The 72,089-nt window shown below is 39.5% G+C and overlaps 1 protein-coding gene across 1 annotated transcript; it reads left to right on the forward strand.

Moving 5' to 3' along the window:
* Nucleotides 1–23,289: 23,289 nt before the first annotated feature.
* On the forward strand, nt 23,290–23,835 carry LOC132628518 (uncharacterized). The gene has a single exon (XM_060344299.1). The coding sequence runs from the start codon at nt 23,290–23,292 to the stop codon at nt 23,833–23,835; it is 546 nt and encodes a 181-aa protein (XP_060200282.1).
* Nucleotides 23,836–72,089: the final 48,254 nt, after the last annotated feature.

Consider the following 72,089-nt stretch of genomic DNA (forward strand, 5'->3'; position numbering starts at 1 on the left):
GTTTTCTATTATCTAACATTTTGGCGAAAATTCGACAGCAATTCCCCTTATAGGTTCACCTATCCAAATTTCCAATTGTGCTCCTGTAGACACAGAAATACCAACAACAATATATGGCCACACTTATACTTTCAATTCCTTCAATTCAATAAAAACGACAATATGGTTGTGTCAACACAATTTCAACTTTAACTTTCCAATCTTTTCGCCATATAGTTCGGGACAACAACAACTATAATTCTACTTAAAACTAACTATCATGCTTGATCAAAAACAGCTCCTACTCACGGCCCAAAACAGCAACATAACATTACCATTTACAATTTCTTGTGATCAACACATATCTATCAAGTTTACAAGAACCAAAACAACTTGCAATTGTCCAACTCCAACCAAAATAACAACACACGTTTAGCACATTGTTTTGATAATCGTAAGAAACTATATTAACAACATACTAATTTCTACAAACAGCCCATAATGACTTCACTCCAATTTTTAACCATCAATATCCTCATTCTTATTTTAGAACCCATGACAATAACAATCAACATTCAAAATAAATTAATCCATTCTTCTTTACTAAAACAGTCCACGGTTTGGACTGTTTTCCTATTTCAACATGTATCACTTCTTTTACACCTCAAACTCGCATATTCATTATGCACACAATGCACCACAACGTCCCTAACATTAACAACAACTAAGGCATCAATAAATCAGTCCACTAATTTTCCTAAATCGGCTCCTACACGGCTTCAATACCAAACGTACAAAATTCCAAAATTTTCATTCCTTTCAAACACACTACAACATTCAAACCATCCTTAATACATGTACAAGAAATTCAAACATTACTTCACATAAGCCCTTCACACGGCTAACTTTAAATTTCAACAACAACATTCAATACCAACATGCACCATTTTATACATATTCACAATGCATCCAACTCATTCTAAATGTAAAAGAAATAACCAATTCTTACCTTGAATACTTGGCTCCAATTTGTGTCTTAAATTCTTATACTTATTCTTGCTTCTCCACCTCCTTCTCCTTGTCCTCTCCTTAGAATTTTATTAAACCACAAAACTGAAATTTTTTTGTTTCCTCCAATCTGGCCGTGACCCCCTTCTCTTCAACTCTTTTTTTTTTTTTGGTTTATTTAGTTTTTGAAATGTTGGATATGATGACTATGAGTCATGTTGTCAATATAATATATGCATTGTTTAGGCCCTACACGTGCCCTTCTAAGGTGGCATGCATTTGATGCCTTCACTTTTGTTTTTCTGAAACTTGCTTTGCAAAGTGTGAGATGAAATGTTCATCCACTTTTCATTTAACTATACATATATTGTTCCCAATTTCCCTACACGTGCTTTTCCCCATGTTGACCCACTAACTTAGCTTTATTTCATTATTATATTTATTTATCATAATTTTTATTTTTTTTAAAGAATGATCGGGTGGGGCCCACCAAACCTAATTAATTTTTAATTAATCACTAAATATTGTCTAATAATCTAATCACAATTAATTAATTCCTACTCTCCAATAATAATATTTTTACACTAAATACAATTTATAAACAATTTATGTTCTAATTGAAAATTAAAATTTCTATTTCGTATCCAGGAAAGGTTCCGTCTTTATCTCACGTCGATTCTTTTGCGAATAGCTCGACGTATGAAAATACGGGGTCTTGAGTCTTCTCCTGACTTGGTCACAGGTATATTATCGGTGTTCTCTCATGATGTATATGGTTTGATTGATCTGGGCTCCACATTGTCATATGTTACTCCATATATTGCGGGTCAATTTATAGTCGAGCCGGATTCGATCAAACCTTTTTAGGTGTCTACACCCGTGGGTGAATCGGTAATAGCTAGCCGAGTATATAGAGATTGTGTAGTTGTGATATGTGACCGCCGCACTATAGTCGACTTGCATGAATTAAAGATGGTAGATTTTGATGTTATTATGGGCATGGATTAGTTGGCTTCTTGTTATGCCAATATTGATTGTAGAATGAAAATGTTTCGTTTCCAATTTCCGGGAGAACCAGTCTTAGAATGGAAAGGAAATACGGCGTCACCAAAAGGTAGATTTATTTCCTATCTAAAGGCGAGGAAGATGATCACGAAAAGTTGTATTTATCACCTAGTGCGAGTTCAAGATATAGAATCTGAGTCGTCGACTCTTTAGTCAGTTCCCGTAGTGAATGAATTTCCGGATGTGTTCCCGGAAGGGCTCCCAGGCCTTCCTCCCGAGCGGGAGATTGATTTTGCTATTGATGTGTTGCCAGACACTAAGCCCATATCTATTCCTCCTTATATAATGGCCCCCGCAGAACTGAAAGAATTAAAAGAGAAATTGAAAGACTTGCTCGAGAAAGGCTTTATTAGGCCTAGTTCATCTCCGTGGGGATCACCCGTATTGTTTGTCCGAAAGAAAGATGACTCCTTGAGAATGTTCATTGATTATAGGCAATTGAATAAGGTGATGATTAAGAATAGATATCCTCTCCCGAGGGCTGATGATTTATTTGATCAATTGCAAGGTGCCAAATGGTTTTTAAAGATCGATTTGAGGTCTGGGTATCACCAAGTGAGAGTTAGGGAGAAAGACATCCCTAAGACAGCCTTCAGAACAAGATATGGTCATTTTGAATTCCGGGTAATGTCATTTGGGCTAACTAATGCACCGGCGGTATTTATGGATTTGATGAATAATGTGTTCAGGCCCTTCCTGGATTTATTTGTGATCGTATTTATCGACGATATCTTGGTGTATTCCAGATCCGAGGTCGAACATGCGGATCATTTGCGTACTGTCCTTGGAGTTCTTCGAGCTCGAGAATTGTTTGCAAAATTCTCTAAATGTGAGTTTTGGTTGAACTCAGTGGCATTTCTGGGGCATGTTGTTGCAGCCGATGGTATTCGAGTGGATAGCCAAAAGATTGAGGTCGTGAAGACTTGGCCAAGGCCCACAACGCCTACGGAGATTCGCAGCTTTCTGGGCTTACCAGGTTACTACAGGAGGTTTGTTGAAGGCTTTTCTTCTATTTCTGCACCGCTCACAAAGTTGACCCAGAAATCGGCAAAGTTTCAATGGACGGATGCTTGTGAACGTAGTTTCCAAGAGTTAAAGGGTAGGTTGACCTCTGCCCCAGTTTTGACACTTCAGGTGTTGAGCTAGGCTGTGTATTGATGCAATATGGTAAGGTGATTGCATATGCTTTAAGGCAACTGCGGAATCATGAGCAGAATTATCTACCCATGATCTAGAATTGGCCGCGGTGGTTCATGCACTAAAGATATGGAGACATTATTTATATGGTGTCCACGTGGATATTTACACAGATCATAAGAGCCTTCAGTATATCTTTAAGCAGAAAGAGTTGAATCTGCCGCAACGACGATGGCTAGAATTGCTAGAAGACTATGATGTTGATATCCTGTAATACCCCGGAAAGGCAAATGTTGTGGCTGATGCTCTTAGCCGTAGATCGATGGGAAGTCTATGTGATGTACGAGCAGAGAAGAGGGAAATGGCCCGTGAGCTCCAACAGTTAGCTAGTCTAAGAGTCCGAGTGGTGGACTCAGGTAGCAGCGGAGCTACTATTCGGAATTCTGCAGTCTCGTCACTAGTGGCAGAGGTGAAAGAGCGGAAATATGAGGATCCCATGCTAATGCAGTACAAAGATACACTCCCTCAAAAAGAGGAGTCATCATTTGTTATTAAAGGAGATGGAGTTCTCCGATGCCGAGGCAGATTATGTGTTCCCGATGTGGCAGATTTACGGCACCAGATATTGAGAGAAGCTGATTGTTCCCGTTACTCCGTTCACCCGGGAGCGACGAAGATGTATCATGATCTTAAGTCTATATATTGGTGGAATGGGATGAAGAAAGATATAGCGGAATTTGTAGCTCAATGTCCCAATTGTCAACAAGTGAAAATTGAGCACCAAAAGCCGGGTGGATTGTTGCAAGCAATAGAAATCCCAACGTGGAAGTGGGAAGTGATTAATATGGACTTTATTTCAGGGTTACCCCATTCTCTACGTAAATATGATTCTATATCGGTGATCGTGGATAGGCTCACAAAGTCAGCTCATTTCTTACCGGTCAGGACGACCTATGTGGCAGAAGATTATGCAAAGCTTTATCTTAAAGAGATAGTGAGACTTCATGGTGTTCCAGTATCTATTATCTCCGATAGAGGGACTCAGTTTACAGCAAAATTTTGGGAGTCTTTCCAAGAGGGTTTAGGGACCCGAGTTAGCCTTAGCACGACATTTCATCCACAAACCGATGGACAAGCTGAACACACTATTCAGACTCTTGAAGATATGTTACGAGCATGTATGATAGACTTTGGAGGAAATTGGGATGATCATTTTCCACTCATTGAGTTTGCTTACAATAATAGTTATCATTCCAGCATTCAAATGGCACCGTATGAGGCTTTATATGGGCGGAAGTGTAGATCCCCAATTGGGTGGTTCGAAATAGGAGAAGCTCAGTTGATAGGGCCAGACTTGGTTCAGCAAGCCATAGAGAAATTCAAGCTCATACAAGATCGGTTATTAGCATCTTCAAGTCGTCAGAAGTCCTATGCGGATAATCGTCGAAGAGATTTAGAGTTCCAAGTGAAAGATTGGGTATTCTTGAAAGTGTCACCGATGAAAGGTGTAATGAGATTTGGCAAAAAGGGGAAGCTTAGTCCCCGGTACATTAGGCCATATGAGATTGTGCGCAAAATAGGTGAAGTGGCCTATGAGTTAGACCTACCTCCGGAATTGGAGTCAGTTCATCCAGTTTTCCACGTCTCGATGCTTCAGAAATGTATTGGAGATCCTACGAGGATCGTCCCAGTAAATGATGTGCAAGTGACAAAAAAATTGACTTATGAAGAAGTACCCATTGCCATATTAGATAGGCAAGTACGGAGGCTTAGAAACGAAGAAGTGGCCTCAGTCAAGGTTCTATGGAGAAGCAGTAAACGAGAAGAAATGACATGGGAAGCAGAAGAGAGTATGCGATCCAGATACCCGCATTTATTTCAGCCCTTGGAAGAAGTCCAAGATAAGACATCGAGATCATAAGGTATGCATGTTTTCCTTTTATGCTTTTGGTGTCGTGTGTGGCCAAATTCTTATGCTATTATGTTGTGGCCCTGTGAGGCATCGATATTATAGGTTGTTGTGATAGTATGGTAGTGCCATGTTATAGGGGAAACTCTGGCGAAATTTTTATAGAATCCCCAAAGACTTTAATATTCGAGGACGAATGTTCTTAAGGGGGGAAGAATGTTACACCTCGGAAAATCTTCCGTTGGTACGCAAGTGAATGAACTAATGATGAGTATGAGTGTATAATGTTCCATGAGTAAGAAATGACGTTTGATGACCTTAGGTGAGATTTCAAAGGCATCCGACATAAGACGAGAAAGTTGGCTAAGATAAGGCAAGGTGTGAGATGAACAATGTATGTACATGGACGTGGATGATTAGAATGAAAAGTCGAGAAATGTGAAAAGTTGCAGGTTTGCAATCTGGACAGTAGTCGTAAAGTGAAATACGGACCGTAAAATGGTATACGGTCCGTAAACTGGCATGTCGTATTTTGGCATTCAAAACTTCAACTTTCTGCCATTTGATCAAATGGTTAAATACGACCTGGAATACGAACCGTAAAGTGATTTACGGCCCGTAAACCATGGTCGTAAATCACCATGTTACAGCCTGAGTTTCTGATTCTGTTAAGGTTAAATACGACCACGAAGGACGGTCCGTAAACTGGAATACGGACCGTAAACCATGTTTACGACCACTGTGCACTTCAACTCAGATTTTCAAGTCATTAAATAAGGGGACCAAGGCTTATTTCATTTCACTTCTACATCACACCCCTTCTCTCTAAAACATCTCTCTATATTTATTTCACAAGAGTTCAAAGATATTTGGTGATCAACAACATAAAACAAGTGAATCAAGAGTAAGAAAACCATCAAAGATCATCCAAGGTCAAGAAATCAAATGGAGGAAAACTAGGATTTTTTCTCAAGTGGAGTATTATCAACTAAGTCTTGCTCCTACAACATCTAAGGTAAGATTCATGATATTTATATGTTGTTTAAGGTATTTGGGAAGTTAAAATACTCGGATTGTAGAAGAGTATAGCAAAATGGGTCATGAAGGATGAATAGTGACGTTTTGAGAAATAGTTTGAATTGAATCATGATTGTTGTTGTGTTGTGGTATGAACGTGTTATAGATGACGTTAAGATCATGAGATAGACATTGTATGCGAATGGACGAAATTATGTGTTATGGTCTTGAAAGTGGGAAATTGGAAGTGAATTGAGAATATGGGTAATGTAGGCAATTAAAGGCTATTGTTATGATATAGTGAATGTATTGTTGACGTTTGGTAGTTGAAATACGATATGGAGGAATGTCATATAAGTAAAAAGAATGCTGTCCGATTTTCTCTAGCTTTAGCCATGTGTGCTAATTATCGATTCTAATGATAGTATGACCTTAATGAAGGTAGAAACGCTAGCATCGGAGGAGTACGTGCAAGTGTAGAATAGTTCAACGAAAAGGTATGTAAGGAAAACCCTTCTTTCATAAGGCATGATTCTTTGGCCAAATTTCTAAATCCTCTATGCGAGTATGTTGTCTTCAAATGATTGATCTTCCGGGCTTGTAAGCTCACGATCCCTGATACGTATTACGATTGTACTACGCTCCTCATATGACGAGTAAGCCTATAACATAGACGTAACGATAATGATGATGATAGTAATGATGATGATAAAAATGGTGATGAGAGTAAAATGATGCTAGAGATGCTTATGAGCTATTATATGTATGTGTGCCTATGAAGGGCTATAATGAAACCTCGAGCTTATAATGCCGGGTAGAATATATGTATATGATTATGTAACGCACGCGCATGTCTGCAGATGGTACGGATAACCCTGATGCCTTGGTAGGGCCAGGTAGATATAACCTTGAGCCTTGGTTGGCCAAGTAGTATGAAACACCGAACCTTCATGGTCGGGCACGCTATGTATATATATATATGTGTGTGTGTATATGCTATGTATATGACATCATTAAGAGTATGAATATGTTATGTATATGAGATGTAAATGATTATGAGGGTAATTAAGTATGGATACGGATGTATGTATGTGGATACGCAATAGAAACGGAATATCCCTATGGAAAGCGAGTAAGTACCATGATGATGATATTATTATCTCCCCTCCTATGCTACTTCATATGTTGTCTATTATGCTTCTATATTGATGTTGATCATGCTTTACATACTCAGTACATTCTTCGTACTGACGTCCTTTTGTTTGTGGACGCTGCGTCATGCCCGCAGGTGCACAGGGAGACAGACTTGATCCGTAGCTGCTTTTCTCAGAGATTACATAGCAGAGCTCCATTTCCTTCTGAGCCATAGCTTTTGGGTACTTATTCTTTTGTGTATATAATTATGGGCATAGCGAGGTCCTGTCCTGCTCATGTGTTATGTCATACTCTCCTTAGAGGCTCGTAGTCGCGTGTATGTGGTTAGATTTGTCTGGCCTTGTCGGCCTTTGTTTTGTATATCATTTTGTCGGCCTCGTCGGCCCATGTACATTGGTGTGGCATAGATGCCTATGATGATATAAAGATGTTGTTGTCCAAATGGGACTAGTTTGATGGATGAAAAGAAATGTATGTTTAATTGTATGGCTCACCTAGATGCAAGCATAAGTGTAAGCTAAGGGGGTACCCGGGTAGACTAGCACCGGGTGCTCGTCGCGGCCCCCTAGTCGGGTCGTGACAAGTTGGGGCTGAGGCTCCCTCATGATCCTCAGAAATAGGCACCGAATGGGAGGATTGAGATTGAGCCATATTCTGGGACTCACTTTCCTCTACAACCATTGGCGGTGCTCTTTCAGCCCGCTTTTCTGCCACTGTCTTGCCCTTTTGGGCTGCCGTAGCCTTTTTCTTCCCAGGCATCTCTAAAATACACAATACACAGTTAAGGAAAAGAGAAATCCTTATATTATGGCTCTATCGCATGATCTTATGAAGAAAGAAGGTCATTCATTTCTAAAATGCCCGCAACCTCTTATTTATAAGTGTGGCGCGCAATACACCCATAACCAAGACTCTATTGGACACGGCTCGTAGACACATCCTAAGACAGAACTGCTCTGATACCACTTTTGTCACGACCCAACCGAAGAGCCATGATGGGTACCCGGTACTAACCCACCCGGGCACCTATTGTCATACATTCACATTTACATCTAGGTGAGCCACATAGCTGATCATACTTTCTAGCCATCATTCATACTAATTTCATTGGGCAGCAATACATTTATATCACCATCAACAACTATGCCCATATAAATGTACATAAGCCGACGAGGCTATCAAAATGATATACAAAATATAAGCCGGCAAGGCTAACAACATCTAATCATATACACATGTCTACGAGCCTCTTAGAAGAGTATGTCATATCATATAGGCGGGACAGGACCCCGCCATGCCCATAAGTATATACACAAAAGAATAGATACCAAAAGCTGTAACTCCGAATGAAATGGAGCTCCTCTACGTAGTCACTGAGAAATAAAGCTATGGATCAAGCCTGTCTCCCTGGCCACCTGCGGGCATGACGCAGCATCCACAACCAAAAGGACGTCAGTACGAATAATGTACTGAGTATGTAAAGCATAATCAACATCATTATAGAAGCATAAGAGTCAACATAAGAAATAACATAAGATGGGAGGTAGTAGAACCATCATCATAAACACTTACTTGTTTTTCATAGGGACCTTTCATTTCTAATTCGTGTTTGTGTACATACATCCATATCCGTATATGTATTCATATCCGTATTTATTTACATTTTCATATCCACATTCATATTCATAATCGTAATTATACTTGTATTCATAGCATACCTGACCATGAGGGATCGGTGTTTCACATACTCGGCCATGGCAAGGCTCGGTGATTATACATACCTGGCCCTACCAAGGCTCAAGGTTATCCGTACCCAACTGCAGTGGTGTGCGCGCAATACATATTATACCCGGCCATATAAGCTCGGTTTTACATAATAGTCATACATAGACACATATACGTAAGATCTCATAAGCATCTTTGACATCATTACTATCGTCGTTTTATTACATCTATCCTTAGAGGATCACCCATCGTATAAGGAATTTAGTAGAATCATAAACATAACGAGAATCATGAGCTTTGATACCTTTAAAGATTGGATCATTTGGAGGTCATCATAGGCTCATGAAAGAATAGATATATGGCCAAGGAACCATGCCTTATTGAAAGAAGGGTTAGCCTTACATACCTTTTCGTTCAACTATTCTATCGTTTGAACATTCTCCTTCAATGCTCACGTTTCTACCTTCATTAGAGTTTATACTAACATTAGAAAATCGATAGCTTAGCATACTTGACTAAAGCTAGAGAAAATTGGGCAGCATCTCCTTTATTTATACAACTTCCCCCATATCATATATCAACTCCCAAACATCTATAATAACATTAACAACATCATAACAGTAGTCTTCATTCACCTACATTATCCATATTTCTCAATCCACTTCAAATCATCCATAATCATAGTCATGACACACTATTACATTCACTCATATACAATGTCTATCCCATATTTTTAACACCATTTATAACATAATCATAATCACAACATATCAAGAATCATGACTCAATCCAAGCTACTACTCAAAAATATCACTATTCTCACATTCATGACCCATTTTCTATCTCCTTCTACAATCCAAGTCTTTCAACCTCTCAATACCTTAAACAACATGGAAAGACCATAAAACTTACCTTAGATGGTGTAGGAATGGACTTTGGGTGGAAACACTTCACTTGAGCAAAACCCTAGTTCCACTTCCACTTGGATTTCTTGTCTTGGATGAACTTTAATGAGTTTCTTACATTTGATTCTCTTGGTTTGATGAAGTTGATCATTAATATCTCTTGAATTCTTGTGGGAGAGGTGTGGAGAAATGTTCTAGAGAGTTCTAGAGAGAAGGGGAGTGAAGATGAAATGAAATGAAATGAACTTGGTCCCCTTATTAATAATTCACAATCTGTCCCGTTTTGATTTCACGGACCAACATACGGTCCGTATAAATTGTACTGATCGTATGTTTGGCCGTACTTTTGGTCCAGTGAAGGCTGCCAATCTGGGCTGAATATACGGCCTAACATACAGCCAGTATATTTTATACGACCAGTATGTTGGGCCATATAATGTCCAGCTTTTCCGAACCCGTTCTCGTCAACTAGTTTGATCTCCAATCCTCATGGAACCTTCTTAACACTTGTTTAACACCTCATTTACAATCTAAGGGACGTTATAACTCTTCTCCAAGACATCATTAAGTCATCATTAATTCGGTACTCATAATTCTCTTCCGATACGTAACGTATACCTTGCCTTTCTTGGCAACTTTCTTCTCTTACCTCAAATGTCTTTGCAATCTCAATTAGGGTCATCAAATGCTATTTCTTATTGAAACATCGCATACTTCGTGCCCTCCGTTAGTCTATTCACTGTGCATCAACGGAGAATTTTCTGAGGTGTAACATGTACGACCAGATAAGATACTGGGGTTTGATTCTCATTACTTCCGCATTTTCTTTAAATTATTATCGTGAGACTTGCGTTATTCTATCTTCTTCCACTTTATTTATGTTTTATGATTATTGGGATAAGGGTTCGCCTACCGAGGTGGGAAAGGTAGGTGCTCGCACAAATTAGTGAAAATAGGTCGTGACAATATCAATCCAAATGAAAATAAAAACATATAATGTGTAGGCAAATGGAATACAATGCAATGATACACACATGCTCCGGGGGGACGATGTCCACCTCTCGACAGTCATGAACCATGGGGGACTGCTAAGTCCATATACCGTCATTCCGTATCACACAGCTTAGAATGACTCCTCCATCCAATATCATTGTTAACCACTCCATATCACACAACATAGAAATGGCTACTCATATAGTAATGTCACATGAATCATACTTACCTCCATCTTTACCATCTTCCAATATCAAGATCAAAATAGATATATCATGGATATGATAAAGTATGTCATGCAATGAGAATATCATAAGTAACATATGGATTCCAGTCAATTCATATAAGGCCAGCCATTGTAGTACAAGTATCACATGAATCTGTTCTTTCAAACAAGTCTCCCAAAATACATAGAAACCACCAATTCGCCTAATAAAAGCCAAGCATAAACCTAGGGATTCTACAGGCCGCAAGCCCGAGCACACAAGTCACACAACAGTACCAACCTAAGAATTTCATCCCAAACTTCATACCCGAAGGTTCACATAATGTCTCCTACAATTCCCTAGTACTACATACGAGTCGCTAACCGGTGTCTAACCAAAAAGGTAAGTCATAACCTACCTAGAGTGTCGAATAGGAATCCCAAACAAATCACGCGAGCGCCTTGCCCTTCCTCGATGCCTCCAAATACTTAAGGTCTATTTATAACATAATCTAGATTAGAAATCATGAAGAACAGTACCCATATTGCTAGGCTTTTAATTTGGTCAACTTAAGCCTATGGAATTTGGGGGAACGGGCCCACAAGGGAAAAACGGTAAATTCAAAAATGAAACATGAAATGCAAGTCTAAGTGATCAAAACCCAGTAATCAATTCCTAAAACAATTCAATATTAATCTAAATTCGTATTTAAAGAGAAATCCCCAATTTTAGGTATGAACCCTAACTCTCAAATTCATAAATTGGTTACTAATAATGAAGGATGCATGTTTATAAAGCTATTACCCATCAATTCCATACTAATATAAGCTTATTCCATCAACAAATCAAGGTTTTATAATAAAAAGTTCATTCAAGAAAGAAACCCCAAAAACCCTCTTTAATCCTTAAGTTATTGGAAGACTCTAGCATGATTTAGGGAGTTTCTAAAGTGGATTATGAATCATAAATGAAGAATAGGGTTAGATGAACTTACCCCAATGAAGAATTTCCTCAGAATATCTTGTTTTTCTCTCAAAATAGCTCTAGAACCGAGATTAATGAACGAGGAGTGATAGGGTTCTAAAAAATAATTTAAGGCATATAAGTCCCATCAACCGCTACAACGGTCTGCAGTCTGCTATGGCGGAACCGCTACAGAGGTCACCCCACATTACATTAAGCCACTAGAGTAGCAGGGCCATGGCCACGGCGATACCGTTGTCGCGGTACTGGCGCCGCTGCGGTGGACACTGTAATGGTTTGCATTTTCGCAGGCGGGGTTAGCGCTCGAAAAAGTTACTTTGAAATCGTTGGTGCTCTTTCAGACTTTGTTTTAAAAGAGTCGCCACCAAATTTTAGGAAATTAGGAAAACCAATTTTGAAGGGTTTATTCATATGCCGTGAAAAATCCTTCTTAATCTAAAGTTCTAGGTAATGGTTCTGGTGATCCCCTAGAAGGTGTTAGGCACCCTAGTATTAAGGATCCGTACTATACGGTTGACCTTCGAATTCCAATGTGTGAGAATTTGCATGAACTTTTTAATTAGTGTTTATTTCCCGCAAAAGCCTGTCATATTGCATATCATTTTTTTGAAAAGAATTGAATATATTTCCCTTACATATAGGGTATTTAGGTTCATATTTTTGATATCTGGGTATAATTAGTTCCTTTTATATATAAGGATAGTAGTTGTTTCTATAGAAAAGGATAGAAAGTTTATTTATTTTTATGATTTGGGTGAATAGGTTTTATTCATGCTTCTACTCACACGTGGACCGGGTCAATCCGTTTAATATATTTCCAGAACATCCTTACCTAATATTTTTTTTTAACTAGGCATAAAATTGGACCGTTTTGATTTTTTCAAGAAAGGGATTCTTTGTATTTTTTGCATGTTTGGTCTTTTAGGAAAATGAATTATATTTATGGTCTAATAACTTGTGCATATGTTCCCATAAAAATGTACTCGCTATATATATATTTTTATAAAGTCCCAGATTTATTTCAAAAGAAAGATTTTGACTTAAAAATCCATCTCGTTTTTTAGGCCCAAAAATACTTTACCTTATTTGTTTAAATCGTGGGCCTTGGCCCGAAACTTTAAACATGGGTTATTTATTTAGAGAAAATCAAGTGGGTTTTGACCCAAAGAAATGGTTTTGTGTTTTATAGAACAAAACTGTGTGGGCTCTGGCCCAAATATACCATATTTTAGCCATTTAAACTATGGGCCTCAGTCACATTTTCTTTTGAAATTTTGTTTTCAAAAGACCGAACTAAATGGGATCTAACCAAAAGAATATTTCAATGAACTTTTTTTTTCTTGAGAAAAGATTCAGGTGGGCTATGGCCCAGAAATATCATATTTTTACCAACTCATAGTTTGAAAAGCAATTTTTTCGCCTAATTTACTCATCCTATTAATTTCATACAATATGTTATACCATTTTTGCTTTCCCAAAACCTCTTTAGTTTGTTATTTATTAAGGCCAAAAGCAGTTGTTTTCTATTTTTAAATCTTCAAAATCAGTACGCGTTTTTTTCCAGATTTTCAAAAGAATTTTTCAAGAGCTAGAGTCAATCTAAACGGCATATGCACCGTTTTGCCTAAGTTGCCTAATTCGCAATATAAATAATTCGAATAATGTTTGTGGGTTTTTTACAAATACCAATTCAATACAAGAAGCAATTAAAGCAAATAGAGAAGGCATAAATATAATAAGGAAAGTAACTGGGGCGTACCAAACCCCAACCATTTTCACCCATGGTTGGGCCTTCATATCATTTTTACCCTGATCGGGCCTTCAATATATTAGCTTCGTTTTCTTCTCTTTTAGACTCAACAAAACTTGAAAGAATTTTCCCTATTGGGCTTTTGACCCAATAGGGTGGCTGGACCTTGGCCCAAGTGGCCATGCAGTAGAGAGAGGAAAGAAACAAAAGACCCTGGTTAGTTTGTATTTTACTGTTCCTATCATACATATACTATACACACATATATACACAGTGCAGTATTCGTTTACAAGTCCTATTCTATATATAAATATACACATGTACAGGCAATATATCCTATTTATTCAGAAGTCCATATAAAATGTATATGTGTTTTCCGTGTCCTTAAAATCAAACCCCAAACCTAGGTGGTGGGAAGGCCAAGTCATCACCCCCCTTATTCCTGATGCCACACAAATTCGAAGAGGTTTCATGAACCTCTAGCATGGCTGGTCACCAGGGGAAGGCTCGAACTAAGCCCCCCTTTCACCTAAACTGCCTCTCAACCAACAATAACTATAGAAGACACAGATCCACATACACACACCCTTGGAATAAATAGGATAGGTCCAATATACATGTATATGGAACAATTATAAGTTAACAAGAACAGATGAGAACAAGGAGAGAAGGGATGAATTGACTCAGCAGGCAAATTAATCTCATGAACCAAGGCCAAGACATCAAGTATGACTTAAACATGAAAAGAAATCAATCTGCATGGGCACAGTATGGCCAAGACCGAACTTAACCCAAGGAATCACAACACTGGCAATCATATAGGAATAATACAGTTGTCAACAATATTGAATCAAGTAGATATGGCAAAATATGAAGGCACACAAGGACAAGGTAAGCCAGCTTCTAGACATAGTACAATAACAACAGATTTGGCATTCATTGAGTACATGCAGAAATATTTAGACAAAACCCTCAGATGAGCCTAGATGTCCTATGTATAGTCCAAGTAAAGGTTCTTACCATTCTTCAGGAATCACATTCTCAATTCTAGGTGATTTTCATAGAAAATATAGGGAATAAACAGGAAAAACCAAACTGTAGGTCTGACAGATATGATATGAAAAATCCAAATAGGTGAAAATGAAAGTTCCTTTTAATGAAACAGCCATCCACTAGTACGGTGCTGTATTACTTCTCAGCAAAATCCAGTTTGAGACACAAGCAAAATGAAATCCAAGCCAGGATCAATTGTGGGAAAATGCCAAAGAACTTTCAAGTTTTAATAGTTCTATGTAGAGGATACAACCTTAGGTACAACAACTACATTTTCACACACAGCTTAAGCAGGTAGAAAGGCCAAAAGTCCCATGGAGGCATATAAGATTCACAATTTTAGTCCAGAGTTTGAGATTATATTAGACTTCTCTCATGATCCTATCCTATTGGAGAAAAGAAACAAGTTGGTTTTTACAGAGGATGCACATGATTTGGACATGTTCACAAACAGTGGCCTATCCTAGTTTTCAACTCTTCAAAACTGGACAAGTACATCATATCCCTAGCTGGTTTTAATGCTGCATAAAGGAGAAAACACATCTACCCATCATGACTAAGTTCAATTTTATCTTCTGCTTAGACTTTAGCTAATGAACTTAAAACACATCTCAAAAAGAAAAACATGACATATTGTCCAAAGTATCACAAATAAGGGGTCAAATATACCCCTCAGACTGTACTGCTACCTTAAATGGATGCAAACCACTGATTTCCTTATTTTTAAGGTCTTACTGTTACTTAGAATAAGGGAGCAGATGGACCATATTTCAAGCACAAGTTCGACTCAAATCAATGCACATAGAATTCACATAAAGGTTTTAATTATAAACCCAACTTAACCAAATATCAAAGAATCTGTTATATGTTTTCATATTATCTTCATAAAACTCTTCTTGTCTTATTTTCAAAATAAACAGTATTCCTTTTGGAAAAGCCTTTTCCTCTTTCCAGTTTTACTGCAATCTTTCAAATTATCATATATCAGCTAACCTAGTCAAACCACCTCCCTTAAGACACATCAAAACAGACAACAACACCAGGCTATTAATCTGAGTGAACAATTAATAAATGCACAAGAAACTTCATTTTTTATGATCCATTAAACTTAGAAAAATGGCAAGGAAACACCAAATGTGCAAAGGTAGCAGGTTACATCCCATAGGCTTATGAAGAATGCTATGACAATCTCTTATTTGGGAAGAAAGATACTATGGGTCAAGTGATGCTTGGCCCTTTCTCAATCTTCTCCTAAGATGTCTTTAAAAGACTTCCCCATTTAGCTAAGTGGTTTTCAACCCCCACATCTATACTTATTATCCCATTTATTACCCTTTAGCATATAACAAAAGAATGACTGGACAGTTCACAGATCAAAGCCAAATATTTTCTTAAGGTTTCAACCACAATTTTCCCTCTTCTTCTATCCTTTTTATCCTCTTCTTTTATTCAGGCTAGATTTATAGGATCTCTCCTACTTATCCTCATATTTCAAGCCTAGAAAAATTAAAGACCATGAGTTACTATCACCATGTTCTTCACTTATGCACACAGAAAAGAAAACAAACCTCATGTTTCTAAAAATGCAAGAAAGCAGAAAGTCTCAATCTCAAAATTGTTCAGGAACTTGACCAAACAAGACCAAAACTACTTTATTCCATCATTCTTCGTAATGTTTCAAACTTATTAAATTTTAACACTTAGGATCCTCTATCAAATTAGGACCCATACATGAATGAAATGCAACACAAATGCAAGAATATGACATATCAGTCCATTTTCATAACAAGTTTACTTCACTAGTTAGATAAAACAACTAATGAGGATAGGGCTAACAGCAGGAGATCAAAGAGCAAACTTCCTCCTAGACAACCATTTTCTTCCACTTTTATACCTCTCAATTCTAGCATGATCACTAATCAAGTTGCAAATTAATAACCATCTTACTAGCTAATTAGGATGATTAGATTAATCCTAATTAATCTTCAAATGAGGACTTAGTCTTACAGCTCCTAGAGTTGATCCTTTCTTTTCATTTTCCCTTTTTACCAAAACTCTAAACATTTAGGACTACACAAATTTCAGATGTAAGACTTGTGACATGAACTACACAAAACAAGTTATAGACTCTATTTGTTTAAGCAACAAGTTCAGACAAGAAAACTAAAGCCTTGATCAAACCAAAGAAAATAACATATTTCACACTCAAGCACCTTAATCACATTGGTTCTAGGATTTGCTACAAATCATAGACAATTAGTGCACACTCTGGCCTACATTAGATGATAACATAATCACAGGTATTTCCATTAATAGTCTAGCAATCCACAAACTCAAACTGAACCTGATTCCCTTTTTTATCTGAATATTAATTGATAAACAGGCCAACTCTTAACTAGTCCTAGCTTAACTCTATTTCATGTAAGTAAGATCATTTAAGAAAGGGGGAAAGGGAAAAATGGAATAATCTACTGTTGTATCTTCAAAGGATCAACAAACAGATTTAACTTACACCCAAGTATTTATTTATTTCAAAAGAAGAGAACACACCAGGAGTTGTATCTAAACCAATTTGTTTAGTTCAAATATTCACAGTTAAGATGACTTTGATAAAAGACTTTGCTTCAAAAAGGAAAAGTAGCTCATGACTGACTAGCAAAAGTGTATGATTTCTAACTACTAACACAAGCACACATTACAAGTAATCCATCCATGTTCATCTAAATCAACATGTAAATTGCCTCATCTCTTTTTAAACAACACTTAGGAGTTGAGTAGAGGAAAACAAGTTGAACTTCCCTATGTTGATTCTACTTAGGATTATAGTTAGCAAACTAATATGACATTCAAGAAGAAAGGAAAAGAAAAAGGGAATTTTTCTTAAAAGTACTTCAACCACATCCCCCCGCAGTAAACATGGAACATTAGAACCACATGAACAAATAAGCCAATAGGAGGTTCAAGCAGCCTACTTACTAAATGAATTTCAACACAACATTCACATTAGTTCTACTATGTTTACCTCAAGCAAATCCATAAGTTAAGCACACAATCAAATAGGGCAACTCTTAGCAATGAGAACCACCATTAACAAATATCAAACCATAAGCCAACTTAACTAATATAAATACACTTAGACTAGGCAAAACTCTAAATCACAAAAATAAAATGAATTAAAATTTACCTTTTGTGTGCGCAGCCAAGAAAAGAACGAATTTGGGAGTTTTGTGCTTCCAACCTCAACGACTCAGCCATACGAAAAATAAAATGAAGTAAGAAAAAATATTTTAATTGAGAAAAACACCAACTATTTCAGTCAAGGATTTAAAGTTCTTTACTAAGAAGCTTTTTGAAAAATTGAAATTTTCCAGCATCTTCACTTTCAAATGTTTTCTCTATTTCCCTATCTCCTATTTTTCCCCTTGTTTTTCCGACCTCTGTTTTTGTGAGAGTGGGGTTCTATTTATAGAACCCCAAAAGTTCAACCAAAACTAACAACAAACAATGTGGGATAAACCCTCTTTCAAAACCAAAACTCAATAAACAAAATCAACGTCCCAGATCTAATGATTTTGCAACACGTGCGATAAGGCCTGACCATTCTTAGGTCGATCTGTACGCATAACCATGAATCAATAGGAAAATGCGAGAAATAATAAACAAAACAACTTCAAAGCAAAAGAAAATCATGATTTTGACTAAGAAATCTGAAAAAAAAAAAGAGTAAACAGAGATTTATTACTACCATGTTCAGGTAAAAGAACATGAAATCGAGTAAAATTTTTAATGCTTTCACTATTACAAGCATGTAATAGCTATACTCGTCAGCCAAGATCTGTAACCTTGCCATTTGGCGGAGAGAGGTGATGAAAAGTCATGGCGGCGCTAGGGTTTCACGAAAATCGAAGAGAGAGAAGCGAGGAAGGGGGGGGGGGGGGGAGGGGAGGAGGTTACTTGCAAAGGGAAAAAAATGAAAATAAGAAGGGGGTATACCCCTCTTATCAGTTTAAGTGAACTGGGCCGGTCTTAGCCTGGCTTTGGGCTGGACCCTGTCCAAAATCTGAGTATATAAAAAAAAAAGCCCTATTCATTTATGTATACACCAATTATACCAATTGACTGGTGTATACATATGTATATCTAGTACATAAAAAAACAAATAATTAGAAAAATATTGATGAAGTTTTAATTATAGGAAAAGTTAGGCCATAATTATTTTATTGAATTAATTTACAGGTCGGCAAAATTGTTAATAGGCCTAGAATTACAAACATGGCCTTAATTAATTCTCCTGACATGATTATTTCAATTATGGCCTCATTTGGCCTAATTAGTAAAATTTTAAATTAAATTGAACTGGTTATTTCAAATAAAAATATTAATAGGCTGATTTTGCAAAAAAAAAAAAAATCTCTAATTTCTTTAAATCATGAACTGATTAATTTAACTGTGGCCATGGAAAAAATATTTATATATATAAAAAGGATCAATTTGCAATAATTATCATTTAATTAATTAATTAATTATCCTAATTAAACATTTATAGGCAATTATGCATACTTTTTGACAAATCATGCAAATTATATAAAAATTAGAAGTTTGAAGGGTTAAATGGTTAACTACATAAATTATTTAAATTACTCAAGCTTCATGGATTAAAGGCAATAAAGTATTTGCAAAATTTTGATTTCTTGACAATTTTAAATAATTAAATAAATGAAAACCCTTTTTCTCTCTTTCTCCTTTTATTTTATTTTATTATTTAAATTCAACAAACCTCTCATAAAATATCATAAAAGTACTCATTAATTTTCAAATAAATTTATGATGCATGAAAATCCCTTTTATCAATTTAAGGGAGTGAAATATTGACTTGGACAGTTTATAAAAATCATTTAAATCTTTCAAGATGCCCAACTCATTTCATTTATTATCCGGGAACTCTGAGTGATTGAAATAAATTACGGAAGGTCAAAAATTAGGTGTCAACAACTGCCCATTTTGTGTGGGGGGATGGCGGGACCATCCCTGAGTAACGAAATTTGACTAACCCTAATTTTTGACTGACCCGACTCATTTTACCCTTTGTCTTTATGCAATTTTCACATATGTGGCCGAAATCTGGTCGGTTTCCTACATATCTCAAGTCATATGAGAATTCAGGCCACTTCTCATTTGACTCAACTAAAGACCTTCAAGTGATTTGGAAGACACAATTCAGAGATTCTAATATTGTGATTAGGTTTCTCCGGAAGTCTGTGAGAATGTGACTAACTCTCGAGGCTTGAGTTTGCCTACATATCCCTGGTTTTTGGGAATCAGGTCACATGTAGTTCGACTTGCTGGAGAAGAGTATATCCCTTATGGGGGAATACCTTTAGAATTCCCAATGTGTATCCGACCGGTCACGATTTTTAGTGGAAAAAGAAAACAAGACAAGTTGTGGCTGAGTCTGAGATTAGATGTCTTCCAAATCCTGGCCGGAGAGCTTGACTCTCATGGGCACCTTATCTTGACTGGTTGCATAAGAAAAAGTTTCACATTTGCTCCGCAATTTGTCTGGATCTGCTTCAGCAAGCCGGCTCCTTTTTGGGCGGCTGTATGCCTCTTTACTGGATTTTTACAATATGGAGATATTCTTGTGAAAATTTAGATGAATGGCCCTCTCGGCTTGTTTTTATGAATGACCCTCTTGGTTGTTTGTATGAATGACCCTCTTAGCAAAATAAATGAATGGCCCTCTTGGCAAAATAAATGAATGGCCCAGACAGCTTTCTGTTTTAGAGTCCTCGTACGATGACTTTGGATTTTGGGGTTGTAATAGTTTGGATTCCGCACTCTTATTTTATTATGGCATGGCTAGACAATTTTATGATTATATTCTTGTTATTTATTTATAATTGGTTGAATGAATGAGAATTTGGTTAAGGGGATGTTTCGCCAACCAGGGGGGTTAGTGTGGGTGTCATCCCGACGGGTTGGGTCGTGACATTAATTATAATTTAGATAACGATTAATTTTTTGTTTTCATATAGTATTCGTGGTCATTAGTTAATTGATTGATGTAAAAACAAATTTTATTGATGTAGATAGTGATGGTCATTGTCAGCGATTTTTGAATTTTATTTTTGTTTGAAAAAAGAAAAATGATATTTATAATTTTTAAAATGGAACAGGGTAAACAATGCCCTCAAACTAGGCGAAATTGAAAAAGAATGTCCTATGTTTATAGTTTGGTCAAGAAACACCCTTAAATTATTTGAAATTGAGCAAAAGGTCCCTATTGTTACTTAATTGAGTCAATAAAATATATTGTTTCTTTTCTTTTTAAACACATTATTTAATAAAAATATTATATTTGAAGAAACTTTTTTCTTGTTTCTTTTCCTTTAAAAACCCTTTAATTAATAAGAAAGTGGGAAGTAATTTTTTTTTCTTAATCTCGTTTTATCAATTAAAATAAAATTACCCTATGTACTTTTGTAACTGATAATATAGGTCATATATATATATATATATATATATATATATATATATATATATATATATATATATATATATATATATAAGATCATAGTAACCCCATCATTAATTATCATTTAGATAACGATTAAATTCTTTTTCATATAGTATTCTTGTCCTTAGTTAATTGATTGATGTAAAAAAAAAAAGTTGATTGATGTAGATAGTGATGGTTAAAGGGGAAAGGGCGGTTATGGAAGCCAATTTTTATTTTATTTTTGTTTGAAGAAACAAAATGATATTTATAATTTTAAAAATGAAAAAGGATAAAAACAAATGCCCTCAAACTATGTGAAATTGAAAAAGAATATCCTCTGTTTATAGTTTGGTCTAGAAACGCCCTTAAATTATGCAAAATTGAAAGAAAATGCCCCTATTTTTACTTAATTGAGTCAATAAATATATTGTTTCTTTTCTTTTTAAACACATTATTTATTAAAAATATTATATTTAAACAAACTTTTTCTTGTTTCTTTTCTTTTAAAAACCCTTTAACTAATAAGAAAGTGGGAAGAAATTCTTTTTCTTCTTAATCTCATTTTATCAATTAAAATAAAATTACCCTATGTACTTTTTTAACTTATAGCGGTACCTAATCACACATCTATTTCTACGTTGGAAACGTTCTCTCTCTTGTCTCGCTTCCCTCTCTCTAACGTTCACTTCCACTCTCTTAACCGTTTAACAATAGCTGGACCATCGTAGCGACCCCCACTCAGGTAAGTCCCCCTCCCCCTTTTGTCCTTCCTCTGTCCCCTTCCTTCTCTTTCTTCCTCTCTCCCTCTCCTTCTCTCTGCTTCCCCTATTTCCCCATCTTCTTATTCTTTCCTTTTTTTTTTTAGCAAACACTACTATCGTTCTGCCGGCCAGACAGAGACAAACGAGAATACTGCCGCTTTCAAGCTTCTCTGATCAGAACCCTACTTCTGACCAAAAAAAATATGAGTTGTTTGGAAATCCAAAATTTGGACTGGAATCTGGGCCGAAACAGGAGTGGTTTCTCCGCAGCGTACTAGGGATTTGGGGCAAGTGTACAACAACTATCGTATTTCACATGGCAAGAGGAAGAGCAACAGGCAACATTAGAGGCATAGTGGTAGAGCGTCGACATTCTAGGTTCGTTCTTACCGGAGTTGGTACCTCTAGTTGATTGTTGGTCTTTTCTCTCCTTTTGCTTTAGTTAAATTGCTTGCCTTTAAATTGCTTGTGCTTGTTGTAGCGAATCTATGTTCCTCCTATTTGTGTGGTAGCGAGTTTATCTTCATTACCAGTCTTGCGTGAATTGTTGTTTTTGAATTGTTAGATTTCTTTTCTCCTCTTAATTTCTTGGTTCTGGTTAGAGATAGCTTACTTCCGTTTTGTTGGTAATCTGCTTTGTTTGGTGGGACGTTGTGTGGTTCTATCATTTTTTTGTGCTAGGAGTTCTGGATATTGCTTGCTTACTTTAGTGTTGTGATTGCTTTTGCTTGATGGAATTGCATTTGTTTGCCTACTCCCTTTTTTTTTTCTTGACCCTTGCTTCCTCTCTGTAACCTGCACCTTCTTACCCTTCATCTTTATACTGCACTAGTGGCTTCCAGGCATGATGGTAGTTTGAGGTCATGTCCTCGATAGGTGGCGGAAGTGGGGGCGGGGGGCAGAGGTGGTAAGGGGAGAAGGAGAGCTAATAGGTTGAGAGTAGGGTCTTGGAACATAGGGATTCTGACGGGAAAGTCGATAGAATTAGTGAAGCTTCTTAAGAAGAGGAAGATCAGTATAACTTGTGTTCAGGAGACCAAATGGGTAGGAACTAAGGCTGTGGAGGTAGATGGGTATAATTTTTGGTATTCAGGGCGTGCGAGGGGTAGGAATGGAGTAGGCATTTTAGTAGACAGGGATCTCATGGATCAAGTAGTAGCGGTTAGAAGGGTGAATGATAGGATAATGAAAATTAAGCTAGTTTTGGAAGGGTTAACTATTAACATAGTTAGTGCGTATGCGCCTCAGGCGGGTCTGGCGGAGGAGGATAAAAGGCATTTTTGGGAGGAGTTGGACAAGGTTGTGAGGAGTATCCCACAGACTGAGAAACTAGTGATAGGAGGATATTTTAATGGGCACATAGGTTCTACCTCAGGAGGATATGGTGATGTGCATGGCGGGTTCAGCTTTGGAGATAGAAATGAGGGAGGAGTTTCACTTTTAGACTTCGCAAATGCTTTTGAGTTAGTCATAGCTAACTCGAGCTTCAGGAAGAGGGAGGGGCACTTGGTGACCCATCGTAGTGCGGTGGCTAAGACTCAGATAGATTATTTGCTCCTTAGGAAGGGTGATAAAGGTGTTTGCAAGGACTGCAAGGTTATCCTGAGCCAGAACCTTACTAGCCAGCATAAACTCGTGGTTATGGACTTAGAGATCAAGATAAAAAAGAAGAAGAGGGTTGCTTATTGATGGCTAAGGATTAGATGGGGAGGCCTGACTGGGGTCAAAGCTCAGGAGATAAGTGAGAAGTTGGAGGCTATGAGGGCTTGGGGGAATAGTGGGGACGCTAATAGTACGTGGGCTAGAACAGCTGAATGCATCAAGAAGCAACTAAATAGGTGTTAGGGTTTTTCTCAAGGGGCAACTCCATTAGATGTGATGGGGATTGGTCGTGGAATGAAGAGGTTAAAGGTAAAGTAGAAGCCAAGAGAGATGCATATGGGTCACTGTGGAATGCGTCAGAGAGGAGGACTGTCACGCCCCGAACCATGGCCTGGGCGCAACACAGCACTCAATGCCTGACTGCAGGTGACCGAGCGAACCACATGTCTTGCTGACTCAACATGGGCATGAACTGATGTGGAATAACATAGGAACATGCATATTTTAAGTGAAGTGTGGGACTATAAATCATAAGTCTGAATAAACATAATAATAACGAGCCAAAATGGCTAGACGACTCCGAATATCTGACATAACATAACTGACTAATCTATGAAACCTCTAACATGAACATGAGTCTACTAAACATAACTGCTGGGACAAGGCCCCCAGCATACCTTCAATGCAAAACCAATAGGACATAGATAAATGACTAAACCCCGAAGTAGATCGGGCTCACCAAAAGCTGATACGTGGATGATCCTACTAAGCAGATGCGTCGTCCTATAAATCCGTACTTGCATAGTGAAATGCTGGCCCTCAGGCAATAGAAAAGGGACGTCAGCACATTGAATGTACTGGTATGTAAAGCAACTGAATGAAATAAACATGGCACATGCAATAACATGATGAAAGCTGGAACTAGAACTGAAACCTAGTCCTGAACATGAATACATATATATATATATATATATATATATATATATATATATATATATATATATATATATATATATATATATATATATAATCACGTGGGTACGTGGAATCTGGTACCTGACCCGACCAGTAGAGCTTTCATACATTGCCAGGGGTATAAGATATAAACATGGCATGAAAGGATCCAATCAATAAAGCATGAAGGAATCGTCCTAAACATGGGCGGAGCGATCCTTATCCTATGGTGGCTAATGTAGTTTCAGGCTATTAATGCCTTCTCGGTAATCTGTGCAACTCCCAAAAACATGAACATAATATAGGTAGCATCTGAGCCCATGGTTTTTCATAAAACATGACTTGCATTATACATAGATATAGTTACATAATATACTTGCAGGAAAAGGTGTAAACATCTAGAGTGTTTCATGAAAATAAATATAGTAATTAATAACTTGCAGCCCGTACTTAGATATGAACTTCCAGTGGGCATCATTGACAGTGAGGTACGGGCTCAAGGTACGCCCCGTACCGTGCTGCCCGCACATGGATGCTAATTTCCAGTGGCTTCTGTAATTTCCCAAGGAGGTACACCCTACCATCTACGTCTCACACCTTGAAGTACAACCCGTACTTTGGTCGTAAAATGTACTTTCATTGTGATGAATTTTTTTTTGAATTCCAACACTTCCATCTTGGTTTCTAAGTCTCGAATCATGAACGTAGCCGAGTTTAAGGTACGAGGTGTTACAAGGACAAGAGGAGTAATAAGAAGAGGTATAAGGCAGCGAATAAGGAAGCGAATTTAGCGGTCACGACGGCCAAAACAACAGCCTTTGAGCATTTGTATAAAGAACTTGAGTGCAAAAGCGAGGATAGGAAATTGTATAGGCTCGCTAAGATGAGAGAGCAAGTATCATGACCTGGACTAAGTTTAGTGTATCAAGGATGAGAATGGCAAAGTGTTGGTAGAAGACGCACACATTAGATGGAGATGGCAGACGTACTTCCATGATCTCTTAAATCAGGAAGGGGATAAGGATATCGTGTTGGGAGAGTTAGAGCATTCCGAGAGTCGTAGAGATTTTGGGTACTGTAGGAACATAAAGGCTGCAGAGGTTAAGGAGGTTATTTGTAAGATGAGGAGGGGAAGGGTGACCGGCCCAGATGAGATCCCGATAGACTTTTGAGAGAGCACAAGGGAAGCAGGTATGGAGTAGCTGACTAGATTATTCAATGGCATATTCAGGACGGCTAAGATGTCAGAGGATTGGAGGTGGAGTGCGATGGTACCATTGTATAAGAACAAAGGAGATATACAAAGTTGCAATAACTATAGGGGTATCAAGTTGCTAAGTCACACCATAAAAGTCTGGGAACGGGTGGTCGAGATGAGTATGAGGAGGGATGTGTCGATAGCCAAGAACCAGTTTGGTTTCATGCAGAGGCGCTTGACTAAAGAAGATATACATATTGTTAGGAGATTGGTGAAGCAGTATAAGGACAAAAAGAGAAACTTCCACTTGGGGTTCATTGACTTGGAGAAGGCATACGATAAAGTCCCTTAGGAGGTCCTTTGGAGATGCTTGGAGTCTAGAGGTGTGCCTGTGGCCTACATCAGGGAAATTAAGGACATGTACGAGGGTGCCAAGACTCGGGTTAAGACAGTGGGTGGTGATTCAGAACACTTTCCGGTCATGATGGGGTTGCACCAGGGATCAGCTTTTAGCCCATTTTTATTTGCCTTAGTGATGGATGAATAGACGAAACATCTTTAGGATAAGGTGCCGTGGTGTATGCTTTTTGCAAATGATATCCTTTTGATTGAGGAGACGCGTAGTGGAGTTAATGATAAGCTGGAAGTTTGGAGAATGACCTTAGAATCGAAAGGCTTCAGGTTAAGCAGGACTAAAACGGAGTACATAGAGTGAAAAGTGGCGGGACACAAGAGACAGATATGGAAGTAAAGATTGAGGCACAAACTATACCCAAAAGAGGAAGTTTCAAGTATCTTGGGTCCATAATACAAGGGGACGGGGAGATTGAAGATGATGTCGCACATCGTTTTGGAGCAAGGTTATAAAATGAAGGCTCGCCTCTAAGGTGCTTTGCGATAAAAAGGTGTCACCTAGGCTGAAAGGTAAGTTTTACAAAGTGGTCGTTAGACCAACATTATTGTACGGGGCAGAATGTTGGCCTATCAAGAACATTCGCGTCCAGCGGATAAAGGTAGCAGAGATGCGGATTCTCAGATGGATGTGTGGTCAGACTAGGAAGGATTTGATTAGAAATGAAGATATACAGGACAGGGTGGGAGTGGAGTGTGTGGCGGACAAGATGAGAGAAGCAAGACTGAGATGGTTCGTACATGTGAAGAGGAGGCGTGAGGATGCACCAGTTAGGAGGTGTGAAAGATTGACGGTCCCGGGAGTTATGAGAGGTAGAGGTAGGCCGAAGAAGAACTGATGGGAGGTGATTAGGCAGGACATGGCACAACTTCAGTTGACCGAGGACATGAGTTAGATAGGAAGATTTGGAGGTCGAGGATTAAGATAGAAGGTTAGCATGTAGTTTATTTTCGTCACGCTCAGTGTGTGAGTGATGGGGGGGGGGGGGGGGGCAGCCTTTCCATCTTTTCCTCTTCTCTTTCTTAGTAGTATTATTTTTATTTTGGCATCGCGTAGATCATTATCCATATGTGTGTATTACTATGTGTTGCTTTATTTGCTTGTTATCTTCATATTTTGTTGTCTTATTTCCCTTACTTTTCGACATTTGACTACATTTCTTTTTTAGCCGAGGATCTATCGAAAACAACATCTCTACCCAATAAAGGTAGAGGTAAGGTCTGCGTATATCTCACCCTTCGCAGACCCCACTATGTGGGACTATACTGGGTATGTTGTTGTTTTTTTTTTTTTAATATAGGTCATATATATATATATATATAAGATCATAGTAACTCCATCATTAATTATAATTTAGATAACGATTACATTTTTTTTCATATGGTATTTGTGGTCCTTAGTTAATTGATTGATGTAAAAACAAGTTTGTTTGATGTAGATAGTGATGGTTATTGTGGAAAGGGCGGTGATGGCAGCCATTTTTGAATTTTATTATTGTTTGAAGAAAGAAAATGATATTTATAATTTTAAAAAAGGAAAAGGGTAAAAAATGCCCTCATACTATGCGAAATTGAAAAAGAATGTCCTCTGTTTATAGTTTGGTCAAGAAACATCCTTAAATCATGCTAAATTGAACAAAAATGGCCCTGTTGTTACTTAATTGAGTCAATAAAGATATTGTTTCTTTTCTTTTTAAAGACATTATTTAATAAAAATATTATATTTAAAGAAACGTTTTCTTGTTTCTTTTCTTTTAAAAACCCTTTAACCAATAAAAAAGTTGGAAATAATTTTTTATTTCTTTAATCTTGTTTTTATCAATTAAAATAAAATTACCCCATGTACTTTTTAAATGGATAATATAGGTCATATATATGTATAAGATCATAGTAACCCCATCATTAATCATCATTTAGATAACCATTAAAAAAATCATATATATTAAGATTAAATCATGGAAACGCTCATAAGTTCAAACTAGAGTAATTGATGGCTAACAGAATTTGGGTAGCACTTCCCCTATTTTATGGACTTCCATCAAATTCCAAATCAACTCCCAACAACAATAACAACATCAACAATTTCATATTTAGGAAATTTATTTACAATCCACACCTAAAACAATCCAAATCTTCCTTCTAAATTCCATTCATAACCAACAATTATAGCACAATGTACCATAACTATTCCTACCACAATTTCCTTCACTTTTATGACTTATTAATCTCCAAATCAACTCAATATAAGAAATAGAGAGAGAACATACCTCAATCGTGAAGAACCCTAGCTCCCCCAACCTTGTTTCAAACCAAAACCACCATAAAATTTAATTGAGAGCAAAGACCATCATCACTTATTACTAATTTAGGGTTCCAAAACATGATTTCCACTTGAATTTGGCTCAGGAAGTGCATGGATGAGCGGAGAGTGTAGTGAGGACTTGAAAAGTCTAGAGGGTTCTGATTTTGGGTGAAAAATAATGATCAAGGTCGTGGCCCTTTTAATAGATAGAAGGAGAAAATTTCCAGCGCCTGCGGTTCGTCGACACACCACCGTCGATCTGCGGAAGCCTCTAAATCTCTCAATGTTTTTCGACGAGAAGGTCTACGGTCCATCGACTTGACCGTTGAATTATTCTGCTGCAGAACTCAAATTTTTCTAGTTTATTTCGCCTCCCAACTTCCGGTACTTGCTGTACACAGGTTAAACTCCCGCACATATGGAATAACCAAGTAGAATCTTTTATAACCTTGACAACATCCTCATTTGCTAACTTCACGTCGGCTATCTTATGGCGAAATTCAGCATATCAAATACGGGGTATAACATTCTTCCCCACTAAGAACATTCGTCCCCGAATGTTAGACTCTTAGGAATTCTATAAAAATTTCGCCAGAGTTTATCCTGTAACTATATCACTGTCATCCTGTCACAACAACCTAGAACATACAATGCCTCATAGGGCTACAACAACAACATCAATAATGGCCTCACACGACCAAGAAATCATAAAAAGAAAGTATTACGCACTGAAGACAATGGTGTCTCTGTCTGAACTTTCTCTGGTAATGGAAATAAGTGTGGATACCTGGACTTCATAGTTTCTTCAGCTTTCCAAGTCATTTCTTCCTTATTCTTGTTTCTCCATAAGACTTTAACTGAACCTACATCTTTAGTCCTTAACATCTGAACTTGTCTATCTAGGACAACAATGGGAACCTTTTCATAAGCTAATTGCTCGATAATATGAACATCATCTATAGGTACAATTCTGGAAAGATCTTCAATACACTTGCGAAGCATTGATACATGAAAAACTAGGTGGGCTGTCTCCAAGTCTAGAGGTATATCTAACTCATAGGTGTTACGTCTTGGAAATTTCGAGTTGATTACATTATGAGTAGACTAACGCAAGCCTAAAAGTGGACATGAAATCCTTATAAGATTAAGGAGAGTATTTGGTAACTTTAAGTGCGTACATTAAGGTTTTGGGGTCATATGAATTGGTGGAATTAAGTTCATCGAAGGAAGTGGAATTTGAGTCACGTTTTGGGAAGATTTCGCATCAATTGAGTTATACCTTGTTTAGTAATGCCTTTTGAGGGAGCTATAGATACCCTTATATAGTTAATGAAGTGTTACACAAGTGTCAAGAAGTATCCATAAGGATCGAAAGGGGTAGAGGTTAAAAACGAATCAAAGAGAGCAAGTTAGCGGAAGGGCAGTTTGACGACCTATTTGACAGACCGTAGGGTGTTTGATGGCCCGTCAAATAGTGGAGCCACCACCGTGAAATGGTCACAGTGAGGCCTATTTTTTTGGGATATTTGACGGTCCATTTGACAGACCGCAGGACATTTGACGGTCCGTCAAATTGCCGACGGGATTTTAAGTGAAGTTTTATATATTTCATTTTTCCTCATTTGGGTTCATTATTTCCCCATTTCAGACCCTAGAGCTTTCCAAAACCCTATCCCCAAGTTTATACACTAATCCATGCCAAACCCAAGAGGATCAAGAGATTCAAGTGCTAAGAAGCCTTCTAGGGTTTATGGAGCTCAAGATTTCTTTTGGTGTTGATGTTGGGGGTTTCACTCTAGTGGAGTAACTTGATCCAAGGCTTGTTCTTCTATGATTAAGGTAAGTTTATACATCTATTACATATAGTTAAGGTTGTTGATTTGCTATATAATTTGGTTGAAGGAAGAAAAATGAAAGGAGAGTTCAAGTTTGAGTTTGAGGATATTTGAGCTATAGATTAACTTGAGTTATAATTTTTGGCATGTTATGAGTATAGTCTTGTTATGGGTGGTAATAATGATGATGAGGAAGTGTTGTATACAAGCACATATGGTGTTGTGTTGTAGTTATTGTTATGGGTTGATTATGAAAGGGAGTTTTAGGGATTGAATGAAGTCTCTTAATTATGGTATTGTTAATAATATCATTGTTGATTGAGAGTTGTGTTGGAATTTGGTAGAAGTAGATGAAATAGGGGAAATGCTGCCCAATTTTCACTAGCTCATGAATTATACTAGTTTGAACTTAAGAGTATCTTTGAGACCTAACCTTGGTATGAACCCTCTTGAATGAGATTTCTCGGGCTTTGGAGGAGAACGTTAAGTAGTTAAGAAGACATAAAGGTATGTAAGGCTAACCCTTCTTTCTTAAGGAATGATTCCATTACTGTACAACTATACATGAAATTCATAATGTCTTCCATGATGATCCCATTCCCTGAAGTGCTAAAGCTCATTGTCCTTGATACTCTTATGATACCATTGATCTCGTCCTACGATAGATGGTCCGTTAAGGAAAGGTATAGTGATGAGGATGATGATGTTGCTTTTACTTATGTATTTATATATATAAATATAAATATATGTTGTGACACCGAGCCTATACGGACGGATATGATATATATTGCGCACACACCACTGATCAGTTGGGTACGAATAACACCGAGCCTTGTTATGACCAGGTACGGATGACACCGAACTTATATGGTCGGGTATAGTATTACTATATGTATATGTATATATATGGAAGGTCTTCTTTAGAAAAAGGGTAAGTAAATATGATGTAACGTCTCAAGAGGTATAAATGGCTCTTTTATCTTATGTTATCCTTTATGTTTTTATCATGTTAGTACTTATGCCTTACATACTCAGTACATTGCTCGTACTGATGTCCTTTTGTTTGTGGACGCTGCGTCCATACCCCCCCCCCCCCCCCCCCCCCCCGCGCGCATGTGGACAGGGAGACAGACTCGACCCTTAGGCTGTTTCATCAGAGATTGCTTAGAGGAGCTCCATTTGATTCGAAGCTACAGCCGTTGGTACTATTCTTTTGTGTATCTATATGGGTATGGCGGGGCCCTGTCCCGTCTTTATAGCTAGATATCTCTCAGCCTTGTCGGCTCATATTTTGTATATCATTTTGATAGCCTTGTCGGCTTATGTGTATATATATGGGCATAGTTAATGATGTTAATATAAAAGTGCCTTAGCCTGATGGAATTTGTATTATTGATGCATAGAAATTACGAGTTAGCCATGTGGCTCACCCAGATATGATTGTGAAGGTATAATGAGGGGTGCCTGGTGGGTTAGCTTCGAGTGCCCGTCATAGCCCTTGGTTAGGTCGTGACAATAGGCTACATGGCCCACTTTGTGTACAATCTTGTAGGGTCTAATGTATCGAGGACTAAGCTTACCCTTCTTACCAAATCTCATCACACCTTTCATAGGTGATACCTTAAAAAATACCCAGTCATTGACTAGGAATTCCAAATCTCGTCAGCGATTGTCGGCATAGGACTTTTGTCGACTTTGGGTTGTCAATAATCGGTCCTGAATAAGCTTAACTTTCTTCACTGCCTATTGAACCAAATCTGGCCCTGGTAGTTTAGTCTCTCCCACTTTGAAACATCTGATTGGTGATCTATACTTCCGCCCATATAAAGCTTCATACGGGGCCATCTGAATACTAAAGTGATAACTGTTGATATATGCAAACTCAATAAGGGGCAAATGATCATCCCAGCTACTTCCAAAGTCAAACACACATGCTCTCAACATATCTTCGAGGGTATGAATAGTGCGCCCAGCTTGTCCATCGGTCTGGGGGGGGGGGGGGGTGAAATGCTGTGCTAAGACTCACCTGATTTCACACCCCGATCTTACTAGGGTGTGATGGGCACCCGACCCCATATTCGGAGCCGAACGAACCCGCTGACTCTTATTACATTCATAATCTCTTTGGACTTCTAACTTAAATTAAATGAAATACATAGTAAAGCCTTCACAATTTTTTTTTATCATACTCAAATCAAGTATAGTCTGTAATCATATTGGAGCTATAACATGATACTATAGACACATCGGCTGATAGAGCCGCTTACAAACTGACATTCTATACCCACGACTCTGTCTGCAAAGTCTCTAACTTCGAACAAGACATCATAGCATAGTACTCTGACCCGGAAACACCCCAGAGCAAATGGAGCTTGCCAACTCCGCTGGAACATCTTCTATAATAGCTTCTACTCATCTGGGTGTACCTGCGCGGCATGAAACGCAGCCCCCGAAGAAAAAGGGGTCAGTACGAGCAATGTACTGAGTATGTAAGGCATGACTAGTAATATAGTAAGGGATATAAATATGAATAATAACAGAATGGAAACATAGAGCATATCATGAGATAAAAGAGTAACCTGTACATCTGAGTGCCTCTTAGGGCGGATGCCATGCATGCTTAGCTTTCTTTGAAAAACATTTCTTGTTCATATATATAGAAAATAGAACATATCATATCATAGCGCCGAACGACGTCGGCTCCCCCAAATATCTCCCGCGTTCGGGATGATAAATTACGCCAACTGACCAGGTGGCAATGCGTCTATAGCACAACATATGGCCCTTTTCCCCATCTTCCCCATATACATATACATATATCATATACATATATCATATAAGCAGCATGCATGAGAGCCCAAAGAAAGTCATGTATCCATCGGAGTGACGTAAGGTCAGTAACCTCCGATTATATTATGGAATAATCATCGTGGCCTCGTCTCATCTTGAAGGATCGACCATTATAAGGTGAGACTATCAACGAAGGATAGCATTGAGAGAACGTAGAATAAAATAATAACTACGTTTCGAGCCGATCCGAGTTAGTATAAGAAAGTTATGAGCATTTGAAGTACAGAACCTTCTACGAACGTTTCAGAAGCCATTTTTGGAAAATCATTCTTATCATAGTCTTCATAGACATATTCTCATCCTTAACATCACCATTGTCATTGTGAAACATATCCATCGTTTTTGTCATAAGAACTTACAATACTATAAACCTTTGTTTTGGAAAAATACGAACATTTTGAAAAAACAATTACGACTTATCGGGAAGACAATCATGCCTTAGAATCATAAACATCTAACTTTTGAAAACAAGGAAGATATGGAAACAATTGTGAAATCATAACATCGGAATCATGCCTTTGAAAGAAAGGGACGAGCCTTAACATACCTGTTCCACGTCCTATTAGCTACGCTTAATTGTCCAAGCTCGCTATCGCTAGTCTACATTCAAGAAGATTGACACAATCATTAGACTCATCATCATATACTTGTCTTAATCCTTCAAATAAATTCACTTATGATGTGCCGAAATTTCGGCAGCATCTCCCCGGTAAATATACCATCCCCGAGAATCTAACTCGGCCCAAATCATCAATCAACAATCCGAGAATTTAACTCAGCCAAACTATCAACAACAATACCAACAATCGTGCCAACAACATCAACAATCAATTCAAGACGCATTCTAACATTAGCAACCTTCGTCATACAATTCAACGACATTTCATTTATATTCAATTTGATCACATATAGTCAAGCTACCACCAATGCTTACACATTCAAATACTTGTCCAAGACCTTACAAACACAATTCAAGAATACTTCAAGCAAGTCATACAATATTCAAAACGATCTAGCCAATATGCCATTTCACCCGAAACCTTCCAAATGCAACAAGAACCATAACAACACACTTCTTTCTTTAAAATTAAATTACAACAACCCAACTTACAATCTTCCAAACACATGTCTCAATTCCAAATTCATGAAATATATTTACAACCGACACATTAGCAATATCATTCCTACAAATATAAGAAACCATACTAATGTCACACTAACTTCTTCCATAATCCACAAACAATCACAACTTCATTTCTAACCATTAAATCCTCATTTTTCATCATTGAATCTACCACAACAACAATTAAAATTCTAAGTAAAATCAATTCATCACATCCTACCATCATACAATCCCATTTGGCCACCACCCATATACATCTATTTCATGAATTTCATCCGTTTCTACATGCTACAACACTCACAAATCATCCCTAAAACATGAGAAAGGAGATTGAATCCATACCTTCTTCACTTAACTCCTTCATTCGGCTAGGCTTATGAATTGCCCAAATGAATGCTTTGCTTGTTCCAACAACTACCCCATGTTAATAAGGGCATTCAAATTAGTTGAAATGCTAGAAGAAATTAATTTTTCTTGATAAATTTCCATGGCTCAATTTTTGCCAACCTTGGCCGAACCCCCATCTTTTTTTTTTTTTCTCCAAGCTTCTTGATTTAAAATGATGACTATGCCTTATTTAGTCATCAATTACTAAATAATCTTTTACCAACACAAGGTGGACACATGTCCCCTTTCTTGAAGTTTCTTAAAAATAAACAAAGAAGGCCACTTGGCTTCTTTAAGAATTTTCAAGACTTCTTGTGAAATTCCCATTTTGCCCCTAGCCTTCCGCAATATTACCATGAGTCATTTTGTGAATTTTCCTTTTTACCCTTGACCTTTCTCAACATTTCCATACTAATAAACAACTTGTATATTAAAATAGTTTTGGAACATAGTCTTGCCCTTAGACTACCACGACCACCTTGAAATATCTGGATGTATAAAATACGGGATATAACATCCTCCCCCCTTTAGAACATTCATCCTCAAATGTTCAACTGATCTTATGGGGTCTTGTAACACTTCGGGGGGGGGGGGGGGGGGGGTCCCTCTTATAGTTGTTCTTTCCTTCATGCTCATTCCTTATCCTTTACCCTATTCTCCTTATAATCGAACTCCTGGGTCTTTACACGAGTCCTTACATGATACCATAGGTTTTCTAACCCACTACGCCAACTCATTATAATAGTTGTTGTCATCAAAATATCCTTTGAGTCTGATATAATATGTTCCCCCCCCCCCCCCCCCTTTTTAAGGGCTCCTTATACGCCAACCGCCCTTTTTTGAAGTCTTCATTTATAATTACCTTCGAGTATCCTCGCCTACGATAATTACCTTATTCCTCGTCTTTCTTTTCAACTCTGTGCATAACACATCGAAAACTCCTTACCATAAGTTCTTCTTTCGTTTTATGACCATATCATCATTCTTGTCAACAGTCCCATATCTTTTCATCCACTATTTGTCCTTTCACTCATTTAGCTCACATATTCGTAAGTCTTCTTAACTACGCCTTTACGTTGCAGCTGTGCGTCCATGTTGTCTTGAGCGTCCTGCTACCTTTGCTCGCAGCACAGAATCCTTACAGTTTACACTCTCTCTACCTTTCGACCAACCCATTAGTATACCTTTCCTACTTTTATTCTTAACCCTCCTTGGGTTTCTTCCTCCTCGAACACTTTTCTTTTTCTGCCATTTGTGGCATCGGCTCTGAAGTTCGTGAAATATTCTTTTATAGATCTCTCACCTCAACATCATCGCAAGCCTAAGCATTCTTTCTCTTACTTCACATCCCCCTATCCTAGTCACTATTCCTTTAGCCCCACTTATTGAAATCGGTTCTCAAGCCTCACACACTCCTCTCCTGTTTCCTTTTACCACACTCTCTCCCTTTTTCACATGCCTACTTTGAGTTCCTACCCAAATAGCCTTGTGCTTTGCCGGTAGTTTTCTCCCGGGAGCTTCGCTCATTGAAGTTTCTTACCTTTTACCCTTTTTCCGTCACTTTGATCTCCTTGCCTTCCATTTACTCACACTCTTTCTCTTTTCCAAATATCGTTGTATTAAAACTATCCAATCTTAACCTGTAGTGAAAATAATAGCAGCTTACCTCGTAACACTGGTACCACTTACTTTTGTTGTCACTTGAACTTCGGTACCCTTACTTGATTAATGCCTTCCTTACCGTACCGCCGGTTGCTGGAACTCACATGTCCACCGATACAATCATATGTGGGATATCCTACACATTCATATATATATATATATATATATATATATATATATATATATATACTATCAACTAGCCCACAAAATACTTCCAAACGCTATTCAAGCCTATCCTGATTCCCGAGCTGTGACGCGCTCTCTGTCTCTTCACCAATCTAGTCTGCCTCGTCCTACGCGTCATTTTATGGTCTCCAACCATCCCATATACTCTAGTTCCTCTTAGGCTACTCTAGCTTCTCATTGGTCTCTCATGTCTAGATATATAGAATTTCTTGCATACTTCCCAGGGGGTCACCCATCCTAAAATTGCTCCCACCTTAGCACGCTTAACCTCGAAACTTCGATGAAATTCGGTGCATTAATGCTGACATAATCGCGTCCACCTTTCCGCATGACCTTTATTACGTGATCTGAAGTAAGTCGAAGTCTTACAGATTCCGAGACATTCTCGTAACACGTCCTTCCCTTTACAATTACTATTTTACCCTTATCAATTCTCAACGTTCACCTTCCACCTGTATGTATGACTACGTCCTGTCCTGGACTTCCAGATTCCCGATGGTAGCGAACATACCTTCGTCGCCGTTACTTATGCATGCTCGATTATCAGCCAGTTCGGGCTTCCACTCACCATCCTTACCTAATAATTCACAGCAAAACTGATTGTCGACTTTCTCTAAATCCTTTAACAGACCTCGTTTCTGCTAAACCTCGAATACTATCCATCTTCATCCTTCAGACTGCTACTTGTCTTTCTCACAATCATCTTTTATACCATACCCAAATCCGTAGCTCCTATAAAATATCACATCCGACTTATCATTTGTTTACGATATTTCCTTTCCACGCTTTTTTTCTGTTAGGCATACCCAACAATTCTGGCAGAATCTCCTTTACCATTCTTATTTTTCAAAATCTGTACGTAGAAAATACCGGCAATACCTCACAGAACATACGGTTATATGACACATTCCAGCCATCCAGAACTTCCAGTTTCAGGTAACAGAACAAATATATCAATACTTACCCCTGTGACTTTCCATATCGCCGCTCACCTTCTTCCGTTATACATAAGGCTTATATAAGGAATCTCATTCCCTATGGCTTGGCTCTAGAGCACGATCTAAGATAGAAAGAAGGTCAATGATTCCTAGATGCCCTGCAGCCTCCTGTTTATAAATGTGGCCGGCTTCACACCCATAAACAGGACTCTACTGGACACGACTTTGCAGACAACCCCTAGGACAACCTGCTCTGATACCACTTTGTCACACCCCGATCTTACTAGGGTGTGATGGGCACCCGACCCCATATTCGGAGCCGAGCGAACCCGCTGACTCTTATTACATTCATAATCTCTTTGGACTTCTAACTTAAATTAAATGAAATACATAGTAAAGCCTTCACAAACTTTTTTTTTATCGTACTCAAATCAAGTATAGTCTGTAATCATACTGGAGATGTAACATGATACTATAGACACATCAGCTGATAGAGCCGCTTACAAACTGACATTCTATACCCACGACTCTGTCTGCAAAGTCTCTAACTTCGAACAAGACATCATAGCATAGTACTCTGAACCGGCAACACCCCAGAGCAAATGGAGTTTGCCAACTCCGCTGGAACATCTTCTATAATAGCTTCTACTCATCTGGGTGTACTTGCGCGGCATGAAACGCAGCCCCCGAAGAAAAAGGGGTCAGTACGAGCAATGTACTTAGTATGTAAGGCATGAATAGTAACATAGTAAGGGATATAAATATGAATAATAACATAATGGAAACATAGAGCATATCGTGAGATGAAAGAGTAACCTGTACATCTGAGTGCCTCTTAGGGCGGATGCCATGCATGCTTAGCTTTCTTTGAAAAACATTTCTTGTTCATATATATAGAAAATAGAACATATCATATCATGGCGTGGAACGACGTCGGCTCCCCTACATATCTCCCGCGTCCGGGATGATAAATTACGCCAACTGACCAGGTGGCAATGCATCTATAGCGCAACATATGGCCCTTTTCCCCATCTTCCCCATATACATATACATATATCATATAAGCAGCCCAAAGAAAGTCATGTATCCATCGGAGTGACGTAAGGTCGGTAACCTCTGATTATATTATGGAATAATCATCGTGGCCTCGTCTCACCTTGAAGGAACGACTATAATAAGGTGAGACTATCAACGAAGGATAGTATTGAGAGAACGTAGAATAAAATCATAACCACGTTTCGAGCAAATCTGAGTTAGTATAAGAAATTTATGAGTGTTTGAAGTACAGAACCTTCTACGAACGTTTCAGAAGCCATTTTTGGAAAATCATTCATATCATAGTCTTCATAGACATATTCTCATCCTTAACATCACCATTGTCATTGTGAAACATATCCATCGTTGTTGTCATAAAAGCTTACAATACTATAAACCTTTGTTTTGGAAAAATACGGACATTTTGAAAAAACAATTACGACTTATCGGGAAGAGAATCATGCCTTAGAATCATAAACATCTAACTTTTGAAAACAAGGAAGATATGGAAACAATTGTGAAATCATAACATCGGAATCATGCCTTTGAAAGAAAGGGACGAGCCTTAACATACCTGTTCCACGTCCTATTAGCTACGGTTAATTGTCCAAGCTCGCTATCGCTAGTCTACATTCAAGAAGATTGACACAATCATTAGACTCATCATCATATACTTGTCTTAATCCTTCAAATAAATTCACTTATGATGTGCCGAAATTTCGGCAGCATCTCCCCGGTAAATATACCATCCCCGAGAATCTAACTCGGCCCAAATTATCAATCAACAATCCGAGAATTCAACTCGAAAAAACTATCAACAACAATACCAACAATCGTGCCAACAACATCAACAATCAATTCAAGACGCATTCTAACATTAACAACCTTCGTCATACAGTTCAGCGACATTTCATTTATATTCAATTTGATCACATATAGTAAAGCTACCACCAATGCTTACACATTCAAATACTTGTCCAAGACCTTACAAACACAATTCAAGAGTACTTCAAGCAAGTCATACAATATTCAAAATGATCTAGCCAATATGCCATTTCACCCGAAACCTTCCAAATGCAAAAAGAACCATAACAACACACTTCCTTCTTTCAAATTCAATTACAACAACCCAACTTACAATCATCCAAACACATGTCTCATTTCCAAATTCATGAAATATATTTACAACCGACACATTAGCAATATCATTCCTACAAATATAAGAAACCATACTAATGTCACACTAACTTCTTCCATAATCCACAAACAATCACAACTTCATTTCTAACCATTAAATCCTCATTTTTCATCATAGAATCTACCACAACAACAATTAAAATTCTAAGTAAAATCAATTCATCACATCCTACCATCATACAATCCCATACGGCCACCACCCATATACATCTATTTCATGAATTTCATCCGTTTCTACATGCTACAACACTCACAAATCATCCCTAAAACATGGGAAAGGAGATTGAATACATACCTTCTTCACTTAACTCCTTCATTCGGCTAGGCTTATGAATTGCCCAAATGAATGCTTTACTTGTTCTAACAACTACCCCATGTTAATAAGGGCCTTCAAATTAGTTGAAATGCTAGAAGAAATTAATTTTTCTTGATCAATTTCCATGGCTCAATTTTTGCCAACCTTGGCCGAACCCCCATCTCTTTTTTTTTTCTCCAAGCTTCTTGATTTAAAATGATGACTATGCCTTATTTAGTCATCAATTACTAAATAATCTTTTACCAACACAAGGTGGACACATGTCCCCTTTCTTGAAGTTTCTTAAAAATAAACAAAGAAGGCCACTTGGCTTCTTCAAGAATTTTCAAGACTTCTTGTGAAATTCCCATTTTGCCCCTAGCCTTCCGCAATATTACCTTGAGTCATTTTGTGAATTTTTCTTTTTACCCTTGACCTTTCTCAACATTTCCATACTAATAAACAACTTGTATATTAAAATAGTTTTGGATCATAGTCTTGCCCTTAGACTACCACGACCACCTTGAAATATCCGGATGTATAAAATACGGGATATAACACCTGAGTCCCCAAACCATCTTGGAATGACTTCCAAAAATTGGTTGTAAACTACGCACCTCTGTTAGAGATAATAGATACCGGGACACTATAGAGTGTACTATCTTTCTAATATAAAGCTTTGCATAATCTTCAGCTGAGTACGTTGTCCTAACAGGTAGAAAATGAGGTGACTTTGTGAGTCTATCCATAATTACCGATATGGAATCATACTTACGCTGAGAACGAGGTAAGCCTGTTATAAAATCCATATTAATCACTTCCCATTTTCAAGTCGGAACCTTTATGGCTTGTAACAATCCTCCAGGCTTCTGATGCTCTATCTTTACCTGTTGGCAGTTAGGGCATTGGGCTATGAATTTTGCTATGTCTTTCTTCATTCCATCCCACTAATAAATTGACTTAATATCATGATATATCATCGTCGCTCCCGGATGTATAGAATAATGGGAACAATGGGCTTCTCCTAAAATCTGGCGACGTAACCTTGCAACATCGGGAACATATAATCTGTCTCGATATCTAAGAACTCCATCTGCTGAAATTCCAGATGGTGACTTTTTCTTCTGAGGGAATTTATCTCTATACTGAATTAACATGGAATCCTCATATTGTCACTCTTTCACCTCAACTACCAAAGATGAGGCAGCTGAATTCTAAATAGTAACTCCCGTATTGCCTGAGTCTATAAAGTGAACTCCTAGGCTGGCTAGCTATTGAAGCTCATGAGCTAACTCCCTCTTCTCTGGCTGAACATCACATAAACTGCCTATGGATTTGTGGCTAAGAGCATCAACTACTACATTCACCTTTACAAGATGATATAGAATACTAACATCATAATCTTTCAATAGCTCCAACAATCACCTTTTTCAAAAATTCAACTCTTTCTACTTGAAAATATACTGAAGACTCTTATGGTATGTATAGATATCAACATAGACTCCATATAAATCACGCAGCCAACTCTAGATCATGGGTTGGGTAGTTTTTCTCATGTTTTCGTAACTGCCTTGAAGCATAAGCAATCACCTTACAATCACAATAAACAACATAGCCCTCCGACCCTTCTGGAGGTGTCAGAACCGGGGCCGAAGTCAGTTTGTCTTTCAACTCTTGAAAACTGTGCTCACAAGTATCTGTCCACCGAAGTTTAGCTGCTTTCTGAGTCAGCTTCGTTAATGGTGCGGAGATGAAAGAAAAATCCTTTACAAACCTTCTGTAATAACCGGCCAAACCCAGGAAACTACGAACTTCGGTAGGTGTTGTAGGTCTCGGCCAAGTCTTCACAACTTCATTCTTCTGGGTATCCACACGAATACCATCAGCTGAAATAATGTGCCCCAGAAAAGTCACGGAATTCAACCCGAACTCACATTTTGAGAACTTTGCATATAACTTTCGAGCCTGAAGAATTCCAAGGATAGCACATGAATGATCCGCATGTTCTACCTCAGACCGATAATACACAAGAATATCATCGATAAGCACAATTACAAATGAATCTAAGAAAGGTCTAAATACACTGTTCATCAAATTCATGAATACCACTGGAGCGTTAGTCAACCCGAACAACATTACCCAAAATTCGAAATGACCATATCTAGTTCTGAAGGCCGTCTTTGGAATATCTTTCTCCCTAACTCTCATCTGGTGGCACCCCAATCTCAAGTCTATCTGTTATATCTCGTATTTTGTACATTCGGATATTTCAAGGTAGTCGTGGTAAGTTAAGGGCAAGACTATTTCCCAAAGTTATTTTAATGTACAAGTTGTTTATTAGTATGGAAATATTGAGAAAGACTAAGGGTAAAAAAGGGAAATTCACAAGGTGGTTCATGGTAATGTTGTGGAAGGCTAGGGGCAAACTGAGAATTTCACAAACAATTCAAGAAGGATCTTGAAGGGAACATTTTGGCCGTGTGGCATATGTCCACATTTTTATTTAATGGGGCTAATTATATATATGGACCAAAGCTTACATAACAAGACAATTATTCATCTTGTTTATTTTAAGAAACTTTAAGAAAAAGGGAGAAGGGGACATGTGTCCACTTTGTGTTGGTAGAAGCCATATATATATATATATATATATATATATATACAATTGATGACAAAATAAGGCATATTCATCTTTTAAATCAAGAAGCTTGGAGAAGAAAATAGGGGCTATTCGGCCATGGTTCCAAAAATTTGGCCCATGGAAATTGATCAAGAAAAATTAATTTCTTCTAGTATTGCAACTAATTTGAAGTCCCTAATTAACGTGGGGTGGTTGTTGAAGCAAGCAAACCATCCATTTGTGCAAGTTTACAACTCTAGCCAAGTTAACAAGTGGAGGGAGAAAGGTATGTATTCAATCTTCTTTTACATGTGTTATAGATGATTTATGTATGTTGAGGTATGAAGGAATGGATGAAATTCATGAAATATGTATGGGTAGGTCATGGCCGAATGAAGGTTGTATTGGTAAGATGAGATGGATTGATTTTATTCAGTATTTTGATTGTTATAGTTGTGGATTTCATGATGAAAATTAAGGTTTGATAACTTGAAATGAAGTTGTGATCATTGTGGGATTATTGAAGAAATTAATATGACACTAGCATGGTTTCTTGTGTTGTGAAGACAATGTTGTCAACGCGTGGTTGTAGATATAATGCATGAATTTGGAGGTGAGAAATGTGTTGATTTTATTGAGTTTGGAAGATTGTAAGTTGGTTGTTGTGATTGAATTGAAAATAAGTAAAATGTTGTCGAATTATGTAAAAGGGAGTTATTAACGTTAGAATGTATTTTGAATTGATTGATGAAGTTGTTAATGTGTAGATTGTTGGTGTAGTTCATGAATTTGGAAGAAAAGAATGTGTTGTTGTTGTCTTTATTAAGTTTGGAAGATTTCGGGTTATTGTTGATGATTTGGCCAAGTTGAATTCTCGGATTGTTGTCGATAAATTGGCCGAGTTGAATTCTCGGATTGTTGTTGATAAATTGGCCGAGTTAGATTCTCGGGGATGGTGTAATTACAGGGGAGATGCTGCCAAAATTTTGGTAGATAATAAGTGAATTTATTTGAGAAACTAAGGCAAGTGTATGACGACGAATCTAGTGATTGTGTAAATTCTTTTGAATGTAGACTAGCAAGCTTGGATAAATAAGCGTAGCTAATAGGACGTGGAACAGGTATGTTAAGGCTCGTCCCTTTCTTTCAAAGGCATGATTCCGATGTTATGGCTTCATAAATGTTTCCATATCTTCCTTGTTCTCAAAAGTTAGATGTTTATGACTCCAAGGCATAATTCCTTTCCTAACAATTCATAGTTGTTTTCCAAAATGCCGTATTTTTCCCAAACTAGAGGTTTATGATTTTGAAAGCCCTTATGACAACAAGGATGGACACGTTTGTATCATGATGGCAATGATGCCAAAAATGAGAATATCTTCCTACGATAATTATTATGAGAATGATTCCATGTTTAAAGGTTCCAAGTTTACGATTTCAATGACGATATATGAATGTTGAGCTATTTCTTGATTTCCCAATTTTATTCATGGATGACGACTATTTTTAAGGATTCCAAGGTATATGAAGTGACGCCTTATGAGATTTATGATCTTATTCTATGTTCTCTTAATGCTGTTATTTGTTGCTAGTCTCATCTTATAATAATTGTTCCTTCAAGGTGAGACAAAGCCATGATGATTATTCCATAATATAATCGGAGGTTACCGACCTTACGTTACTCCGATAGAGACATAACATTCCTTGGGCTCTCCTGCATGCTACTTACATGATACATGCGTATGATATATGTATATGATACATGAACAAGATATATGCACATGATACATGAACATGATATATGTATATGTATATGAGGAATATGGGAAAAAGGGCCAGAGCGCTATAGACGCCGGGATATGCAGACGATACATGTATCTGTATATGACATGATATCATCCCGGACGCGGGATATATGTGGCTAAATGGATCGGAGCCGACGCCTCAGCAATATGATATGTTCTATTTTCTATATATATATGAACAAGAAATGTTTTTCAAAGGAAGTATTACTATGTATATATGTATATATGTGGATCGGGCTGCACGTTCCGCAGCACTCAGCATGAAGGTGAGTGATGATGTGGAAAGTCATAGAGGTAAATCTTGATATATTTGTTCTGTTACCTGAAACTGGGAGCTCTGGATGGCTGGAATGTGTCGTATATAACCGTATGCTCTGTGAGGCACTGTTGGTATTTCCTGCGTGCAGATTCTGAATAGTGAGAATTGTAAAGGAGATTTTGTCAGAATTGTTCAAGATCAGGTCATTAAGTTAGGTACGCTCAACCAGAAGAAGCGTGGGAAGGAAATATTGTAAATAGACAACAAGAGAGGTGCGTTGTTTCAGAAGGTTTATGGATTTGGCATGGCATGAAGAACGATTGCGAGAAAGACGGTTAGTAGTCCAAAGGATTAAGTTGGATAACATTCGAGGTTTAGTAGGAGCAAGGTCTGTTGGGAGATTCAGGGAAAGTCGACAATCAGTTTTGTTGTACATTATTATATAAGAGTGGCGAGCAGAAGCCCAAGGAGATGGATAATTGAGTATTCATAAGTAACAGCGACGAAGGTATATTCGCTACCATCGGAAATCTGGGAATCTAGGACGAAGGGTAGTTATACACATAAGTGAAGGGTGAATATTGAGGATTGAAAAGGGAAAAACAGTAATTGTAAAAGAAATGACGTGTTACGAGAATGTCTCGGAATCTGTAAGACTTCGACTTGCTCCAGATCATGTAATGAAAGGTCATGCGATGAGGTGGATGCGATTATATCAGCGTTAAGGCACCGGATTTCATTAAAGTTTCGAGGTTAAGCGTGCTAAGGTGAGAGAAATCTTAGGATGGGTGACCCCCTGGGAAGTGTGCAAGAAATCCTATAGATTTAGACATAAGAGACAAATGAGAAGTTAGAGTAGCCTAAGGGGAAACTAGGGTATATGTGATGGTTAAAAACCTTAAGAGATCGCGTAGGACGAGGCAGACTAGACCGGTAAAGAGATAGAAAGTGCATCCCAGCTCTGGAATTTGGGTAGGCTTAAATAGCGTTTGGAAGTATTTTGTGGGCAAGTTGGTAGTAAATATATATATATATATATATATATATATATATATATATATATATATATATATATATATATATATATATATATATATATATATATATATGCGAATGCGTAAGATATCCCACATGTGATTTGTCACGATCCAGCTAGGGGCCGCGACGGGTACCCGGAGCAATTACCGAGCACCGCTCACTCTACTGCTTGACTTGCTCATTTAATACTCTTTTACCAATTTTACATACCAATTGTAGGAAAATCATATTTAATCAAAACATAAATACTTTATATACATTTGCCTCTTGGCCATCAAAATAATATACATACAAATGAAAACATCTTGTGAGACCATCTAACCCACACTGCGTATCTACGAGCCTCTACTAACATAATGAATACATAGACGGAACAAGACTCCGTCATGCCCAAAATATGCATATGTGTATGTACATCAAAAGAATAGCCATAAGCACCTCCGAACAATGGAGTGCTATCTATCAGCTGACAGCTACTGAGGACCTGGGCCAAGCTCTCCTCCCTGTCTACCTGTGGGCATGAACACAGCGTCCGAAGAAAGGACGTCAGAACGAATATTGTACCGAGTATGAGAGGCATACATAATGAAAGGAGACATCAATAATATGGGAATAACATCAACTTGAGACATCTGAATCTGACTGATAATCATAAATGAAGTAATGCATGTTGTCTTACTCATACTCATCATCATAACATGTATGAATCATATGCAAGCTGCCCGTCCATGTCGGAACGGTGTGATAATCAATAATATTAGCCCACGTCCAGGCCTCCGGCGTCCGGGGTACCATCTCATGCCGCCCACTAGTGGTGTCTGCCCACGCCCGTAGGTCGTGTTGTATCCGTATCGCCGCCCGCCGAAGCGGTGTCTGCCCGACCAACTAGGCCCGGTGTGAAATGCTCATGACATTCTCAATGTAAATACTCATAGTAATATGCCTATCATAAAATACTTATCTTATCATAATGCGTATATATGACTTCATGATCAACTTTACTCTATCGGGGTGACGTAAGGTCGTGATCCCCCGATTACATTATGTAACCATCATGGACATTCTGCCTCACCTTGAAAGGACTAGTACATAAGGTGTGTGTAGGCAAGGAATAACATCATCATCATTTTAGTGTCATCATATCGTATTACTTATTTTTTTATAGACATTCATAGGCATAACCTTTTAATTTCTTAGAATGTAAGAACTCATGAAGGGAATAGGAATTCAAGCTAAAAGATTCGTGCCATTAGAAAGAAGGACTAGCCTCACATACCTTGGTCCTTTAGCTAAGATATCGCTCACTTGTTTTCCGTCTATATCACGTCGTTACCTTCATAAGAGAATTCGTATCAACATTTGTAAACTAACTATAAGAACGCGTCGCTAATTCTAGGAGAAGTTGGGCAACGCTTCCTTCGCTCATACTACTTTTCCCACGTTCTATATCAACTTCCAATATTCATAATATTATTCGCAATATCATAATCGACAATCGTCATTTACGTACATTTGGCAAAATCCACCATTTTCCTCCAATTTTCCCTTATTTCTACTTCTAGCTCATCCTTGCATTTAATGCTTGTTTCATGATATAAACATCCTTTATAACGTATTTGTACTCACAATACTTCCACATTCGTAATTCAATTCCACTATCATTCATTTATGTCACTATTCACTCAATAATGACCCATTCCTATGTTCTTCTACATTTCAAGTGTCTAAGCTTTCCAATACTTCAAACAATCATGGAATAATCATGAAACTTACCTTGGATGATGGTAGAACAATCCTTAAGTTGAAATACTTCAATTAACCAAAACCCTAGTTCCACCCTTTGTGGGATTTCTTGACTTAGATGATCCTTTGTTGTGTTCTTACACTTGATTTCATGAATTTGGTGTTGTTGGTCTTGATGTTCTTTTGATCCTTTGGGATTTCTATAGATGAAGTATGTGGAGAGGTCTAGAAGTTTCTTGAGTTGTGTGGAAGAAAATGACGTGAATTGAGGCTTAAGTTCCCTTTTAATAATTCAAAATCTGGTCTTTAATGAAAATTTGTCGGGATGAACAGTGGTCGTAAATTGCAGTTTACGGACTGTATTGTGGTTTACGGTCCATCCTCCATGGTCGTTTTTAATCATCCCAGAATCAGAAAGTTTGGCTGAGGATTATGGCAATTTACGACTGAGGTTTACGGTCCGTAAACTAGTTTACGGGCCGTCCTCCAAGTCATTTTTAACCATTTTCACAATTTACAGAAAGTTGAGATTTTTGACAAGCTGGAGGACGATTGCACTATACGGTCCGTAAATCACTTTACGGGCCGTATAGTGCCATATACGACACTGGACTGAAAAATTTTCCGCGACTTTCTTATTTCCAAAAATTCATAATTAGCCATTCCCGACTTAACAAAACATCATACACTCAAACTCTTCATCATTCTACTCATCATACAAGTGCGGAGAAATTTCCGAGGTGTAACATTCTTCCCCCCTTTTGGAACATTCGTCCTCGAATGTTCGACACTCGGGGATCCTGGAAAAAATTTGCCAGAGTTTCCTTTGTAATTTCGACACTACCTTTCCATTACAACAACCCACAATATCTTCGCCTCATAGGGCTATATCACAATATCAACACATTTATGGCCACACACGACCAAAAGCATAAAACTAAAACATACATACCTTATATCGTCGACGTCTCATCTTGAATCTCTTCTGGGGATCGAAACAAATGGGGTATATGGATTTCATCTTCTCCTCTGCTTCCCAAGTCATTTCTTCCCGATCATTGTTCCGCCATAGAACTTTGATTGAAGCAACCTCTTTATTCCGAAGCCTTCGTACTTGTCTATCCAAAATGGCAATGGGCATTTCCTCATAGGTTAGCTTCTCTGTTACTAGCACATCATCAACCGGAACTATTCTTGTTGGGTCTCCAATACACTTGCGGAGCATCGAAACATGGAATACTTGATGTACGGATTCGAGCTCTGAAGGCAAGTCCAATTCGTAGGCTACTCGACCCACCTTGCGGATAATTTTATAAGGTCCGACGTATCTTGGACTCAATTTCCCCTTTTTACAAAATCTCATCACTCCCCTCATCGGCGATACCTTCAGGAACACCCAATCGCCCACATGAAATTCCAAGTCTCGTCGGCGATTATTTGCATAAGACTTTTGGCGACTTTGAGCTATTAACAGTCGGTCTCGAATCACTTTAACCTTTTCAACTGCTTGTTGGATCAAGTCGGGGCCTATCAATTGTACTTCTCCGGTTTCAAACCATCCAATTGGAGATCTGCATTTTCTTCCATATAAGGCCTCGTACGGAGCAATTTGAATACTGGAATGATAGCTGTTATTATAGGCAAATTCAATAAGAGGCAAATGCTCATCCCAACTACCACCAAAGTCCAGCACACACGCTCGTAGCATATCTTCCAAGGTCTGAATAGTACGCTCGGCTTGTCCGTCGGTCTGCGGATGGAACACTGTGCTGAGCTTCACTTGAGTACCTAGACCTTCTTGAAAGGACTTCCAGAACCTGGCTGTGAACTGCGCTCCTCTGTCTGTGATAATGGCCAAAGGAATACCATGGAGTCGTACAATCTCCTTGAGATACAATTTAGCATAATCTTCCGCTGAATATGTGGTCCTAACGGGGAGAAAATGAGCTGCTTTCGTGAGTCTATCCACGATCACCCATATAGAATCATACTTCGCTCGCGTACGGGGTAATCCTACCACAAAATCCATGTTAATTTCTTCCCATTTCCACGTAGGAATTTCCATTGCTTGCAATAAGCCTCCTGGTTTTTTATGCTCGGCCTTCACTTGCTGGCAATTTGGGCACTGTGCTACAAATTCTGCTATGTCTCGCTTGATGCCATCCCACCAATATATCAATTTGAGATCGTGATACATCTTGGTTGCACCTGGATGAACGGAATACCGGGAATAATGTGCTTCCTCTAAAATCCGTTGGCGCAAGTTTGCTACATTCGGTACACATAACCTATCTCGATATCTAAGAACCCCTTCTATGGAAACTTCGAATGGAGACTTTTCCTTTTCATGAGATAGATCTCGATAGTGGCTTAATTGAGGATCTTCATATTGTCGTTCCTTCACTTCTAGATTCAATGATGAAACTGTGGGGTCATTGATGCTAATACCTGCATCTCCTGAATCAATTGGCCGTACGCCGAGACTTGCTAACCGATGGACCTCACGAACAGTTTCTCGCTTTTCCGAAGGAACTCCACTTAAACTGCCCATCGATCGGCGGCTAAGTGCATTTGCCACTACATTCGCCTTCCCTGGATGATATAGAATGTTCACATCGTAATCCTTCAGTAATTCTAACCATCGCCTTTGCCGTAGGTTCAACTCCTTTTGTTTGAAAATATATTGAAGGCTTTTGTGATCCGTATAGATGTCCACGTGCACACCATATAAGTAGTGTCTCTATATTTTCAAAGCATGAATGACCGCAGCTAGCTCAAGATCATGAGTGGGATAATTCTGTTCATGTTTTCGCAACTGTCTCGAAGCATATGCAATAACTTTCCCATTCTGCATCAATACATATCCTAATCCCACACCGGGGGCGTCACAATATACTACATAACCATCTGATCCTTCTGGGAGTGTTAGCACTGGCGCTGAGGTCAACCTGTTTTTCAACTCTTGGAAGCTACGCTCACAGGCATCACTCCACTGGAATTTAGCCGACTTCTGGGTTAACTTTGTCAATGGGGCTGAAATAGATGAGAAGCCCTCTACGAATCTTCGATAATAACCTGCCAAACCCAGAAAACTACGAACTTCTGTAGGCGTCGTAGGTCTTGTCCAAGTCTTCACAGCTTCTATTTTCTGAGTGTCGACTCGGATTCCATCATCTGAAATAACATGACCTAGAAATGCCACTGAGTTTAGCCAAAACTCGCACTTCGAAAACTTTGCATAAAATTCCCGATCTCGAAGAACGCTAAGAACAATTCTTAGACTATCTGCATGTTCTGATTCTGTGTGAGAATATACCAGGATATCGTCGATGAACACTATCACAAAGAGATCCAAGAACGGCCTAAACACATTATTCATTAAATGCATAAACACTGCCAGGGCATTTGTTAACCCAAACGACATTACTCGAAACTCGTAGTGACCATACTTTGTCCTGAAGGCAGTCTTGGGAATATCTGCTTCCTTAATTCTCATCTGATGATAACCCGATCTCAGATCTATCTTGGAGAACCATTTAGCGCCCTGTAATTGATCAAACAAATCGTCGATTCTGTGAAGGGGGTATTTATTCTTTATTGTCACCTTGTTCAACTGCCTGTAATCAATACACATTCGTAACGAACCGTCTTTCTTCCTTATGAACAAGACCGGTGCTCCCCATGGCGAGGAACTGGGCCTGATGAAGCCCTTCTCGAGCAAATCTTTCAATTGTGCCTTTAGCTCCTTCAACTCTGCTGGAGCCATTCGATAAGGAGGAATAGAGATAGGCTCGGTGTTTGGTAATACATCAATAGCAAAGTCAATTTTCCTTTCTGGAGGAAGGCCTGGTAACTCGTCGGGAAACACATCTAGGAATTCATTCACTACCGGGACAGACTGGAAAGTTGGCACTTCCGCTTCCGTGTCATGAACCCGAACTAGATGACAAATATAACCTTTGGCTATCATCTTTCTCGCCTTAAGGTAGGAAATAAACTTACCCTTTGGGGAAACTGTATTACCCTTCCACTCAAGTATGGGCTCTCCCGGAAATTGGAATCGAACTACCTTTGTCCGGCAACAAACATTAGCATAGCACGATGCCAACCAGTCCATACCCATAATTACGTCAAAATCTATCATCTCAAGTTCAATCAAATCAGCCCTTGTCTGACGATCACATATAATGACTACACAGTCCTTATATACTTGTCTCGCTATTACGGGATCACCAACCGGAGTGAATACCTCGAAAGGTTTAATTGGTTCAGGTCTCACCCCAACACAATCAGCGATATACGGAGTAAAATATGAGAAGGTAGAACCCGGATCAATCAGAGCATATACGTCACGGGAAAGTATAGTCAAGGTACCTGTGACAATATCTGGGGAAGACTCAAGATCCTGTCGCCCAGCTAAGGCATATACACGGGGCTGAACAACACCTGAAGTGGATGCTCCCCCTCTACCTCTGCCTCTGCCTGCTGTAGTCTGAGGAGTTTGTGCTGTCGGGCGCACTGAAGAAGACCCCGCTGCTGAACCTGTGGGCTGAGTCCCCGCTCTATCTCTCGCTGAAGGGAAATCTCTCATCATATGACCAACCTGCCCGCAAGCATAACAAGCATATGAACCCTGACGACACTGTCCGGAATGCAATTTACCGCACTGGATACACCGTGGTACTGGAGGTCTCCTCTGGCTAAAGTCTCCCCTAGACTGCGAATCTGAGGTCGTCGAACTCTGCCCCTGGCCTGACTGGAAAGAACGGTCGAATCTCCTATCCGAGAATCTGGGATGTGCACTGGTCGCTGACTGACCTGAGTGCCTATAATGCGTCTGTCTCGGTCCCCCTCGCTACTCACTGCTCTCCCCCATAGATCTAGCCCTCTTACCTTGTCTTCTGTCACCCTCACGATCACTTCTCTGCTGTCGTTGTCGTTCCTCGAGGTTCTGAGCATGGGCTTGTATCCGGGAAATATCCATCCCGTCTCTGAACAAGTGTGGTCCTAAACCACTCACAAATCTATAGACTCGGTCTCCCATGTCAGCCACCATAGTCGGAGCATACCGGGCCAATGAGTTGAATTGCATACTATACTCTCGGGCACTCATGCTTCCCTGTTTCAAATTCAAGAACCTGTCCGCTCTAGCTCGGCGGACTTCAGGTGGCAAGTAGTGACGAATAAAGGCATCTACAAACTCTTGCCACATGGGAGGTGGTGAATTCTCCCCTCTTGTTATCACCCAATTCTTATACCATAGTACCGCCATGTCGCGAAGTCTATATGAGGCCAACTCCACGGATTCGGTCTCAGAAGCATGCATAAGTTTCAGCGTTCGCAACATCTCATCGATAAAACCTTGTGGGTCCTCATCCGGCTTCGACCCGAAAAATTTTGGAGGGTTTAGAGTAAGGAAATCACGGGCTCTTGTACTAGCCGAACGATCACTGGGGCTCGCATTCCGTCGTTGTGCCTGAGCGGCAACCAACTGTGTCAATAAATGTATGGCCTCGGACACTTGTTGACCCGAAGCACCCGGTGGAGGAATTGGAGTTGAGGCTCCTCCTTGCTCTTCTACATTGGGCGCGACCTCGCTTTGCGATTCACTTTCCTCTACATTTTCCGGAGGCTCTCTTTCCACCTGCCTCTTTGTCGTAGCTTTCCCTTTCTGGGCAGCTGTAGCTGTTCCTTTCGGCGGCATTTTTCTGAAACCATAACGCACTTTTAGGAATGATATAATCCTAGACATGGCTCTATCGCACGATCTCATGAGAATAAGAATGGTCATTTTCCTAAATGCCCTGTAGCCACTTGTTTATTAGCGTCGCGCGCAATACACCATAAACAAGACTCTACTAGACACGGCTCGTAGACACTTCCTAGGGCGAACTGCTATGATACCACCTCTGTCACGACCCAGCAAGGGGCCGCGACGGGTACCCGAAACAATTACCGAGCACCGCTCACTCTACTGCTTGACTTGCTCATTTAATACTCTTTTACCAATTTTACATACCAATTGTAGGAAAATCATATTTAATCAAAACATAAATACTTTATATACATTTTCCTCTTGGCCATCAAAATAATATACATACATATGAAAACATCTTGTGAGACCATCTAACCCACACTGCGTATCTACGAGCCTCTACTAACATAATGAATACATAGACGGAACAAGACTCCGTCATGCCAAAAATATGCATATGTATATGTACATCAAAAGAATAGCCATAAGCACCTCCGAACAATGGAGTGCTATCTATCAGCTGACAGCTACTGAGGACCTGGGCCAAAGTCTCCTCCCTGTCTACCTGTGGGCATGAACACAGCGTCCGAAGAAAGGACGTCAGTACGTATATTGTACCGCGTATGAGAGGCATACATAATGAAAGGAGACATCAATAATATGGGAATAACATCAACTTGAGACATCTGAATCTGACTGATAATCATAAATGAAGTAATGCATGCTGTCTTACTCATACTCATCATCATAACATGTATGCATCATATGCAAGCTGCCCGTCCATGTCGGAACGGTGTGATAATCAATAATATTAGCCCGCGTCCGGGGTACCATCTCATGCCGCCCACTAGTGGTGTCTGCCCACGCCCGTAGGTCGTGTTGTATCCGTATCGCCGCCCGCCGAAGCGGTGTCTGCCCGGCCAACTAGGCCCGGTGTGAAATGCTCATGACATGCTCAATGTAAATACTCATAGTAATATGCTTATCATAAAATACTTATCTTATCATAATGCGTATATAAGACTCATGATCAACTTTACTCTATCGGGGTGACGTAAGGTCGTGATTCCCCGATTACATTATGGAACCATCATGGACATTCTGCCTCACCTTGAAAGGACTAGTACATAAGGTGAGTGTAGGCAAGGAATACCATCATCATCATTCTAGTGTCATCATATTGTATAACTTATCTCATATAGACATTCATAGGCATAAGCTTTTAACTTCTTAGAATGTAAGAACTCATGAAGGGAATAGTAATTCATGCTAAAAGATTCATGCCATTAGAAAGAAGGACTAGCCTCACATACCTTGGTCATTTAGCTAAGATATCGCTCACTTGTTCTCCGTCGATATCACGTCGTTACCTTCATAAGAGAATTCGTATCAACATTAGTAAACTAACTATAAGAACGCGTCGCTAATTCTAGGAGAATTTGGGCAGCGCTTCCTTCGCTCATACTACTTTTCCCACGTTCTATATCAACTCCCAATATTCATAATATTATTCGCAATATCATAATCGACAATCGTCATTTACGTACATTTGGCAAAATCCACCATTTTCCTCCAATTTTCCCTTATTTCTACTTCTAGCTCATCCTTGCATTTAATGCTTGTTTCATGATATAAACATCCTTTATAACGTATTTGTACTCACAATACTTCAACATTCGTAATTCAATTCCACTATCATTCATTTATGTCACTATTCACTCAATAATGACCCATTCCTATGTTCTTCTACATTTCAAGTGTCTAAGCTTTCCAATAATTCAAACAATCATGGAATAATCATGAAACTTACCTTGGATGATAGTAGAACAATCCTTAAGTTGAAATACTTCAATTAACCAAAACCCTAGTTCCACCCTTTGTGGGATTTCTTGACTTAGATGATCCTTTGTTGTGTTCTTACACTTGATTTCATGAATTTGGTGTTGTTGGTCTTGATGTTCTTTTGATCCTTTGGGATTTCTATAGATGAAGTATGTGGAGAGGTCTAGAAGTTTCTTGAGTTGTGTGGAAGAAAATGACGTGAATTGAGGCTTAAGTTCCCTTTTAATAATTCAAAATCTGGTCTTTAATGAAAATTTGTCGGGATGAACAGTGGTCATAAATTGCAGTTTACGGGACTGTATTGTGGTTTACGGTCCGTCCTCCATGGTCATTTTTAATCATCCCAGAATCAGAAAGTTTGGCTGAGGATTATGGCAATTTACGACTGAGGTTTACGGTCCGTAAACTAGTTTACGGGCCTCGTCCTCCAAGTCATTTTGAACCATTTTCACAATTTACAGAAAGTTGAGATTTTTGACAAGCTGGAGGACGATTGCACTATACGGTTCGTAAATCACTTTACGGGCCGTATAGTGCCATATACGACCACTGGACTGAAAAATTTTCCGCGACTTTCTTATTTTCAAAAATTCATAATTAGCCATTCCCGACTTAACAAAACATCATACACTCAAACTCTTCATCATTCCACTCATCATACAAGTGCGGAGAAATTTTCGAGGTGTAACATGATTGTATCAACGGGTATGGGTACCCCAGCAACTGCCGTAGTGGTATATGGAAGGCATCAATCGAGTAAGGGTACCGAAGTTCAAGTGACAATAAAAATAAATGGTACAAGTGTTACAAGGTAAGTTGATGTCACTTTCACTACAGGTTAAGATTGGAAAATTCTAATACCACGATATTTGGAAAAGAAAGAAAGTGAGTAAATGGAAGGCAAGGAGATCAAAATGTCGGAAAAAGGTGAAAGGTAAGAAACCTCGGTGAGTGAGATCCCCGAGAGAAACTACTGGCAAAGCATGAGACTATTTGGATAAAAATTCAAAGGTAGGCACGTGAAAAGGATAAAGTGTGGTAATATGGAACAAAAGAGGAGTGTGTGAGGTTCGAGAACCAATTTCAATAAATGGGGCTAAAGGAGTAGTGACTAGGACAGGGGATGTGAAGTAAGAGAAAGAATGCTTAGGCCTTGCGACGATGCTAGGAGATTTAGGTCCTTGAAAGGCACATAAAGGGATAAATGTGCGGCCATATTAATGTGGCCGCCTCGGACATGGAAGGGCTTTCCTGAAAGAATGACCTAAGAATAGAACGGATCTGCGCGGTTAAAGTAAAATTTCGCGAACTTCAGAGCCGATATTACAAATAACAAGAGGAGAAAAATGCTCGAGGAGGAAGAAACCCAAGGAGGGTTAAGGATGAAAGTAGAAAAGTATACTAATGGGTTGGCCAAAGGAAAAGGGAAGCATTTAGGAAGAAAATAACTGGAAACCTTTAACCATAGGAGTAAGAAGGATACCTTAACGAGTTAACGGTAGGAACCCGATTACACATCGAGGAAAGAACAAGAATGATAGGTCGACACTGTTGACTGGGAAATTAATGATATGGAATGAGAATTCATGTGGGGTCTGAGAGATTTGACCTTAGAGGAAATGGAATGAACTGTAAGAAACATTCATGGGGGACCGCTTGGTCACAGCATCATAAATATAATCAAAGGTTCGATGAGCGAGGATAGAAAGGAGATAAACTGTAAGAATTCTATGCTAAGAGCAAAAGTCGCAGGACGCTCGAGACAACATGGAGGCACAGCTGCAATACAAGCGCATGGTTAAGATGATTTACGAGTAAGTGAGCTAAATGGGCGAGAGGACTAATGGTGAATGGAGGGGTATGGAAATGTTGACAAAATGATGATATAGACAGAAAATAAAAGGAAGACTTATGATAAGAAGTTTTCGATATGTCATGCACAGAGTTGTAAAGAAAGACAAGGAGTAAAGTATAATGGAAGACTTCAAAAGGGACATAGTGAATCTCGACGTCTCCATGGACTTGTGAGTCCAAGACACCGTTAGTCACAAAATACAGAAGTATGGAAAGACAAAAAAGAAGGCATCGTAATTGGATACTCTTATAAGAATTCTAGTTAAAAAGGAGAGAGTAAGTAGCAAGAAGATAGACAGGCCAGATTATACGATGACGGAACCCGGCTTTAAGAAGAAAGTGAACGGCGGTAGGTAATTATCGTAGACAAGGATATTCGGAGACTGTTGGCGTATAAGGAGCCCCTTAAAAGGGGGGGGGGGGGGGGGGGAGAACATATTATATTAGACTTAAGAGGAATCGCAACACTTTCAAGCTCCAGAGGAAGAAAATTTATTAGCTCGGGGCAAGAGTTCGAAGCATATCGGCACATCAGGAGGATACCTGAAAGAAGTAGAAATGAACTGACAATAGGTGTACTATGAGACAGACATGAGGATAGAGAAGTAGCCGATAGCCACACTGGATCGTCAAGTGAAGATTGCGTACCAAAGATGTGGCTCTTGTTAAGGTGTTGTGACGAAACAATAACAGAGAAGAGATGATCTGGGAAGGACAAGGATAAAAATTTGGCATAGTGGATTAGAAAACCCATGACACGGAATGAGGACTTATGTAAAGACCGAGGAGTTCGATTATAAAGAAAGTAGGGTGAAAGATAAGGAATGGGCATGAAGAAAAGGACAACTATAAAGGGACCCTCCCGAAGTATTATAACACCCCATGAGGTCAGTTGAACATTCGAGGACGAATGTTCTAAAGGGGGGGGGGGGGGGAGGATGTTACATCCCGTATTTTGTACATTCGGATATTTCAAGGTAGTCGTGGTAAGTTAAGGGCAAGACTATTTTCCAAAGTTATTTTAATGTGTTGTTTATTAGTATGGAAATATTGAGAAAGACTAAGGGTAAAAAAGAAAAATTCACAAGGTGGTTCATGGTAATGTTGTGGAAGGCTAGGGGCAAAACGGCAATTTCACAAACAATTCAAGAAGGATCTTGAAGGGAACATTTTGGCCGTGTGGCATATGTCCACATTTTTATTTAATGGGGCTAATTATATATATGGACCAAAGCTTACATAACAAGACAATTATTCATCTTGTTTATTTTAAGAAACTTTAAGAAAAAGGGAGAAGGGGACATGTGTCCACTTTGTGTTGGTAGAAGCCATATATATATATATATATATATATATATATATATATATATATATATATATATATATATATATATATATATATATACAATTGATGACAAAATAAGGCATATTCATCTTTTAAATCAAGAAGCTTGGAGAAGAAAATAGGGGCTATTCGGCCATGGTTCCAAAAATTTGGCCCATGGAAATTGATCAAGAAAAATTAATTTCTTCTAGTATTCCAACTAATTTGAAGGCCCTAATTAACGTGGGGTGGTTGTTGAAGCAAGCAAACCATCCATTTGTGCAAGTTTACAACTCTAGCCAAGTTAACAAGTGGAGTGAGAAAGATATGTATTCAATCTTCTTTTACATGTGTTATAGATGATTTATGTATGTTGAGGTATGAAGGAATGGATGAAATTCATGAAATATGTATGGGTAGGTCATGGCCGAATGAAGGTTGTATTGGTAAGATGAGATGGATTGATTTTATTCAGTATTTTGATTGTTATAGTTGTGGATTTCATGATGAAAATGAAGGTTTGATAACTTGAAATGAAGTTGTGATCATTGTGGGATTATTGAAGAAATTAATATGACACTAGCATGGTTTCTTGTGTTGTGAAGATAATGTTGTCAACGCGTGGTTGTAGATATAATGCATGAATTTGGAGGTGAGAAATGTGTTGATTTTATTGAGTTTGGAAGATTGTAAGTTGGTTGTTGTGATTGAATTGAAAATAAGTAAAATGTTGTCGAATTATGTAAAAGGGAGTTATTAACGTTAGAATGTATTTTGAATTGATTGATGAAGTTGTTAATGTGTAGATTGTTGGTGTAGTTCATGAATTTGGAAGAAAAGAATGTGTTGTTGTTGTCTTTATTAAGTTTGGAAGATTTCGGGTTATTGTTGATGATTTGGCCGAGTTGAATTCTCGGATTGTTGTCGATAAATTGGCCGAGTTGAATTCTCGGATTGTTGTTGATAAATTGGCCGAGTTAGATTCTCGGGGATGGTGTAATTACAGGGGAGATGCTGCCGAAATTTCGGTAGATTATAAGTGAATTTATTTTAGAAACTAAGGCAAGTGTATGACGACGAATCTAATGTTATATCCCGTATTTTTATACATTGGGATATTTTAAGCTAAACGCGACAAGTTAAAGACAAGACTATTTTCAGGTACGAGGTAGAGACTTTAAACTTCCGATTTTGTTTCAATGCACAAGTTGCCTATAAATTTTATTTGGTATAGAAATATTATTGGAGATTAGGGATTAATTAACCATGATTAGATTATTAGGTGGGATTAAAATTTAATCACTTCACTAATTAAGCCTAAGAGGCCGTGTGGGCCCACCCGAATAAAAAAAAATCAAAATCAGAAAAATAACAAAACAAAGTGCAATGGTGAGTCAACAAAGGAGGGAGTACGTGTAACAATATGGGGGATAATATATATACAATTGAGTGTAGTGCAAATGACCATTTTCAAGTCATTTGTTGTAGACAAAGCTCAAGAGCAAGAAAAATATGCTCATGGCTGTGCTCGGCCAGATTGAAGGTTGAAAAAAAAATCAATTTTTGTTGCTTAATAAAAGTTCTAAGGAGAAGACAAGGAGATGGAGATGGAGATGGAGAGGAAGGCAAGCTCTCGGCCATAGCCATTGTTGGCCGAGAGGGTGAGCTTTGGAGAGGACAAAATTAGGAACTAAATTCTTAGGATAATTGTTGGTGTTCAAGGCATACAACAACGTGTAGTAGTTGGTGGAGAAGCAAGAATAAGTATAAAAATTTAAGACACAAATTGGAGCCAAGTATTCAAGGTAAGAATTGATCATTTCTTTTGCATTTAGAATGAGTTTGGATGTATTGTAAATATGTATAAATGTAAATTGAGTGTATAAAAATTGTGCACGTTGGTGTTGAATTGTTGTTGTTGAAGTTTAAAATGAGCCGTGTGATAGACTTATATGAAGTAATGTTTAATTTTCTTGTACATGTATTGAGGATGGTTTGAATGTGTTGTAGTGTGTATAAGTGAATGGAAATCATGAAGTTGTGTGTGGTTATGTTGAGGCCGTGTAGGGGCTGGTTTAGGAGAATTAGTGGACTGATTTATTTGATGCTTTAGTTGTTGTTGTTATGGACGTTATGGTGAATTGGATGCGTCGTGAATACGTGAGTTTGACGTATAAAAGAAATCGTGTATGTTGGTATAGGGAAATAGTCGAAGCCGTGGACTGTTTTGGTAAAAAGGATGGGTTAAATTTATTTTGAATGTCGATTGTCATTGTCGTGGGTTCTAAAATAAGAGTGAGGATATTGATGGTTAAAAATTGGAGTTAAAGTCGTTATGGGCTGTTGTAGAAGTTAGTATGTCGTTAATATAGTGTCTTGCGATTATATAAACAATGTTTCTAAACGTGTTGTTGTTGTTTTGGTTGAAGTTGGAAAATTGCGAGTTGTATGGTATGTTGGTCGGGCTGTTTGAATAATGTACGGGCTGTCCGGAACTCCCTCGAGTAATGTTTAAATAGTCTCGGGTTGATACTTGAATGCATGACTAGTGATATGCTTAGCGGTAGTAGTTGGATTGAATATGAACGAAACGTCGTCTAATTGTTTGGAAAGGAGTATTAACGTTAGAATATGTATTGAATTCCCTCGTAGCCTAATCGTAGTTTTTGATATCTTAATATAGGATAAAGTACGATTGGGCAGCGTGTACGAGTTGTATTACGACTAAACGCTAAAGGTATGTAAAGCCGATCCCTTCTTTCTTTTGGCATGTCCTAGAAGTAAGTAAGATATGATATGAGCCTTGGGGAAATTCTACTCTCTAATTCCAAGCATGACTCGTGATTTTTATTCGTTCTTGATGCTAGAACTTTTAGGATAGTCGAGCTATTGTTTCGAGTCTATTATATGATCGACTAATAAATGATGTATAAAACTTCCTACTCTTAAAGAATTGCATAATTAGAAGTATACTTGACTTTCATAAGCTATATCATGTTAAATTGATACATGTATATGAATCCTGAAACGTTCCTTGATATAGTTGTAATGACATTTAGGAAGAACTTAATATGATTAATATCCTGATGCTTGAGAGCTGATTAGTTTACTTATCTATTGAGTCTCAAAAGATGATTTGTATGTATGTGGTTGCTTATTACCCTGCTCGTGCTTACCGTTACATCCTTCACTGAGTCCCGGGCCAGGACATGTTTTCGTGCGCATATTCACTGCATTATTCACCGAGTCCCTCACTAGAGGGCCGGGACATGTTATATATATATATATATATATATATATATATATATATATATATATATATATATATATGTATATGATGATATGATGACATGATGATATGGGGATGGTGGCCAGGATGGCATATGATCGTTATTCACCGAGTCCCTCACTAGAGGGCCGGGACACGTTATATGTACATGTATACGATGATTTTATTTACCGAGCCCTTCACTAGAGGGCCGGGACACGTTATATATGTTTACATACATAATGATTATTTAGCTGTGATTACTAAACTCTATAATGATATGGGTATGATGTTGACACATATGATTTATGTTCGAAGGTAAGTCTTATGGTATTCTGGTTGTTGCACTAGGTCCTACACTCCTTGTCTCAGTATGATCCTATTTACTATATTTCAGTCTTTACATGCTCAGTACATATTCCGTACTGACCCCCTTTCTTCGGGGGGGCTGTGTTTCATGCCCGCAGGTACACACGCTCGTTATGGAGATCCGCCAGCCGAGGATATCTATTCAGTTGTTTTGGAGTGCTCCTTTGTTTCGGATCCTAGCTTTGTGGTATAGATCCTCTTTGTTGTTTATATATGTGTTTGTTCAGGGTACGGCGGGTCCCTATCTCGTCATATGATACTGTTGGTACTCTTAGAGGTCTGTGGACATATGTGTGGGTATGTATATAGTTGCTGTTTCGTTGTGTGGACATGACTTATGTTTGGGGCGTACCCATTCGTAGTGGCAGCCTTGTCGGCTTGCGTATATATATATGTTTGGGATGCTGTGTAAAATGGTAGCCTTGTCGGCTTATGTATTACTGGGACGTTCCCCTATATATGAAAGCCTTGCCGGCTTATGTGCGATATAAACTGTTGAAAGTTGTAACTCCTCAGGAGACAGGTGGCTTTGATATGCATATATACGACAGCTTTAAAAGAACGTCCTGCCTTTATATATAAATAAGTTCTTGCTATGCTAGCTGTAGATGATTATAGTTAACAGGTATGTATGAGTGTCCAACTCGGGCACTAGTCACGGCCTACGGGGTTGGGTCGTGACAAAAGTGGTATCAGAGCGGTTCATCCTCGGAGTGTCTACAGACCGTGTCTAGTAGAGTCTTGTTTATCGATGTGTTGTGCACCACATTTATAAACAGAAAGCTACAGGACATTTAGGGTGTCATCTTTCCTTCTTATTCTAGATCGTGCGATAGAGCTGTATTATCAGGATAATTCCTCCCTAACGGATTGTTATGTTTACAGTGATGCCTCCAAAGAAGGTGACAGCCGCCCAGAAGGGCAAGTCAGTAGCTGGAGAGACCAGTCAGACTCGGAGGATTACTAGGACTTATGCCCAATCTGCGCCTGAGATTAGGCTCCAGTCAGCGAGCTCCGCTACACCACCATTACCAGAGGAGCCTAGGGCAGCAGCAGCTGCAGATCAGGAGATGGCTCCACCGCCAGCTCCTGGGGTTCCAGCACCCGAGCATCCAGCTCCCCAGCCAGGGGCGGAGGATAGAGCTATGAGGGACGCAGTCCAGTTATTGACCAGGTTAGTGTCGGGGCAGGCTCGCAGACACGGATTTGGAGGTGACTATGCGGACAGACATGATAGTTTCAGGGTCCGTGATTTCTTGACATGTAATCCCCCAGAGTTCTATGGGTTAAAGCCCGCAGAGGATCCACAGGATTTCATTCGACAGATGTTGCGTACGTTGTGGATAATTAGAGCTTTCGAGACTAAGTCGGTTGAATTGGCTTCATATCGGTTGCGTGATGTAGCGGTTAATTGGTATGAGTCCTGGGAGTTGTCCAGGGGTGAGGATGCACCACCAGCAGTATGGGATGAGTTCGTGGAGGCCTTTCTGGGTCATTTTCTGCTTCCAGAGATGAGGCGAGCTAGAGTTGATAGATTTCTACACCTGAGACAGAATGGCAGAAGTGTTCGAGATTATAATCTCGAATTTGATTCGCTGGCTAGGTACGCGCCCACAATTGTAGCGGACATGGCTGATAGGGTGCATCGTTACGTGATGGGGCTGGATCGTTACGTGATGGGGCTGGATCATTACTTGATTGATAGTTGTATGGCAATGGCTTCTCAGCCCGGTATGGACATCGCTCGAGTGCAGACATATGCACAGGGAGTTGAGGACCGATATAGAGAGCGTCGATCTGATAGAGAGCATGGCAGGGGTCAGCATAAGAGAGTTAGATCAGCTGGGTATTCTTCGGGTGAGTTTCGAGGCGGGCAGTCCCAACAGCAGCATAGTAGATATCCTTCTCAGCCGGCATGGAGTGCACCTCCACGATTCACTGATAGGAGGTTTGGTAGCTCGGGGTATTCAGGAGCTGGTCAAAGTTCCATGACTTTAGGTTTCCAGATGCACAGGAATTCAGGCCAGACTAGGCCATCTATACCTCAGTGCCCTCGATGTGGCAGACGCCATCCGGGGGAATGCCGTCTCATTACTGGTGCTTGTTTCTCTTTGTTATATCCCGTGTTTTCACACGTTTGGAAAAAAAACTTGAATTATATTGGATTCTTGAGATATAAGGTCAAATTTGATATTTTGTTGGACATAGGAGTTATGCATGAAAGAATAGAGTCATGAAAGTGTGGGACAAGGTTAAGGGTAATTTTGGAATTCTGGAAATTAGTTTCGGGAATTACAAAATATGATTCACAAGTCATTGGGCTCAAAAATTGAATTGAAATTTAGGCCCAAATTAAGGGACATGGCCGGCCACTTAAGGCCATGATCCAAGCCCAATTTAGTTGGTCATGTGCTTGGTCATGTGACCAAGCACTTCAATTATATATGCATACAAGACTTGTGATAAGAATGAACAAGAACAAACAAGAGCAAAAATAAAAGAGAGAGCAAGAGGGTTTCGGGTGGAGCATGGAAAATTGACCCTCCAAAATATTGTTCCAAAATTTTTTCTTTTGTGGTTTTCCTACTAAATCAAGGTTCCTTTGTAACTTGGTATAGTTGGATAGGAGTGGGGAGCATTAGAATCACCAAAGTGAGCATATCTCCAAGTGAAGAAGACTTGAAGAAAAGGTAAGAATTTCTACCTTTTTATTGTGTTATGAAGTTTTGTTTGTGTTGTAGTATGTAGAAATGTGTTGATTATATGGAAAAATGGAAGTTTGCAAAGTGGGTTTGGAAATTTGAGGTATGGCCGTGTATATGCATGCATTATATGCTAATGAAGAATTGAAATTATGTTGTATTCTAGTTGTAAGTATGGTGGAATTCATATTGGGATTGAAAGTTGAATGATTTAGTTGAAGTTGCCAAAATAAGCATATGGCCGTATGGTAAGTTGGAATTGGGATAGAAATGAATTAAGTTGTTTAGTGTGTTAAAGTGTTATTGTGATGCTTGATATGTAAATGAAGTTAGAATGATATAAGTTTGTATTGAATTGGAATGTAGAAACTTATGTCGTTTTAGTATGATTTTCCGACATTAAGGAAATGAAGTTGTTTGGTTGTGAATTATGATGATCATTGATGAATTTGGAAGTTGGAAACTTGTTATGAAGTTGTATGCCAAAGATTTGATGTTTTGCATAAGTTATGATTTTGGCGGAAGATTGTATATCATGTATATCGAGTGTATATCTTAAGGCAAACGATATGAAATGTTTCTAGAACTATATGGTGATGATCTTGATTGTTGATGAATATGAAATTATTGATATTAGTTGAAAGTTTGGGTTGAAATGAAGGTTATGTCAACTTGTGAGAAAAATGTCTAGTTGAAGGATATTTGTGTTCTTAATGTTCTTTGTTGATGTTAATGTTGTCGTTTGGGTTGTTGTTGATGATTTCTAGCCGAGTTGAATTCTCGGGGTGCCATATGTATAGGGGAAGTGCTGCCGAAATTTCGGTAGCCAAATATGCTTAAAGTTGAAATAATGGCATTGATAACTCACAATTGGTAAACTTGACCAATTGCAGTTTTTCGACGAAACGGGAAGTGAGTTTGGAAAGGCTTAAGGAGTGTGAAAGGTATGTAAAGCAACCCCTATTCTTCCCTTGGCATGCCCTTAGTGTGTTAGGGTCGGATCCGGGCCTCGAAGGACCTCTTGGCCCTCGGAATCCGCAAGAGAAAATTTCAGCTTTTCCTTCAGTAGAATTGAACCATCTTTGATACGCTATTTCTTGAAATTATGCAACTTTGCTCCAAATTACTTGGAAAGTCATAGAATGTCCGTATAACCTTTTTAGGTGATACCATAAGCTTAGAGGGCATGATTTGAGCCCGCCGCCTTATTTGTCCCGAGGCGGGCCCACTATTTCCGGTTTCGCCCTTAATGTGCTAAAGCTTCCCTTTTCAAGCGATTTTTGAAAGAAATGTTTTGATTACCCTACTAATCGCTTAACGAATATTGTTTTAAATATTCTATTAAATATTACAAATTATTTTGACACTCGGAATGACTTCAGGAAGGTTATGTTTCTGTAATTTATTATGATGTTCGAGATACATTTATTATGATCCCGTCCGACTTCATTAGATTTGTCTATCTTTGATATGCCTCATCGAGTCTTTGAAACCATTTATGATATTTTTAAATTGCATTAGTCTCTCACTACTCCATTCGTGGATGTCCCAATGTTTCCCACACTGAGCCCGGGCCAGGATATGTTGTCAAGCGTCATTCTCTGCATTGTTCGCCGCGCCCCGATGTGAGGGGGCAGGTATAAGCGTACATGGGTCTGTGGAGTATGATGTGCCATGTCCGCCTATTCTGATCTGATCTGTTATGGCCATTCTGATATGACATTTTATGATACGGGGCCACGCCCCTTTTTCTGATTCCTCTGTATTGTGGCACTAGTGTCGGGAGGGTGACCACGTTCTGTCTGCCGAGTCCCGTGGCAGGGGCCGGATATGACATGACATATGTTTCTGTACACATTCTGTCTGTTTTGGAAATATGCATTTGACACTCTGGATTTTGTACTCATTTTCTGTAACAATTATGATTTGATTTCTGTGATTCCGCTTTACATATTCAGTACATATTTCGTACTGACCCCCTTTCTTCAGGGGCTGCGTTTTCATGCCGCGCAGGTACAGACGACAGGTTCGCTGATCCACACGTTTAGGATCCCATTTCTGCTATTTTGGGGCGCTCTCTTCTACAGAGCCCATCTTTTGGTACAGTCTGTCACTGCTATCTGGATATGTACTTTGTTCAGGGTATGACGGGGCCCTGTCCCGTCTTATGATTATGATATGTTCTGTAGAGGTCTGTGGATACATCTGTGTGGGTTCTGTACATATGTTTGGGATACTTTGTTCTATGATGGCCTTATCGGCCTATGTGTGCCAAGTCTGCTTTTTATGCTAAATTCTGTAGCGTCCACTAATATTATTATTATATTATTTTGTTAATATGCTAATTTGGGTATCGGGTACGTATAGGTGCCCAGCTAGGGCACTGGTCGCGGCCCACGGGGTTGGGTCGTGACAAAAGTGGTATCAGAGCGGTTCGTCCTCGGATTGTCCACAGACCGTGTTTAGTAGAGTCTTGTTTATCGGTGTGTTGTGCACCACACCTATAGACAGGAGGCTACAGGGCATTTAGGATACTACCCTTCTTTCTGTCTTAGATCGTGCGATAGAGCTGTGTTATCAGGATGACCCCTTCCTAACGAGTGGCTATATTTGCAGATATGCCTCCAAAAAAGGCAACAGCGGTCCAAAAGGCCAAGTCAGCAGCCTTGGGAGAGACTAGCCGGGTCCAGAGGATTACCAGGGCCCAGGCACATATTGCTCCGGAGACTTTGCCCCAGACAGAGGGTTCTTCTACACCGCCACTCGTGGAGGAGATAGGGGCAGCCGTAGCTGCAGATCGGGGGGCGGCTCCACCGCCAGCTCCCGCAGTTCCAGTACCTGAGCCTCCAGCTCCACGGCCAGGCACTGAGGATCAGTCTATGAGGGAGGCAGTCCAGTTGCTGACGAGACTTGTGGCAGGGCAGGTTCAGGGGCATGGACTGGGAGGTGACCGGGCAGTCAGGCGTGATAGTTCGAGAGCCCGTGGGTTTTTGACTTGTAGTCCTCCAGAGTTCTTCGAGACAAAGCCCGAGGAGGATCCTGAGGAGTTTATCAGGAAGATGCGGCGCACTCTAGATTTGATTAATGCTTCCGAGACAGAGTCAGTCGCGTTAGCTTCGTACCGGTTATATGATGTGGCGGCAAACTGGTACGAGTCATGGGGGCTATCCAGAGGGGACGGCGCTCCCCCAGCAGTTTGGGGCGATTTTCCTCAGGCATTTCTTGGACATTTTCTGCCCCCAGAGTTGCGACGAGCCAGATCTGATAGATTCTTATTATTGAGGCAGAAGGGCCGCAGTGTCCGGGACTATAGTTTGGAGTTTGATTCTTTGGCCCGATATGCACCTACTGTGGTGACTACTATGGCGGACCGGATGCACAGATATATTATGGGGCTGGATCGGTATTTTGTTGATAGCTGCTTAGTATTGGCTGCTCAGCCCGGTATGGACATTGCCCGTATTCAGGCCCATGCACAGGGTATGGAGGATCGGGGCAGAGGAGGACACCAGCCTGACAGGGGCCAGGATCGGAGACAGCCCAAGAGGGCCAGATCATCAGGAGATTTTCGGGGCAGACAGCCCCAACAGCCGCAGCAGCCTAGCAGATTTTCATCTCAGCCGGCGCAGAGCGCGCCTCCCCAGCCTACAGGTCGCAGGTTCGATAGCCCAGGGTATTCAGGAGCAGGCCAGAGCTCCAGGGCTTCAAGTTCGCGGACAGATAGGGGTTCTGGTCAGATGAGGCCACCCAGGGTTCAGTGTTCTCTTTGTGGAAGATATCATCCGGGAGAGTGCTACAGAGCCACCGGTGCATGCTTTTCTTGTGGTCGACAGGGCCATTCTGTGAGATATTGCCCGTATAAGGGTAGTTCGGGTGGTGCAGCGCAGCCTACCGGATCAGCCGCTGGGTCTTCATCTTCGTCAGTGGCTATGCGCCCTACGGGGCAGGGTTTTCCAGCACCGGCGGGTCGCGGCAGAGGCCGTGCTGGAGCTTCTGGTATTAGCGGTCCTTCGAACCATATTTATGCTTTGGCTAGTCGCCAGGATCAGGAGGCATCTCCTAATGTCGTTACAGGTACTTTATTGGTCTTCTCTCGGTCTGTGTATGCATTAATTGATCCAGGTTCGACTTTATCATATATTTCCCCCCTTGTTGCTGGAAAAATTGGTATTATTCATAACCTATAGAGCCATTTGAGGTAGCCACACCGATCGGGGACTTTATTGTAGCGAAACAAGTATATAAAGATTGTTCCGTAATTGTTTGTGACCGTGACACTAAGGCAGATCTGGTAGAGTTAGATATGACTGAATTTGATGTTATTATGGGTATGGATTGGCTAGCTTCCTGTTACGCTAATGTTGACTGCCAGAATAAGGTGGTTCGCTTCCAGTTTCCCGGGGAGCCAGCTATAGAATGGGCTGGTAATACAGCATCGCCGAAAGGTAAGTTTATTTCGTACCTTAAGGCGAAGAAAATGATCAGAAAGGGTTATATTTATCATCTGGTACGGGTGCAAGACTTGGAAGCAGAGACGCCGACACTTCAGTCAGTCCCCGTGGTTGATGAGTTTCCAGATGTTTTCCCCGACGAGCTTCCAGGTCTTCCTCCAGAGCGGGAAATAGATTTCTCTATTGATTTACTCCCAGACACTCAGCCTATCTCGATTCCTCCGTACAGAATGGCGCCTGCAGAATTAAAGGAGTTGAAAGAGCAGGTGAAGGATTTGTTAGATAAGGGCTTCATCAGACCCAGTACTTCGCCTTGGGGAGCCCCGGTATTATTTGTGCGTAAGAAGGATGAGTCGCTGCGTATGTGTATTGATTATCGGCAGCTGAATAAGGTAACTATAAAGAATAAATACCCCCTCCCCAGGATTGATGATTTGTTTGATCAGCTGCAGGGCGCTAAGTGTTTTTCGAAGATAGATCTTCGATCCGGCTACCACCAGGTACGAGTACGAGAGGGCGATATCCCTAAGACAGCTTTCCGGACCCGATATGGGCATTATGAGTTCAGGGTTATGTCTTTTTGGGCTTACTAATGCCCCCGCAGTATTCATGGATTTGATGAACCGGGTATTCAGGCCATTCTTGGATATGTTTGTAATTGTATTCATTGATGATATCCTGGTTTATTCTCGGTCCGAGACAGAGCACGCAGATCATCTGAGATCGGTATTAGGGGTACTCCGGCATCAGAAATTATATGCCAAATTTTCTAAGTGTGAATTCTGGCTGTCTTCAGTGGCTTTCTTGGGGCATATTATCGCAGCTGATGGTGTCCGGGTGGACACACAGAAGATCGAGGCCGTGAAGAATTGGCCCAGACCTACGACGCCCACCGAGGTACGAAGTTTCCTGGGGTTAGCAGGTTATTACAGGAGGTTTGTGGAGAAGTTTGCTTCGATTTCAGCGCCTTTGACAAGGCTGACTCATAAGGGAGCTAAGTTCCAGTGGTCTGACGCTTGTGAACGGAGCTTCCAGTTGCTGAAGGAGAAGCTGACTTCAGCCCCAGTTCTGACTCTTCCAGAGGGACCGGACGGGTATGTTATTTATTGTGACGCTTCTGGTATGGGGTTAGGCTGTGTATTGATGCAGCACGGCAGAGTTATAGCGTATGCTTCCCGGCAGCTCAAAAAGCATGAGAAGAATTATCCTACCCATGATCTGGAGCTCGCAGCGGTGATTCATGCTCTGAAGATATGGAGACACTACTTATATGGAGTTCATGTGGATATCTATACTGATCATAAGAGTCTCCAGTATATTTTCAGGCAGGGAGAGCTTAATTTGCGGCAGCGGAGATGGCTAGAGCTTCTGAAAGATTATGACGTGGATATTTTGTATCATCCGGGTAAGGCTAATGTTGTTGCAGATGCGCTCAGTCGGAAGTCTATGGGCAGTTTGGCCGACTTACAGCCAGACAGGAGAGAGATAGCCCGTGATATTCAGCAGTTGGCTAGTCTCGGGGTTCGTCTGGCCGATTCTGGAGATACCCAGATTTCTGTTCGAGGGGTTTCTGAGTCATCCATCAGGAACGATATTAAAAGGCGTCAATACGAAGATCCCGTCTTAGCTCGGTACAGGGACACAACCTATGATAAGGAGAGGACTCCGTTCGAGTTTTCACCAGACGGTACTTTGTTATACAGAGGCAGGTTGTGTGTACCTGATATTGCAGGCCATCGGCAGCAGGTTATGAGCGAGGCACATTATGCTCGCTATTCGGTCCATCCTGGGTCTACAAAGATGTATCATGATCTCCGATGCTTATACTGGTGGGACGGCATGAAGCGGGATATTGCAGAGTTCGTCGCCCAGTGCCCTAATTGTCAGCAGGTCAAGATTGAGCATCAGAAGCCGGGTGGACTGTTGCAAGAGATGGAAATCCCGAGTTGGAAGTGGGAGGTTATTAATATGGACTTCATTACAGGTTTGCCTCGCACTCCACAGAAGTATGATTCCATCTGGGTCGTCGTTGATAGGCTGACGAAATCAACCCATTTTCTTCCCGTCAGGACTACTTATTCCGCCGAGGATTATACCAGGCTCTATATTAGAGAGATTGTGAAGCTTCACGGAGTTCCTCTATCTATTATTTCTGACAGAGGCGCCCAGTTTACGGCGCGTTTCTGGAGGTCGTTTCAGGAGGGCCTAGGGACTCAGGTAAGTCTGAGCACAGCCGTTCATCCTCAGAGCGACGGACAAGTCGAGCGCACTATACAGACGCTGGAGGATATGTTGCGGGCCTGCGTTATTGATTTCAGAGGCAGCTGGGATGATCACTTGCCATTGATTGAGATTGCATATAATAACAGTTACCATTCCAGCATCCAGATGGCTCCGTACGACGCTCTATATGGCAGGAAATGCAGATCGCCGATCGGCTGGTTTGATATTGGAGAGTCGGAGTTGATTGGCCCAGATATGGTCCAGCAGGCCGTGGACAAGGTGAAGCTTATTCGAGAGCGACTGTTGGCAGCCCAGAGTCGACAGAAGTCATACGCAGATAGACGGCGTCGACCGTTGGAGTTTCAGGTAGGCGATTGGGTATTTCTGAAGGTATCGCCTATGAAAGGCGTGATGCGGTTCGGCAGAAAGGGTAAGCTCAGTCCGCGTTATATTGGGCCTTATCAGATTGTTCGGAAAGTTGGGAATGTCGCCTATGAGTTAGATTTGCCATCTGATCTGGAAGCGGTACATCCGGTGTTTCATGTCTCTATGCTCCGCAAATGGATTGGTGACCCTTCCAGAATATTCCCTGCGGATGATATTCAGGTGACGGAGCAGTTATCGTACGAGGAGCATCCCGTATCTATTTTGGACCGTCAGGTAAGGAGGCTCCGGAATAAAGATGTAGCCTCTGTTAAGGTACTGTGGCGGAACG

Source organism: Lycium barbarum, chromosome 2 (assembly GCF_019175385.1).
Source record: "Lycium barbarum isolate Lr01 chromosome 2, ASM1917538v2, whole genome shotgun sequence".
In the NCBI taxonomy this organism is placed as follows: domain Eukaryota; kingdom Viridiplantae; phylum Streptophyta; class Magnoliopsida; order Solanales; family Solanaceae; genus Lycium; species Lycium barbarum.

Excerpts from the sequence above, each read along its gene's own strand:
- LOC132628518 (XM_060344299.1), top strand. The coding sequence starts at position 23,290 with ATGGATCAAGTAGTAGCGGTTAGAAGGGTGAATGATAGGATAATGAAA.